This window comes from Pelobates fuscus, chromosome 2, assembly GCF_036172605.1.
Source record: "Pelobates fuscus isolate aPelFus1 chromosome 2, aPelFus1.pri, whole genome shotgun sequence".
Classification (NCBI taxonomy): Eukaryota; Metazoa; Chordata; class Amphibia; order Anura; family Pelobatidae; genus Pelobates; species Pelobates fuscus.
The window spans coordinates 221,497,896-221,569,984 of NC_086318.1; the positions used below are offsets into that span (position 1 = coordinate 221,497,896).

Below are 72,089 nucleotides of genomic sequence, written 5' to 3' on the forward strand. Positions count from 1 at the left end.
TCCCCCGGGGACAGAACGCAATCCGGCGGAACCCGGGGCCCACGATCCTGTTGATGGGATCAATGGCGCAAGGGCACGAGCGCCTGCGAAGGCCTCAGGCCGAAGGCTGGTGACCCATGGTGCTGGCACTGTCACAACGCCGGGAAATCCTACGACCAAGCAGCTGAGGCATCACGGCACACCCGGCGGGAGATATGAACGAGATGACCGGACACACCGACCATCATCAATGGACTCCCTAAAAGCTTACCCATGTCCTGGGCCACACAACCCTGATACCGCCTACAGGTACATGTCTGTGAGCTGCTTTGGACTGCCTGACAGCCTGACCACACTCGATCCATGGTTCAGCGGACAGAACCTGTATACCCCGGAGCACAGCAGGCATATTCCACTGGACAATATGTAGTAACAGACGGGACATTATTAATCCAGGCAGTTACCATGCACACTGTCCTATATTTCAGCGATTTAATACATGTCACCTCAATATGTCCAATGACTCATGAATACCCTTTAGCCAGTCCTGCCCAGCGATATTTTTTAGCTGCTTGCTGCTCTCACTAGTGCAACTATGCTTGTGTATTCTGTTAAGCTCATAGCCCACATGCATCCTAGTGCTAATTACCACCATGCGGTGCAATAACCATAGGCCACTCGAGCGGTACCCTTGCTGGCGAACCGGCTTGTAAATAGGCTGCTGGAACCTGTATAAGCCCTCAATCCCGGTCTGGCTGACATAGGCTGTTGTTAAATATCATATCAAGGCTTAGCTGCACGAGACACTAAGTTGCATATTGTACAATGTATTGACCTACCTGTCATTTGTTAGCATAACTAAACAATACAACTGTCTTAATACTGCTGTCTCAGTTTAACGTGTTGCTATCTTGGCCTCCACGGCTCAGTCTTAGCTTGAATCACCTACCTTAACGATGCTCCACATGATAATACTCTTTAATGTAAAGCTCTTATTCGCTGTATTGCATCTCTTTCTAGCATGCTTAAAATCGTCTCCACTGAACGACTCATAAAAAATAAAAACAAGGCATCACCTTTCTAGAAATGTAACTAACAATGTCTTAATGTAATCACGTTAAAGATATGTACTACATATGCATTTCCCTCTCCTTATCTTGTACCCCTCATAAATGTCTTAATAAAAGAAAGATTTACAAAGAGCCGCTTTACACCACACCTGAAAGACTACAAGAACATCGTGTTTTTTCTGGATATGGTCTGTAAGGAAATCGAAAAAGTAGAACCAGGGACTATAAACATAGTATCCAATGGTAATCTCACCAGAACAGAAAAATTAGCACTAGAAGAATTGAAAGCGAACGATCAATTCGTGATCAAACCTTCTGATAAAGGCGGCAATGTGGTCCTTATGGATCATCTTAACTACATACAGATGGTACAGAATTTACTAAGTGATAAAGAAACTTATTGAGCACTCAAACATGACCCTTCCATGCAATTCTTTACTGAAATAAAAGCTATGTTGAGTCAGGCTCTATCCGATAACCTGATCACTAAAAACGAATTTGATTTCATGCTGGTAAGACAGCCTATACTTTCCACCTTCTATAGCTTACCTAAAGTCCACAAGTCCCTTGACCAACCGTCAGGTAGACCAATTGTATCAGGATGTGGAAATCTGACTCAGAATTTGAGTATTTTTCTGGATAAGATTTTGTCACCTATCGTCTCTAAGCCACCATTGTACATAAGAGATACGAAGCAAATGCTCAACTTCCTGAAGGATATTCCCATACCAGATCAGGCATCATTGTGCAGTCTGGATGTGGAGTCCCTTTACAGCTCTATACCCCACACACAGGGAATTAACAACATCAAAACTATCCTTGAACAAGAATTACAATTCCCAGCTGCATACACTGAACTTGTTTCTAATATTCTCAGAACTGTCCTCACCAAAAACATCTTTCTCTTTAATGGTACTATCTACCAGCAAATCAGGGGGACTGCGATGGGGACATCGTGTGCCCCATCCTACGCAAACCTCTATCTGGGTACTTGGGAAAACTATATTAGATCAGCCCCCCACCTGAGCTACTATATGGGGATGATTTTTTGTTGGAAACGGTACATTGATGATGTACTGATCATCTGGACCGGCAATGAAAAAGACTTTGAATCTTTTGTAAACCTTCTCAACATAAATGATCTGAATCTAAGATTCACCAGCGAGATGGGTGGCAAACAATTCAACTTTTTGGACATAATAATAACCATCCAGCAGGGAGGAGGTGTCTCAACAACCCTCTTCAAGAAACAAACGGCTACGAATAGCCTTTTGAACTGGCAGAGTCACCACCCTCATCCTCTAAAAGCTGGTATACCAATAGGACAGTATTTAAGATTAAGACGCAACTGCTCTTCCCTAGATGACTTTAAAATGAAAGCATGGGAACTCAGACGCGCCTTTAAGGATAAGGGCTACCCCAATAGGGTCTTACGGAGAGCCTATACCAGAGCAATCAGTACCGAATGTGAAGGTCTCCTTACTGACGACATAACACAGAAACAAGACGAGAAATTAATTCGATGTATCGCCACATTTGATGCGGGTTGGGACTTCATGATGGGAACCCTAAAACGATACTGGCCAATCCTGACATCGGATCCAGATGTCAAACAAGTAGTCACCACATTCCCCTCCGTGACAGCACGGAGAGGAAAGAACCTACGGGACACTTTGGTACACAGCCATCTAGCCCCCTTAAAAAGAGGAGGCAAAGATTACTTACCAAAGGGAACATATAAGTGTGGACACTGTAGTGCATGCAAATTCATAGACCAAAAAACAAAGGAATTCACTGACAGTGAGAATAGGGAATCCTTCCCGATACGCTCCTTCTTTAATTGCAGGACAGAGGGCGTTATCTACCTACTCACCTGCTCATGTGGCGAAAAATATGTTGGCAAAACCTTCAGACCTTTTAACCCCTTAAGGACCAAACTTCTGGAATAAAAGGGAATCATGACATGTCACACACGTCATGTGTCCTTAAGGGGTTAAATTAAGGATAAGAGAACACGTCAACTCGGTCAGAAGACCTTTAGAGACTCCAATCTCACGCCATCTCAAAATTCACCATCAGAATTCCGCTGACAAACTGAAATTCATAGGGATAGAATATATCCCACAAACCGCACGGAGGGGAGATTGGGACAAGAAAATTGAGACAACGTGAATCATATTGGATTTACAAACTCAAAACCTTAGCTCCTGCAGGCCTAAATGAGGGCTTCTCCTTTTCAGCCTTTCTTTAAAAGTGCTTAATCTTTCTGCACTCTCATATTCAGGATGTTAATAAATTATAGGGACGTCCTCACTATTCCTATGATTTGAATACATTACACTGTAAATAAATACACTACTTTTTGCATTTATATTTATATGTACATATTTTCTTTGTTTTGTCATTCTCTTTCGCAAGTTTATACCTTTAAATTAGGTACCATGCGACTGACATGACACTATTTATAGTTCCAATTTATGGGCTGCATGATCTTGTATCCTTTAGATTAACTGTTACCATAAGTACACCTATTAATACTGATTACTATGTCCCCTAATGACACTGGGGCATTACACATTAATCATAGGTTTCTTTTTGCCATCACCATGGACAAAGTCCTTTTTTCGTTTCTGGGGGCGGATACTATTCTGCGACTGTGTGTGAACACGCCTCTCCGCCCACGTCAGTTACCGCTTATTATGACGCGGCTGACAAGGGGCGCGGCTAGAGACGCCCTACACACACACCCCCCACTCTTGGCATTACCTCCCGGTCCGCGTCATATGACGCGACCAGCGGGGAGGCGGAACCCAGTGAGTGACAGACGGACGTGAACGGCAACCCACGTGACCGCACACAGCCGGCAATAATTGTCATGATGTGTTAAGGTATTTAAACAGCTACAAGGACCACTACAAGTTCATTGATCCCGATGACGGCGTGCTGAAACGCCGAAACGCGCGTCGAACTAGCCTTTTATTTATTTTGCACTTTATTGGTAGCACTTATGAATTAATTTACATTTGATTTATTTAAGTTATTTAGACAGGCAGGGACTTGGACTTTAGTAGGCACTAGTGGATCATCCACTGTGCTGAGGTACTTAGGGACAGTTTACCCTCTACAGGGGCCTCTGTTTGGGCTTCATTAGGGTCTCTCTTTAGAGACTGCTTTTTTCTCAAGTCCTGCCCTATTAAGTTCTCTCAACTACTTTGAACCAATTACTGTGAGACTTTACATTTCTGGGGGGGATTACTTTCTACCTTTAAATTAGGACATTAATCAGCTTGCTTCATTTTTAGTGAGCAGCTGCTTTTGTATATATTCCCCTATGACTGGCCTATCACTACCTTCCTGTCTATTTTATTTACTTATGTTTTGCCTTAGGATTATTAAAAGGTAGGGACTCCCTTTACTAAATTACTCTCCACATGGGCTTCCTTTAGCCCTTTTTCTTTTTCTCTTACAAATATTTGAGGGTTATTCCCTATTCTGGGAGAGTAATCTTTAGGGCTTTTGGGACTTATTAATTGGCCACTTTTTCTGACCTCTGAATCAGAGCCATCACTATCTCAAAAGGGAACCATAATAAATGTAAGTTTGCAGCAGTATCTAGCTTAAAATCTTGTGCCATAAATTTAATTTGAGAGATTAGCGGAGGAGCTTCTCCAGCCTGCATCTTGTTTAGTCACTGGTCAAGCACCACACCCATTTTATTCTCTAACACTCTCCATTTAAAAGAAAATGAAATAGAAGCACCTAAAACTACCTCCGATTTTTTTTATTAATAATTAGAATTGGATACCCAATTATGGATTGCACGTAAGTTTAATAAAGATAACAAGTGGTTGAAACACTGCCAAGTCACTTGCAGTGACTATAATAAAGGAAAATTAAAAATTACCCAAAAGGCTGTGCTATATTATTTATACTTTGGGGAATCATATGTGCATTTATAGGACTCTGGGTAGGAGAGAACCTCAGGAAATAATGCCTAATCATGTCCAGTCACATTATCGCACCTCATAAATAGCGCTAACTTTTCAAGGAGAACCTTTAAAAGAGAAAAATGCTCCCTCATAGGTTGTTTTTTAAATTAATAAACCTATACGGCTATCCTTTATTAGTCTTATCGGAGTGTTCCTTCAGCCCAGTACAAGCCAGCCGCCCCCATCCTCAATGGAAGAAATAAAGGTTACTCAGCTTTTCCTGTCCACCATATGCACGTGATTGCGCCAATCAAATTGAGTAATTGGGGCAGGTTTATGTTGGAGAAAGACTTAAAATTATAAAATCTAGAACAATTTGAACATGGAGACAAATACAACAGACCATCAAGTAGTCAAATCACTTAAATAGCAATTAAGTTGTAGTGAATTCCCTTCACTACAAGAGTAAACAACAATATTATGGTTAAATAAGAGTAAACAAGCACTTTATTCTGCAGTTAGAACATAATATTTTATTAATGCAGTTATTTAGTCTATTTGTACTTAAAAAATTAACAATTGACTTTAAAGATCTCTTCCGTGAGCCATTAGTCCCCCATTCCTTGAAGCTAGCTATGAGTATCCATGCAGCGCATCAGCTTCACAGCATTCAGGCATCCAAAGTGCTGATTACTTTAAAGTGCAGGCCAGCTTTGTCAAGGCGTTCAATGAGCTTGGTCTTCGAGAATGCTGCTCCTGGTGTGAATACACCCCCCCTGCAAAAACAGAGCAGAATAAAATAACAAATACATATATATGTATACAAAAAATAATTAGGATATCAGGAATATAAACAATACATAATGGTGAAGTGTGTATTATGAGATACCGGAGGGGTTCTGGAGACAAACATTAAGACCAAAGGTTGAGTGGTTCGTGGATGCCTCTAGAACCCAGAGATATATATTTTTTTCTCCATAGTACATGCTTCAGCTTTATTTTTCTATTATATGGGGAGGGGGGGGGGACAAAGTGCAGGAATAATGGAAAACAGACTCCAGGATAGCAAATTCCATTAAAAGAACACAGTTTTTCAATTCGATTTCTTGAGGGAATGACCAATCAGGTGCTTTTCATTGAGGCAAGGGAGGGATATGAAAGTAATGCCAGGCTCAGATGTACTGTGAGCCATGAGGACGCGCACATGTGTTCACAGACTTACTTCTGTTAGCTCCCTCTTCTGAAACTCAAAGGACAGGACAGGGAATGTGGTTATTGAGACACACCGTCATCACCTATAGCTCCTCACCTGGTTAAAGACACTATAGTCACCTGAACAACTACAGCTTAATGTAGTTGTTCAGGTGAGATCTATAGCTCCCTGCAGGCAATCTAATGTAAACACTGTATTTTCAGAGAAAATACAGTGTTTACATTGATTAATAGGAATACTTCCAGTGGCCGTCAGTCAGACGGTCACCAGAGGGTCTTCCTATCATGTATGGCCCTAAAAAGGCCATGTACACGTCAGACGTATTAAAATACGTCTGACGTGTGCAGGAGAGAGAAGGCACTGTGTGCGCGCCTTCTCTCTCCTGCCTGTCAGCAGAGGAGAGGGGGCGGGCAAAGACAGCGAGCTGAGCTGTCAGTCAGCTCAGCTCGCGGCCGCACACACCGCGCGCATGCGCGGTAGTGCGCTCGAGACTTCACAGGGCGGCATGAATGTCGCCCTATGAAGTATGTGTGGCAAAGCCGCGTATACGCACAAGGGAGCAATGACGCTTCCTGTTCGCACCCGCCTATTTCGTCATTTTGACTAAATAGGGGGCGCGGCTTCACGAGGCTCCCGGCACTGGAACAAGGTGAGTAAAAAGGGATGCCTGGAGTGTCCCATTAAGTTAGCAGAAGAAGAGGAAATTGACGATTTTGGTATTTTATGGAGAGCACATAATACCCTCATTGCTTTTTACGCTCTATCAATGACAATTATGATACTGTGACTTAATATGGGAAAAGCAAAGAAAAAGAATTGAGTCTGCACTAGCGTACATCAATGTATTCTCATAATGTGCTATGCATTTTAAATGTACGGCGCACTATTTTTCACGCCAGGTGGGCAAATTTAGGCTTGTTATGTAGCAGGGAAGGAGAATTTGTGTTTTCCATGCAGATTTTATTAATACAACCATCATCTCTGTCTGGAGTCAAATAAAGTAGCAAAACATATAATGCACTTATTCATCTTGGAATGCACTTAACCACAAATTTACAGGGGGGGGGGGGTCACTTAGAAGGACAATATATAGAAACACCCCTTGATGGTGGTACATAATAAAATCAGAAAGGATATTCACACATGATACAATTAGAACACAAACAAAACACTGAAAAAGCTGAAGTAAAACTATATTTGTATTTATAATTAAATAACATGGAATTGTAAGTGGGGAATAGTCAAGCAAACATATTTAACTTATAAATGCTCTAAAAAAATGATGCTTATGAAAAAAAAAATTATAAAAAAAAAACCAAAAAAAAAAAACCCACAATGTAACCATTTAGTGGCACATTGTAAGTCAAAGAGGGCTGACTAGTATATGGTGGAAATACGTAAAAATGTTCAAATAAAATTCAAGTCAGGAACTCATTACCACAATCTGAAAACATATAGAACAACATAACCTACATCCAATTGCATATTTCATTTTTTTTCTTCCCTTCATAGGGTAGTCCGATATATCCAGTATATCTTTATTTCCCCCATGTGAAATATATGCAATGGTGTCACACAGAATGAAGAATGTCCATGATGCTATACCTACCCTTTTGGGAGGGAACCTGGTTCCTTTAAAATGGTCACTGCAGCCTGCACCATTGCAATGGGAGTACTCACATAGCCAGCCTCTGCAATTACAATGTAAATTAATACATTCATAAAAATAATATACAACAGTGTTTTGCTCTTTTACTTCAGTAAAAACATTGCATGCCAGAGAAGGGTATCCAACAACCAAAGTGACATGATGACTCAAAGCATCATTAGCTTAACTTTAATATCGGAGCTAGTGGGGCTTACTCAGGCCGGAGCCACAAGTGGCATCCTGAAATGGCACGGATTTAATTTTAGTACCCTTTCATCCTTCCTCGAAGGTCCCTGTAATTCTGAGAATTAAATGGCACATTCCAATTTTTAATTTGTGACACTGTCATTTTTCTATACTAAATTTGGATTTAATTACACAGCACAGTATGAGGGTATTGCTGTGGGAGCAGGGTTAAAACTGCGTGTTTGGGGTTAGTGCTGCAGGGTTAAAACAGCAAGTAGAGAAGTATATATATATATATATATATATATATATATATATATATATATATATATATAAAAATAAAACGCTCTAAATTAATACTAAGCTTTGTAATTTGATTCATAAGATGTATTCGGGTTTAGGGTTAGACAAGGTTGTAGTTGTCGTGTAACCGCAGGTGGTTCCCTTATTTACCACTATAATGTCTTAAAGCATAGAACTTAGTAGGGCTAACCATACAGATATCTTAGCCATAATTTTATATGGTTAGTAAGAAATCCTCTATTTAACATATATAAATAATTGAGAATACAATATAAAATAAGGATGGTCTTGGAAGCAATAGATTTTGTCTTTTAGATATTTATTATATAAAAATATAAATATAGACATATAAAATCCATTATAGCAGAGTTTATAAGATTAAATTAAATGCTTGCGAATATCATTAATAGGTTAATATACCCTTCTGAACATGTCATCATGTCAGCCTCTCTGTCATTTTAAGATGGAGCAGCGTCTGTCTCCAAGTCTCTCCTCTGTGTCTTAACATTTAAAAAGTACACCTATTTATACCTTAGGTTTCTCCATTTTAGGGTTACCGTAGTTCATATTTGAAAAAGTAACTTTTTAACTTTTTTCATTTTAGGACCTACCTTACCTTGGCAAAAATACAAGGCCATAACTAAAGGGTTTATACGTCATGGAAATGTTCCTGACTTAGTTCAAGATGGCATCTTAAAGTCTGGACATCCTTATCTACTTAAGGTTACCACAGTATATTGTGTACTGTCAGGGTATTTATATCGGCAGACATTTTGTGCTATGATAGAAATTAAAAGTGTATACTGCCTGAGTCACTCTGAACAGACCAGACTCCATTTTGTTATTTTCAAGCTAACAAAAGACACAATATTTCTATCCTTTTTGTAAAACTAACCACTTTGCCAGAGCTAAAGGAATGCTTAGTATATAACAAACCTGTTGATAAGAGATGAGAACGGGGGATGGACAGACTGTTGGCTAAATGCTAATGGAATATAATTAATTCTAAAACCCAGACATTTGTGACAGAGAAGATTAAATAATTTAATTCTTAAATAATTTAATAAGAGTTAACTCTTTCCTGGATAGGTATGTTTAGTGGGACGAGACTGCCCTCTATAGACCAAATACTAAAATTGCTATCTGGAAGGTAACCACACCCCCAGTGTTTCTATTGGTCTATCACCTAGTGAATTTTTCCTTTAAAAGTCAAGACAGCTGAGGAAGCAGAGAAAGCAAGAGAGTGAATAGTCGGAAGCAGGCTAAGAAAGAAGCAGGGTCAGAGCGAGAAATCCAAACAAGTTCCTGAGACTACCTACTCATCAAATGAGAATGTCTACTCAACTGGTAATTATACTGGTTTCATTTAATGAATCTAAATTAATTAAAATTTTCTAATAGCATGATATATGACTGGATAAAGCACAATCCGATTTCGATATTTAGAAATCTTAGTTAACTAAGAAGTATGTGATTAAACATTCTATTCTGCAGATAGAAAAGATTAATTATGTATTTAATGTGACATATCACATGTTAGCATATCGTGATATTTATCCAGGTGTATTGATTTGCTCTAAAATAAGATAAAATATCTGTTTAGGCAAGTTAAAATTCTGCTTATAGAACATGGTAGATTACTCTTATTGGATGGTTCCAGGAAATGACTAATGAGCTGGTTTAAATGTTATTTTATTTAAAATTACATGAGAATAGGTCTTAATTACTTAGGAGGTCTAGCCAGCATTGAAAGGGTTATTCTAACTGTCAGCTAAAGTTTTTATGGCTATTCGCTGGAAGCTTTCTCTGTGTGAAACTTTCACTTTCTTTCTGTGAACTACCGTCATAAATCTTCTTGACAATTGCTGTGTTAAGCTATCGGATTGTGTATTGGCATTAATTACATACTAATGTTATACTGAATATTCATTGATTATTGTCACGCATGTTACTTATTATTATTTAAATTGTCACAATAAATTGCATCTATTTTTATAACAAATTGTGATTTTATTTATATGGAATACATTTCACTTACACGATAACGATCTTTGGGATCTGAGAATTGAAATAGTGGGCAATTCTCAACTGTTTACTATTATTATCCCATAAATATCCCCACAGTACTGAAAGAGTCATAGCATAGCCTTGAAGCTTGTTTATGCATTATTGTTATTGTAATTCATCTGGGACAAAATGGCGTAAACATAATATGCACTCAGGTTATTGATTAAAGAAACCTCTATGTCCACATCTGGTGGTCTTGCCCAAACCTAAGTCAACTATGGAATAAAGTAGCAAAATTTTGTCAAGAGGTGATAAAAGTAGATCTTGACTTTACCTGTAGGTCCTTTGTACTACATCTAGGTTGGCCTAGATTTTCAAGAAGCAAAATAGATATAGTGATTCACATCTTAACGGAGACTAAAGCAACATCAGCGAGATACTGGAAATTATCTGATTCCCCCTCTTGGGATATGATAAAATATCAGGTCCTGAACCATTGCAAAATGGAGATTGGAATCCTGAGACAAGATAACTAAACTAATTCTAGAATAGAACAATGGGAGGAATGGGTAAAAAAAATTAAGCCCTACATAAGGAAAATAGTAACAGCTATTATTCGATTTTAGCACAGTATGTATATTGGACTTAACTGTTAAAAACAATGTAGTGAATAATAATAAAACATTTTTTTGAGAAGAATCAAAGATGATAAACTTAGTATGACAAATAACCTATAAATATAGGGACAGATTAGAAAAATGTCTTAATAATTTTTACATCTTAGAGGGCTAACACTGTTGATATGTTCATAAGGTTGTAATGTTTCTATATTTTGCATCTCTATATAAAGCCGTCTTTTGGCTATTTATAGCGTAAATTCTCTTTAAAAAAAAAAGGGAGAAGAAAAAAGAGAAAGTAGCAGAAAAGGGAAAAGTAAAGGGTAAATATCAAGCCCTATAGTAAGGCACTATCAGGATTTATAGATCTCGGCACAGTATGACTTTATGTTTGTTTGTTTTTATGTTTACATGGTTTGTCATAGACAGTGAATAGCTATTTAAGGTTCAAGTCGAAGTGAAGACACTAAATTTGTTTTGTCGTCTAATTTATAATTAAGGTGATAAGTAATAAATTCAAAATTTGGTATCTTAGAGTGCTAGAACTGTCAGAATGTATTTATTGTTCTATTGTATTTTGTTTATATTTTTAAATGTAAGTCTTTTATTGTCTAGTGTGATAAATTTTTGAAAAATAATAAATAATGAAATAAAAAAAGAAATTATTAAATGTAAAACTGAGAAAAAAAAAAAAGAAACATCTATGAAAAACAATATGTTCCATTTCTAACACCTTGTCAGTTTGCAATATCTCTTAAGACAAAGTACACAGTTAAAGAAATACAACATTTCATTCTAAAACTTTTAATATTTGCATTTGCCCATAACAGTAGGAGGAGCGAATATATGTAAAATATGCCATACAATTTGTCCTTTGGCTAAAGCCTAGGTCTTTAAATATATATGTATAAATTAAGGGTTTCCAGTAGAAAGCTCAGCTTACCTGGTCCTGAAACCTGAGTGCAGATTTTCAAATCTGGCTTCCCTTGCTGTGGATCTTTACCCTTACTATATCCCTCACCAAAGAATGTCATGTCAAAAGAAGATTCATCCATCTGTCAAATGAAGCAAAGTAATTTGGTCAATGAATATATAATGCTTATAAATTGCCATGTTAAGAAATATGCACACTTTATTTATATACAGGCAAATGATAGAATGAGTGCAACTGAAGCTTGTTTTATTATTTATCTTAAAGGGACACTATAGTCATCAAATCAACTTTCACTTAATGAAGCAGCTTGTATTTAAACATTAGATAACTCTTTACAGAAAGCATTTAAGAAGCCTGTGTAGGTCACAAGCAGGGAGTGTTGTGCTTAGGGCTGCACAAACTAAGTTGTTTAACTCCTAAATGGCAGAGAAGTGAACAGTTAGACTGCAGGGGCATGATCTATACACCAAAACTGCTTCATCAAGCCAACGTTTTGGTGACAACAGTGTACCTTTAAATTTTCCATAAAATGTAAAGTAGAACATACATTATGCAACACAAATGTGTTCTAAAAGAAAATACATAATGTACACAATACAGTAGTATCAAAGCATGATTGTAGTGTCATATGAATATCGTAACTAAACTAAACTAAAACACTGGGGAGAGAAACAGACAAGGGAGTATTCTCTCCAGAGGAAGAGAGCATATACTAAGCAGATAAAGGAATACTAAGCAGCAAAACCACAATATTTTAAAGTGGTTTTGGTTAACAGACCCCGTCAATTTTTTCCGACAATGTCCTAGCAGAGACTGATTAAAAATGCCTAAATCCCTTGCATCAGAATTACAGATTATGGCCCTCTCCTAGAGCCCTGGACACTCATGCAGACATTGCACTGACACATAGACAAACATTCACAGATACACTTACCTTCAAACATCTCAGACATACACTGCCACACATATATACACACTGCAATACATATGCACAGCACATACAAACAGACAGATATACACAGATACATACAGCCACACACACGGTCATGCATATAGAAGGAAAGTCGCTCACTCATTGAGCTCTGTTTTAGCTCCCCTCCTCTTTGCCAATTCTTTGTGCTGGAGGAGGTGACTTCTCTGTGGTCAAGTGGGGCAGACAGTGAGAGGCTGTGTACCAGGGCTGACATTTGCACATGGTTGCTTAGTCTCTTGTCTTTAATTATTCCCAAGCCATTTTTATGTATCCCCAGCTCAAGAACGTTTTTTACATAAGTTGTGTGTTCACAAAATGCATAACTTGCAGTTATGTACCTTGAATCTCATTTGCTACTTGTCTAACCAGCCTCCTACTTTATCCATATCCTTCTGAAGATAAGTTATATCCTGCTCGGGGTGAATAACTTTACCTACTTTTGGATCATCCACAAACATTGACATATGATTTACAATGCCCACTTCTGTATCATTATTAAAAAAAAAAAAAAAAAAAAAGATAAAAAGAGACGTACATCCATTTTCGGCTAATGTCCAACTTGAATATTTTCCATTAACAACTAAAACTTCTTCAATATCATCAATCACATCAGAAACATGGTGCCTGGGAATGGGTGCCAAGAGAACCCTGATCTTTGTCAAACCACTCCATAACGGTTTCACAAAATAGCGTAGAGTTATAGCATCCAAAAACTGCATTAAGCTAGAGTTTTTATGGTGCCTAGTGTGTTTCTTTAGAAGGCGCTTTACTAACTGTTCTAACCCTGTGTAGCAATCATGGAGTCATAATTACACAAAATACACATTTTATTTTAGAGCAAACAAGGTCAGGACACCCCTGAATAATCATCATATCAAATTTATCAATTATAAAAGCAGTATTTGAACTAATTATACTAATCTAACTAATTATACTTACCAAGCACAAATTGTTCATAGGTTTTGTACTCCATGTGCATTACACCCTGTTGCCCCCCTCCCATGCAACTCCCATCCAGCTATGGGATTGGAGTCAGCATGGTCTAGATAATATGGACACATTGGGAAGGTGGCTCTCTAGGCTACCAGCAATGAAATAGCTTCAAAACTACAGTAGAAACAAACTGAGTTGAGTACCAAACATAACATAAATAAAGCATTACCAAATAGTTTGAGAAAGTTTTTTTATTTTACTCACTTACGATGTTTCCTAAAAGTACCCTGGGATTATGTCTATTTACCGTAATTAAATTAGCATATGAACCAGTAACATCAGTACATCTTATCTCTACCAAAATATAGCACACGTCATCACAAAACTTTGAGGTTGCAACGTGCTGCTTGTTCACTTTTGGATCTTTGTGTCATACATGTATTTACTATTCGTTTGGTGCATTAAACTTTCTGCCAAGAGCACAGATTGAATCCTTCAATATTTCCAAAAATTACCTGCTGCTGTGTTGGTCCCTCTGATGAGAAATAGCCAAATGAAAAGAATTTGGGGTACTGTAGAAAGAGAAAAAAAATAGATATGAAACTTTACACAAAGTTTAAGGGTTTGTTTTGTTAAAATTGCTTTGCTACTGTGATTGAACAGCAAACTATACAAACACTTACTTTTATCATAAGCTTTCTTCCACAGCTAAATTTTGTGAGAAGTACAAAGAGTAATCCAGCAAAAATCAGTTTGATTGCTGATCCAACACCACCCACTGCAGTATAGGCAGAGTACTGCACCTAATGGAAACAAATCATATAATTGAGCGACAAATTAGAAAAATATATAAACACACACACACACACCTATAGCAAAAATGAATACGACTAATAAGCATTTCATCACAGAACACTGAAAGACCTGTCTGAAATAAACACTTTGGATTGGCTGTTGATAAATTAAAGCACTGAAGATTCATTGAATGGGGTGAGAATCCAATCTAGACACCAGTTTCTTGTCTGTCATGGATAGATGTCTAAGGAGCTCCATTCATGGATACAGAAGACCCCTTGAAGAACAGCCTCTGCCACCTCTCCTTCCTTGTCTCAGGATAGGCAGTTCCATCTATCTGTGCAATTAAATAGCTTATAATGTGGAACAAAGGTGCTTCTTTCCAGACTATAGCCAATATGAGACAAGAGGATATTCTCAGCCCTTGAAGACATATTAGCTTCAATTCTATTTGATATTTTCATCCAGTGATCTCCAACAGTCATTCCACATTAACTATTTCAAATTTTTTCCTCTCTCAATTCATGGAGATTGGCATTCTATTGTGTATCACTCACAAGTTAAAAATTAGGATCAAGATAGCATCACTAATATTTTTGGAAATTCGGTTTCCCTAGAACATTTCTGGGGTGACATCTTAAAGTTTCCGATACTTCGCCTTTGGGCTAAACATCAACCCCATTACTTTTTCCAAGATTCTGTGTCGCTAAAATTAGATTATTTGGAAATTAATCTTTCACTAAACTGGATATATCCACCAATTTGGCAGTCCTGCGCAGAGGATATGAAGAGAAGCCTATCATGACTTTAACCCCTTAAGGACACATGACATGATTCCCTTTTATTCCAGAAGTTTGGTCCTTAAGGGGTTAAAGGGATACTGTAGTGCCAGGAATACAAAACTGTATTTCTGGCACTATTGTTTCCATCTCCCTGGTAAATAAAGGGTTAAAGGAACACTATAAGGTCAGGACACAAACATGTATTTCGGACCCTAAAGTGTTAAACCCACCATTTAGGTGGCTTGCCATCCCTCAGCCCAGCGCAGCACGGGTCTATGCAGCTGCCTGCAGGGGGACTGCCTGAGCTTTCAGGCAGTCTCCCGGACTACTATAATGTAAAAAAATAAAAATAAATCAAACATGTTAAGTAAATAGATTATACATAGATTATATATGTATAATATATTATAAAATAATTAAAGCATTTTACAATATATTATACATATATCATTTCATTAGAAGTGTACTTTGTGATATATATATCACAAAGTATACTTATAATGCTATTGTAACGAACCGTTTCACTTACAAGAGGATAAAACCCAGTTTAGGCGATATCCCCCTTTCCAGATGCACAGGCAGCTACTGCAAGCACCAATCTCCCGACTGGAAACACACGAACACTGGAATCAGCCGAACAGGAAAAGCATACAATCCGCTTACACTCCTGGCAGTCAGCATACAATCCAATTCCCCCAAAAACGAGACGACACATGGGTTTGAGGGTCAAGCAGAATCTCTGGTCTGGCACACCCAGCCTAGTTTTTATTACAAGTGTACACATACAGGCCACACCCAGGGGGAGGCATAAAATAACCAATAGTATCATAGGTGCAACCCACACATCCCCCTCCCCTTAGTGATGTAGAATTATTAAAAACCTGTATTAAACCTGTGTTGAATTTTTGCACTAACTCCATTTTAACCCCATTACCTGACAGATCCTCCATTTTAACTACATTACATGACAGAATTTCCTAACAGCATTTAGTATAATGAATAGAGACTGTATTTTCTAGAAAGACATGACTAACACCGGAATTATTGAGCTCCTGTAACATGCAACAAAGTATAACCAAGGCCATGAGAAAGCTGCACTAATGAAATGTTCTATTCATAAAAAGGACCCTGAATCTGACCACGAGTCTGACATCACTAACTACCCAAAATGACACCCAAGCCCCCCCTTCCCACCGAGTAAGCCTCGTGCTGGGTAAGATGGCACATGAGCCATCTGTCCACACCCGTGTCCAGAATAACGCCACCTCCCGGTGGGAGGGCACCTAGCTAACCACTTAGTTCTTGAGCCAATTAATAATATTGATGGGTGGACATTGACATAACCACTTAACACTTAATCCAATTAATGATGTTTATTTACTGCTATCTTGATATGCAATGATGATGTAATTTTGCTCTTATAAGGGTCTGCGAGCCCGCTTTTAATCAGATGCCATTAAATTTTCTCGAAGTGCTTTTAACCTGAACTCTGTGTGTCAGTGTGAACTTACTTCTGCGTATACGCAATTTAATCATCTCAGATTTGGACAGGAACAGATAGACATTTAACCCCTTAAGGACCAAACTTCTGGAATAAAAGGGAATCATGACGTGTCACACACGTCATGTGTCCTTAAGGGGTTAAACATATTTGTTTATTTCTAAATTAATCTACATCATTAGTGTGACACATAATCCCATTATACATACAGTTAAAATATACTTTTTACACAACTTTCATAACTCTAAAACCATACAGCACATTCACATAAAAATACATATCCACAATCAATCCATTCAGGGGAACAACATATTAAAAAAATGGCATGAATCCGACCAGGGGTTCAAAAGTTAGTAAAAGTATATTTTGTTCCCCCTGGCTGGCAGTATTTTAATCTGCTCAAACAGGAAAAGTAAAACATCCCCACAATGCATCTGGCTTCCTCCCTTCTGCCCTGGAGATAATTGGAGAAGTAATCCAATTATCTCCCAGGTCAAAGACAAAACTCCATTACACATGTGGGGACCTAAATACAGGATATGTTTTAAAATATATAAAGTCACTTTTTATACATTAAACCCAGACATGTAACATATCCCCAGATAGCTCAGGTCTGCGTGCACATTATTAGGTGAATGGCACGCAGACCACACAAATACAGTTTAATTGTCATGGAGCCCAAGTCTTTCCCATAGTCTTTAATTATATGAATAGGCTCCATGGCATAGCTATCTGGGGGTATCACTGCTCACACAGGGCAAGTACCGAATGGCCCCACTGTGTTTAAAGGGCCAGAATGAGTGACATGCACTCTGTTAGGGACGAATATGTTTTGTAAAAGGGCCCAATCTCCCAGGGCCATAGTCCAAAGGCAAGAGGCGGGCAAGCAGCCCCCTCCAAGGACACGTGGCGAGGTCGGTTTCGCCACAGATATCATATACATACATTATATATCTTGACACCTGATGGAGCTGTAATTAGTATGCCAATGATGCTTCTGGGCCCTTTTGTGCAAATTGTGTCTGAAATTGCATGATCTGCTACAGCAGAGCTGTTTTCCATGTACTATTATCAAGGTAGGACGTAAAGTAGCCAAATGAAAAGAAAATAATTTAGGGATGATGTTCATTCTCCTTCATTTGATGAAGTGGAACCATTTTTGCCCCATGGCTCACTCATCTGGTGGCTTTAAAATTCAGGTGCAAATACGGATTTTTCAAAAGGTTTTTTTCTTTCTTGGTTATCAATATCCTTCTGCATTCTAGGTACCTAAAGAATTTAGGACATAATCTATAAAAGGAATCCTTCATAATATTTTGACTTACTCCCCTACTCAAAACACTTTCTGGAGTGGACCTCAAAAGTGGATGATCAGAAGAAGAGAGAGAGAGAGAGAGAGAGACACCAAGGTATTTATCATCATTTTCTTTTCTGGTACAACCTTTTAAAGAATGTCCTGGTATAACATCTAACTCTCAATTAGTTTCTTCTAGTGGACATGAGGACAGAGTTTTGGAACATTCCACAGCCATGATCGAATTATATCCCCCCGCCCCCCCCCCCCCCCACTTAGACCTCCAAATATTCCCCAACTTGATGTCAGGGCTGCCTACATTTTACAATGATTCCTTTTGAGCAGCCATTTGTCTTTTTTTCTTTATAAAGCTTAAATAAAAATATAATTTCAGCACTGGAATAGGTTTACGAAAGTAAATAATGTATTCCTACTTCAAATTTCTTTTTCTGGCCATTTGCCATTTCTCCACCATTTGTGAGTGTTTGAAAGTGGTATTCGGGGTGTGGACTGGAGAATGAATAATCTGTTTAACATTCAACAGTATTATCTCGCCACTCCCTAAAATGGAAGCTAAAAGGATTGTTCTTGAAGAATCAAACCCTTTGCAATGCAGCACTATGACTATACAGAGTTGAACTTTATAAAGAACCATTGTTTCTTAAACATTCAAACTTACAGGGGTCTCCTCATGGTGTTCGTGCAGGAATCGTTGGGTTCTTCTAACTACAGAAGCATCTGCTCCAAGGAATGGAATGGCATACTGTCCTACTTCATTGGCGTAAAACAATGCACCCCTGCAAAATAAGTAAAACATACAATAATAACTCAAAATGTGTAAAAATGATGTAATTAAAAAAATTATTCCTTAGAACTGCGCAAAGGATTTCACAATTCAGTAATTCAATGCAAGGTACTGCTATTTTAATTTGTTGGGAGTATTATTTACATTTTCAATTTAAGACTTTAGTTTAAAAAGAAAAAATAATAATCGGACTGACCTTTTTTTTAATTTTTTACCAACGACTGGAAGTGGCTTACATGCCAGTTGCTTCCTGAGTTTCTTAAGATTACCCTGGTCTGCTATTCCATGAATAGCAGATTGCCATGTTCCATCATGAATGCAGGTACCCTGGTAATGAGAAAATACTAATTAAAATCAAGAGAGGGTGGGATAATGTAACCAGCATGTGATACAACTTTGTATGGAGACTGGAAGCATAGTCTGCACAACTGCCAATGTGCTCCTTAATTATTTGTGACTTAAAAGAAGTAGATTTAGTAGCATTGATGTGCAGTAACAAGTACTTGTTGGAGGGTGTTTGCATTTTACTTGACCATCCTGAATGCCTAAGTACATTTTCTGAGACTATATTCCAAAATACCAGTGTACCATTTAATTTAACCTAGGGAGACTGTGTGGAACACATTTTTTTTAGAGAGAGATTACTTAGCATTACAGACTGAGACGAATTAACCATAACTATGCATATGCAGCCACCTAGGGCCCAGGTTAAGACAGGGGCCGGTGGGGCCCTGTAGCTCTGGCTAAAGCTATAGATGTAAGGGGGCCTCCTTGAGCCAGAAGAGAGATCAAAAGAGCTCCCTGCTAGGCACTATGCCTATAGGAGGGAGTGATGTGGTCTGCACCTCTATCGGGTGCAGATCACTTTAATCTGGATCGGATTACTGAGTGAAGAAGCAGTGTGCAAGTACTTGGAATATTGTGGGATTTTGTGACACTAGTCAGGCTGGAGTGCTATGGAGAATGAATGCAACACTGTAGGTAAGTGCCAAAACGGGGGGTGGTATCAATTGATATTTAGGACATACTTTGAAAGACTGCAAGCAGTTAAGTATTTTCAAATTATGTTTAAACAGATTAGAATATAATAAATAAAATACTTAAACTAACCGATGGTCCAGTTTTGAAAGTTAAGATGCTTTCCACTGCGGTCAAAGTACCTAGCAAAGACAAATATTGCAAAAATAAAAAAGGGAAAAAAAATTAATCATTAGTCATTAGTAACAATGGCAACCAATTAGAGTGTTTGAAGTAAATGTCTGGCATGTATGATACCCTGACATAAATGGAGCGTATATAGCTACAGAACTTATCTGAAAATTAACTTCCCAAAAGATCTCCCTTCTGTAAAGGAGGATGGTCCTAGGTAAAATTAGGCCTGGGGAGGGAAAAGTTGAGGTCAGCCAGAAAGGGACTGTCCACATAGATGGAATTGCATTCTTTAAGCAAGGCACATCATTCATCATTCTTGAAATGGCGGAGTCCATGCGGCCCACTAGCAAGCACGAGACTCCACATCCAGTGTCCAACTTGGACCGCATTTTCGCCGAGTTCTGGCTTAAGCTCGAGCACCGGCTCCAACAACAGGCCCCACGACCACCCGGCCCAAGCCGCCCTCCTGGACAGCTGCCGACCGACCCACAGCAACGGTACGCAACACCGGTGGGTCCAAGGCCCAGAAAATGGCGGCAGAGAGGAGAACGCACACATCACACATACGGGGTGAGGAAACGAAAAACACAGCGGAAGCCAGGTACAAGCCCGTTCCACACGCTAACCACCTCAGGGGAGACCCTACACCGGCGGCGAAGTACAGCCAAACAACCTCACCGACTCCTACCAAGGTACCTCTGGAGACACAGGGCTGGGACCGATCAACGGCCTCACAACACCGGCCACCTCCCCACCTACGCATGCAGCATCTCGCAACATCCCAGGACCTACCTGGACAACTCGACCCAAATAGCGACATGGCGCTGGGGAGAGCTGGCAGACCAACAGGACTGGAGACCGGTGGCATATGGCTCTCAGGCGGACGTGCGAGACTACGCATTCCCCATGCAAGGGGTAGGGTGACTGTACAGTGTGAACACTCGGCTAAGCACCAGTCTCTAATGCCGGCCCCACTCACCCACAGGAGACTTATGGCAGAACTTTGTTTTCCCTTTTTCTTCAAACTGCCCTAAAGCTGTCCACCTCCTCTGGTTTCTGTTATTACCTTACGTTATATTATGATTTGTTATCTCCTGCATCAAAGGTAATGTGTGAGTAGAAGGGATGCAGATACAGGGAGCTAGTCTTGTTTATTTGGAAACTGTATTCTTGCCTAAATATACATACCGGTTTCAATTTATATGTATTGCTGGTATATGGCCGCCAGACAGGCACCCTACTCAGCGTAAATCACAACATGTATAAAGCTAGTATAATGCTAGCCGCCTAGTACATTAATATTGTTCCCCGCATTGAGGCCTCTCAACGTATAACTAATCATACTGTTATCTACTGTTATCTTCTGTTGAAATCTCTGCTACGATCTCACAACTTAAATACTTAAAGCATGTATAATCTACTGTATACAGCGTGTTTACAGCATAACACTTAAAAAAAAAAAAAAGTGCCGATACTCTCACGCCGCAATTGTACAACTACTATGTTTATATCGTTTGCATATGCTGTTGTGGCATTGACAACCTTTTTGTTACTCCCTGCACACAGAAAATAAAGATTTAAAAAAAAAACAAAAAAAAAAAACCATCTCCTTATACTGTGGATCCCAAAGAAGGCATTGCCCTCTGCTACCTGCATCCACACACTGCCCCTCTTCAGCTGCACTGATAAACTACACTTCAATCCACAGTGCCTAGAGAGATATCAGCTACGCCTCACTGATGATGCCTAACAAGGCTGAAACGATCGTCTGGGGTTGCTGTGTCTCTCGTGCAGATGGAACTTGCTGGCATTTCGGTGCTGGACTGCCCATATGGGTGGGACCAGTCTGATATGTTTTAGAGATGTTCTCTCTGTAATGGCACAATATGGGCTAAAACCAGCTTAGCGGAGACCCACAGAAGGGCAGGCTATTCAGCTGCTGCCCGGTCTCAGTATTCTATTGTGCCCTGTTTTTTGCTCTACACTTCAATCCAATAAATTGTGTTTTCTGTGGCAGATCATTGTAAATATGATCTGACACAGAACCAGTTAATCACATATGTATGGCACTTTTCTATAAAAGAATAAAACACAAACTAGACAACATGATCATCCTAATTTGATGTATAATTCCACGTCATGGATAAATTCCTTTATCCCTGATGAAGCAACATTGTTTGAAAAACTTCTTGGGTAGAGCTGAACATTGAACAGCATTACAACATAAAACCACCACCTCTCTGAACTGTGTACTGCTTAAAGGAATGCTGAAAACCCCATAATCAGTACAGTCCAATGTATGGGGTTATGGTGCCAGGAATGCCTTGATGCCCTCCAATAGTAAGTAATGGTTTGACAACTTACCTGGATTCCTTGACCACTTACTCCAGTAGTGTGCCAGGTCACTCATGGCCCCATAATACAGACTGTACTGGTAATGGGGCTTTAAAATGAGACGGACTCTTCTTTGCAATATTTTCAGCTTATCCATCATTCACACAAACATTGATTTTCAAGGCTTCTTGTTATGGATATCTAATACAGTATCATGTACATTCATGAACTACCACAAAATGTTTATACATAAATAAACGAGAGCAAAAAAAAAAAAAAGTCATTAACATGAGCTATAGCTTCCTGTGTATATATTTAACATAGAAACATAGAATGTAACGGCAGATATCAACCATTCGGCCTATCTTGTCTGCCCAATTTTCTAAAAACTTCCATTAGTCCCTGGCCTTATCTTATAGATAGGATAGCCTTATGCCTATCCCTTGCATGCTTAAACTCCTACCGCTTCAGCTGGAAGGCTATTCCATGCATCCACTATCCTCTCAGTAAAGTTGAACTGTTGAACTCGGAGGTAGGTTTGTATCCCAGTCTTCTATATCTAGTTAGGATCTCCTAAAATTTGGAGGACTTCCTCCCAATAATATATACGAGACTTGACCACAACTCAAATCATCTTTGTCTGCTTACTTAGTTAAATTATATTTCGTTTTATCAGTCAGATCTCTGAATTGTTGATCAACCATTTTATTGAATACCTCTAAATGGCCTCCTTCCCTCTGCACTAGATAAAACCAGGATTGGTTTTCTTTAGAGGTCATGTCTAATTCCTGTATTGCAATTTTATTTTTGTACTGGAATTTTTTCTTCTTCTTCTTGTTTCGGTATTGGAAATCACAAAAAAGGATCAAGTTTGTGTACACTCAGTATACTCTGTGAGGTATGTTTGAAAGATATGTGAAAATAAAGTGAATTGGGTAAAAATTGGTAAAGGTTAACCAAGATATGTTTAAATTAGTGAAAAGCCACATAAAATAGTCCCAGTGCACACCTTGTAAGCGGTTTCGTGTGAATAACACTCCCATGTCTGCTGGAATAGAGTCAAATCCGGTGCTTCCAACAATATATACTCCATTTTCAGCAGCTTGGCTGTTATATTTCGCATACATTCCTTCTAAGAACTAAGGCAAAACAGTGTTAGGGGATAACGTACATCACATGCTAAACAGACGTTAATGCTTTAATGCGGGATTTATCCAATAAAAAAATTGTAGTCACTAAAAACCAATTTGCAAAATCTAGATGAAAATAGCCAAGCTGGAAAAATAGCTAAAATAAGACTATTTACCCAAACTCTTTTTTTAGCATACATATTGGAATTTGGTTCTCTCTTTAGTGAAAAACTGCAGCTGACTAAAAAAAAAAACGCAAAAATAAAATGAAATGAAAGAGGTCTGTAAAATATATATTTAATATATCTGCTTTTATCCCTATTCATAGCTTGGTCACTGGTCTAAGAATGCAGTAGCGAATAGATAGAATAAATAATATATATATATATATTCAGATCCCATGATAAATCTTGTGGCATCTATTCTAGATTTACATTACTTGAAAAAAAATATACTAATCTGAAACCTTACCTGGGGCTCTCCACTGATATCAACACAGTGTGCTCCATTCTCCACACAGGACTTTATTACAGGCTCACCGAAAAACCTGTACTGTAAACGAAAAGGCAAATTACATTAAGAAGCTAGTAAAAATTTTTTTAACAAAATCTAAATCTAATAAACCAATATTTAGTTAGATTATCTTTATTGTTAAAACTTCGATACAAAACAGATTACATTTCAAGAACCAAGAAATACAAAAATACAGACACCTCGATAGGTTCAAACAATTTCTGTCACAACCAGTTATTTATCAATTGAGAATGTCATAATGATAGAACTTTGCACTGTATGTAAACTTGCACCATCCAACCCCAGCTGGATAGAAATGAATGGCATCTCAACAGTTATCATTACACAACTGGGTTAAAGGGTGAAGTCTGCATGCACACACCATGCAGTAACCCAGTCACACTATATTCAGGAGTGCCCTGGCGCCCCACATTGTAACTAGTAAAAGCACCCTTCAACAGTTTCACTCCTTACCTGGGGTCCATTGGGTGCTGCTCCCTGCCTCCACTACAATCTCCGGAGACACGGAATCTTCTAAGCAAGAACTTCTATTAACTCTCCTGAGCTAAGCCTTGCAGCGGACACTCTCAGGCAATGAGCAAGCCCTGTTCATAGTGTTTAGCTCAGAGGAGCCAATGGAAGTTTCTAGCAGGAGCAACCGGGTCCAGAAGAGGCTGTGACCAGTAGCTGGCAGACCACAAGTGAGTTGTCAAACTTTTTGCAAAGTGGGCTGTAGTGGTAATGATGCTTAGTGTGTTGCTTTAACATTTGGGAAAAGCCAGAAAACTCACTCACTGTAGTATGCAAGTGAGCTCACAATGTTTAAATGTACAAACTTAGAAATATGCAAAGAATAATACTGTAAGGAAACCAAAATTAAGAAAACTCTTCAGTGTGAGCCACATTTAATAACAAAAGAATGGTAATTGTAGTCTTGTTATTTGGCTAAAATTTTCTATGAAATAAAGTCAGAAAAACAAAAACAAAAAAAAAAGGTAAATAACTAAGCACCACAAACATATACAAATTGCACAGTTTGTGGTGCAAGGGTGTCCCTTCTCCCAGTCTCTTTGAAAACAGTTGATTTTAACTGAGGCAATTAGCAAAACTGTGCAGTTAGAAACCAGCTCTATTTCTCACACTTAACACTTAACATAGAAGGAAACTATATGTTATAATAGTCTAGTCTAACAAACTCTGAGAATGAGACAGGTCTCGGGTAAATACAGGTGATACTCGAAAAATTAGAATATCGTGCAAAAGTTCATTTATTTCAGTAATGCAACGTAAAAGGGGAAACGAATATATGAGATAAACGCATTACATGCAAAGCAAGATAGTTCAAGTGCGATGATTATGGCTTACAGCTCATGAAAACCCCAAATCCACTCTCTCAGTAAATTAGGATATTACATGCAATCAATAACACAAGGAGTGTACATAGAACAATATCGGATCTCAGAAAAGTATAGGCATGCATATGGACTCAGTACTTTGTTTGGGCCCCATTTTGCAGCAATTACTGCCTCAATGCGGTGTTGCATAGAAGCCATCAGCCTGTGGCACTGCTGAGGTGTTATGGAAGACCAGGATGCTTCAATAGCGGCCTTCAGCTCTTCTGCATTGTTCGGTCTCATGTCTCAACTTTCTCTTGACAATGGTCAGGCGAGGTTGCTGGCTAATCAAGCACAGTAAACCCACGGTCATTGAACCAGGCTTTGGTGCTTTTGGCAGTGTGGGCAGGTGCCAAGTCCTGCTGGAAAATGAAGTCACCATCCCCATAAAGCTCGTCTGCGGAGGGAAGCATGAAGTGCTCCAAAATCTCCTGGTAGATGGCTGCATTGAGCCTGGACTTAATGAAGCACAGTGGACAAACACCGGCAGATGGCTCCCAAATCAACACAGACTGAGGAAACTTCAAGCATCTTGCAGTGTGTGCCTCTCCATTCTTCCTCCAGAATCTGGGTTCTTGGTTTCCAAATGAGATGCAAAAGTTGCTCTCATCAGAAAAGAGGACTTTGGACCACTGAGCAACAGACCAGGTCTGTTTTTCTTTAGCCCAGGTAAGAGGCTTCTGACGTTGTTTGTTGTTCAGGAGCAGCTTGACAAGAGGAATAATACATCTGAGTATTACCTTTTTTCCCAATAGCAGAACAACAACAATAATCCACAGGGTAAAATAATGCTGGTATCGCTAAATAATCCACACATGAGCCAAAGCTTAATGCTGGAAAAAGACTGATTTACTGGAAGCAACAGGCATTCAATTTATACAGCAACAGACTCCTCCTCTGGGCCAAGCTAGATAATTGAGTTTCAGCAACATACTAAACTCAATTATCTGCTGGCCAGAAACATTAACAATTTTCAACATTTTTGGAAATATACTTTCTACATGACATAAGAATATAAAACCCACATCCCTGGGTAGCGGAGGATACTGGGAGTAACATATCCAAATTGCACGAAAATCCGTTCTGTAGTTTCCGTGTTGCATCGTGTGGAAGTTTGACCGGCTCGACATGTGGTTGTATCCGAGTTAGAGTTCCATGAAATTGGTAGCAAGAGCCGGTCTCTGTTCGTGCAGAATTACACAAAAACCACCACAGTTATACAGTATCTGGTTACATGTGAATGCTCCACTCATTCGGTTGATTGAAACTCCCGAACGCCAGTCTGATACTGTGAGTGGAAATAGGTCAGACGGGACTTCCATGGAGACCGGGTGTTTGTGTGATTGCCATGCCGAAAATGGTTCCAAGCAATCCACGAGTAGGTCCCGCTGGCCGCGTTTGGGAGATTTAAGATGGCCGCCATCCTTTGTTCTCGCCACATGCTCGTATTCTGAATGGCGGCCACCTAGGAGCACTCAATTACTTTGCGGTTTTCGTGGTTACTTGGTGTTCTAAGTTCTGATTGCTACCCAGAGTGGTCTCCATTCGGTAGAACGAATAAATGTCCCGAACACAGAAATAAAACTAATACTTCAAAGTCACTTAACTAGCAGGGAGAGGAAATAACGGAATGGATACATCCTTTACACCGTCTGTGTGTGGTGGCTCTTGATGCACTGACTCCAGCCTCAGACCACTCCTTATAAAAGTCTCCAACACTTTTGAAAGGCCCTTTCCTGACAATCCTCTCCAGGCTGTGGTCATCCCTGCTGCTGGTGCACCTGTTTCTTCCACACTTTTCCCTTCCACATAACTTTCTATTAATGTGCTTTGATACAGCACTTTGGGAACATCCAACTTCCTTCGCAATTACCTTTTGAGGCTTTCCCTCCTTATGGATGGTGTCAATGATGTAAGGTCAGCAGTCTTCCCCATGATTGTGATTCCTACTGAACCAGACAGAGACCATTTAAAGTCTCAGAAATCCTTTGCAGGTGTTATGGCTTACTTAGCTGATTGGAGTGGGACACTAAGCCTAGAATATTGCACCATTTCACAATATTCTAATTTACAGAGATTGTGGATTTGGGGTTTTCATGAGCTGTAAGCCATAATCATCGCACTTATGACAAATCACGGCTTGAACTATCTTGCTTTGCGTGTAATGCGTCTATATCATATATTAGTTTCCCCCTTTTATGTTGCCTTACTGAAATAAATTAACTTTTACACAATATTCTAATTTTTCGAGTATCACCTGTATATGCACAATCAGGGCTCTGGCAAACTCAGTCCTATCTCCAAACTAGGAAGCGTATTTCATTAAATTCCTACTAGATAGCAGTTTATGGGATAAGTTCAGACCATATGGAGCAGAATGACAGACTCCTGATTGCTCTGGTCAGACTCCTGATTGCTTCTTTTCTGTTGATTTGTGAGTCTCTTTCACATTAATTTTTTTTTTCCATATTTCCAAGCATTCACTATATAAGATTTAAATCTATATACACTGCTCAAAAAAATTAAAGGGAACACTTATAAAGTAAAGGGAACAACACAATGTAACTCCAAGTCAATCACACTTTTGTGAAATCAAACTGTCCACTTAGGAAGTAATGGTGTGGGGTGGCATTTCTTTAGGGGGCCGCACAGCCCTCCATGTGCTCGCCAGAGGTAGCCTGACTGCCATTAGGTACCGAGATGAAATCCTCAGACCCCTTGTGAGACCATATGCTGGTGCTGTTGGCCCTGGGTTCCTCCTAATGCAAGACAATGGTAGACCTCATGTGGCTGAAGTGTGCCAGCAGTTCCTGCAAGACGAAGGCATTGATGCTATGGATTGGCCCGTCCGTTCCCCAGACCTGAATCTAATTGAGCACATCATGTCTCGCTCCATTCACCAACCATAGACCATAGACTGTCCAGGAGTTGGCAGATGCTTTAGTCCAGGTCTGGGAGGAGATCCCTCAGGAGACCATCCGCCATATCAGGAGCATGCACAGGCGTTGTAGGGAGGTCATACAGGCACGTGAAGGCCACACACACGACTGAGCCTCATTTTGACTTGTTTTAAGGACATTACATTAAAGTTGGATCAGCCTGTAGTGTGTTTTCCACTTTAATTTTGAGTGGGACTCCAAATCCAGACCTCCATTGGTTGAAATATTTTTTTTTTTTTTAATTCTTTTTTTTTTTGTTGTGCAAGGTATTACAACAGGCTTACTTAGCCACGATAGCATTCGTAAGCGGCAGCATACAATGATCTAAACATGGCATAGGAATGTACGGCACAAATTTTAAGTTTTGTTAAGATAAAACGTGGACAGTAGATTGACATACCGGTTAACTTATGGGTTTTTCTGTCTGACATGCACTCTTTTTAAAAAGGGTAATACGTCAAGAGTTGTCCGTTGCTAGAGTTAAGGTAGGTAAGTACTAGCTAGGGAGGCTATACACATTAAGCTTCGATATAGTAGTACGGTTTGCGAACGTGAACATGCAAGGGTTAAATGATAAAAATGAATCGAGACAATATGGCATAAACTTAGCAGGCGTGTACAAGCTAATGCCCGAGTACCCCCTGTCGTTTAGTATAGCGATAAGATAGCTTGGTAACGTTATTATAGGGATACAACTGCTAGTAAAAATTATTCCGTTATTCACGATTCACAAAAGCCTACTCAGTTGAAGCTATCTGCACATGCATAGGCAATTATAGGCAAGAATGAAAATAAAAATAAATCAAGTAGAACTATATACAAAATCAAAAGCTGAACAAGTGCTATAGACCTGTGTGAAGGAAAAGCAATGAAGTGTCATTAGTGGCCAGTAAGGCCTAGCAGTCCCTTGGGAGCTCTCAGGTGGTGGCTACATTCTGTGCAGCGCGGATGGTTCCGCCCGGGACGAAGGGCTTGGAGGTAGCCGGGTTCCACCTGTGTGGCTTGTTGGTTGTGTGGTGTCGCTGCATGGCATCCGCCGGTAAGCCCAAGGCAGGGAGGTGGTTTTCCGCCTCCTGTAGGTCCGCTATGAGGTATGTGGCGTCTCCGTGGCACACTTGCAGTTTGTGCGGTGAGCGCCATCTATATTTGATATCCCGTTCGCGGAGCAAGGCAGTAAAAGGCTTCAAAGTAGAGCGCCAGGCCATAGTCCCCTTAGAGAAGTCTGAGTAAAATGTTAATGACATGTCCTCGAAGCTAAGCGGTGCGGTACCCCTGCTTGCAGCCATTACTGTTTCTTTGTCTTGTCGCTTCTGGAATCTCATTATCAGATCCCTGGTTGCTGCTGGTGGGGCAGTTGGTGGTTTAGGGAGCCTAAACACGCCGTCAAGGCCTATTCCTTTGGCCTGTTTTGGCGGCAGAATCGTATTTAATAGGCGCCGCACAAGGTGAGGAAGCTCAGAGTCCGGGACTGAGTCGACTATGCCCCTAACCTTAAGATTCTGGGCGCGTCGTGAGTCCTCCATAGTAGCCATGGCTTGCTGCATTTTCACGTGTTTCTGTTGGAGTAGGTTCACCTCCTGTCGGAGTGCGGCCACTTGCCCAGTGTGCGTGTTGGCGGTTTGCTCCGCGGTTTCCATGCGGTCCGTGAGGCCTTTTATGTCCCTCCTCATGCCTGCCACGTCCTCCTGGATATTCTGGCGAAGTTCTGCCAGCAGCTCCCTCATTTCGGCTTTTGTGACCGGGGCCGAGTCAAGCGGCGTGGCAGGCTTCGGATCGGGCTTCTCCGATGCTCGTGTCAAGGGCTGATATAGCTCCTCCGGCTCAGAGAGTAATTCGTCTGAGTCCTCGATGCCCTCCATGTAGGCGGCCATGTCAGGTTCGTGTGCGCCATGCGCTCGCCGCCACAGGTCTCCTATGCTGGTGCCCGGTCTGGGTAGGTCGGGCTTGGGCTTCTTACTTTTCCTGCCCATGTCTGCTTCTTACGTGGGTAGTTAGCGTGGCTTTTTGGGGGTGATTTGTTCAATATTTCGGGCCTTTAAAGTTGATTTCTCCAGGAGCTCTCTGAGGATGCGACCTGTCGGTTCAGTAGCTGGCTCCGCCCCCGGGTTGAAAAATTTGATTTCCATTTTTTCATTTTTGTGTGATTTTGTTGTCAGCACATTCAACTATGTAAAGAACAAAGTATTTCAGAAGAATATTTAGTTCATTCAGATCTAGGATGTGTTATTTTTGTGTTCCCTTTATTTTTTTGAGCAGTGTAATTTGTAACAAAATAGGGCTCAATTGCAGCCTGGAGTGCCACTACAATGTTTCCTCATTTTCTCAAAGCAGAACCATAGAACATATAGTTTGTTTTTAATTAAAATTATATAACACATGTATGTAAATGTACTGGCCTACACAGATGTGGCTTGTGTCTCAATCAGGGACAATAAGTTTAGAACAATTTCTTGTACTTTATTTTCCACTTTTAAAGCGGCTCTAGTCAGTTTACAAGTTTTGTTTGTAAATTATTATTTTTTGTTCCTCTATTTCTCTTTGTATCTTAAATTCACCATAGAAACATAGAACGTGACGGCAGATAAGAACCATTCGGCCCATCTAGTCTGCCCAAACACTAGTTATAAAGACACCAGTTTTTAGTTATACATAAGAAAACATAGGGAGTACATTGTCTCATGGGGAGCTTGATCTTTGTCAAATTTTGCCTGTGGTTAGATATTAAACGAAGTTCCATTTCGGTTTCTAACAGTATAATCAGTAAGGTACAAGGGTCATAAGGAAAGGGGAAGTAGCAACTGGGCAAAGTAATTTTGCAATGTAAATTTTTTTTTTTTTTTTGCTTCTATTAAGTTTGGCAGCTGCATCATACTTACTGGTCCCACGCAATCAAGAACAACAGAGGCCTTCTTACACATTTCATCAAGGGAGGGGGGATCACTAACATCGCAGATTATAATGCCAACCTCCGACTTCAGCTGCGGTTTAGCTAAGAACGGCAAAATAATAGAATGAGAAGTGCCTGGCACAGAATTACAAAGACATTCTGGGTACTCTACTGAGAGAGAAAAAAGAAAACATCAAAAGACAAATACGGCACAAATATACTGCATAGTGTACGTACATACAGATCTACACATAACATTTACATGGAATGCTTTCTAAAATGTGCTCTCATTTGAGGCAGTTAACAAATGTGTACATATGGTAAGCAAAGCCTACAATCAGAAAGTGACCACTCCTGCCTATTGGACCGGTCTGGGTACCAACTCCCATCACCCTGAACCCTGCAAGCGTACACCCTGTTCCAAATTACAATGCAAATTCTATTTAAGTGTCACAAAGATTAAATATTTTGTTTTTCAGTTTAACTCATGGATGGCATTGTGTCTCAGGGCTCTTTTGATCACTGAAAACAATCTCGGACACCTGTGATAATTAGATTGCCAGGTGAGCCCAGTTTAAGGAAAAACTACTAAAGGAGGGTGTTCCACATTATTAAGCAGAGCACCATTTTCATGCAATATGGGGAAGAAAAAGGATCTCTCTGCTGCCGAAAAGAGTGAAATAGTTCAATGCCTTGGACGAGGTATGAAAACATTAGATTTTTCACAAAAACTTAAGCGTGATCATCGCACTATTAAGAGATTTGTGGCCGATTCAGAGCACAGACGGGTTTGTGCAGATAAAGGCACATTGAGGAAGATTTCTGCCAGATCCATGCATCGGATCAAGAGAGCAGCTGCTAAAATACCATTACATAGCAGCAAACAGTTATTTGAAGCTGCTGGTGCCTCTGGAGTCCCACGGACATCAAGGTGTAGAGTCCTCCAGAGTCTTGCAACTGTGCATAAACCTTCTATTGGGCCACCACTAACCAAAGCTCACAATCAGAAACTGCTGCATTGGGCAGAAAAATACATGAAGACTGATGAGTGCCGTGCAACCCTGGATGGTCCAGATGGATGGAATAGTGGATGGTTGGTAGACAGCCACCCTGTTCCAACAAGGCCGCAACGTCAGCAAGGCGGTGGTGGAGTCATGATTTGAGCCGGAATCATGGGAAGAGAGCTGGTCGGCCCCTTTAGTGTCCCCAAAGGTGTAAAGATGACCTCTGCAAAGTATGTGGAGTCTCTGACTGACCACTTTCTTCCCTGGTACAGAAGGAAGAACTATGCTTTTCGTAATAAAATCATCTTCATGCATGACAATGGATCATCTCATGCTGCAAAGAATACCTCTGCATCAATGGCTGCTATGGGGATAAAAAGGAGAGAAAATCATGGTGTGGCCCCCGTCCTCCCCTGACCTCAATCCTATTGAGAACCTTTGGAGCATCCTTAAGCAAAAAGATCTATGAGGGTGGGAAGCAGTTTACATCCAAACAGCAGCTCTGGGAGGCTATTCTGACATCTTGCAAACAAATTCAAGCAGAAACTGTCCAAAAACTCACAAGTTCAATGGATGCAAGACTTGTGAAGCTTCTATCAAATAAGGGGTCCTATGTTAAAATGTAATGTGACCTGTTAAAATGTTGTAGCTTTGGATTTCAGTAAATATGCTGCAAACACAACAAATGACAATTTTAAGTCTTTTAACCTATAAAGTGTTTTGAAAACTTACTGTGCGTAATAATTTGGAACAGTGCATTGTAAGTTTATGTTTAAAAAATATACGGTTATCATTAGGAGGTTTGTTCAATAAAATTTGAATTGTACTCTTAATAGTTGATAACATGAGAATTATGCTGGCTGTTATTTACATCAATTATTTAGGTAAATGAGAAAAATATAATTTGCATAATAATTTGGAACAGGGTGTAATTATTGCAGTTTGTATAAACTGCAATAATTACCTTGCAGGGTTAAAGGGACACTATAGTCACCCAGACCACTTCAGCTCAATGAAGTGGTCTGGGTGCCAGGTCCCCCAGGTTTTAACCCTTCAGATGTAAACCTAGCAGTTTCAGAGAAACTGCTAGGTTTACATTGCAGGGTTAATCCAGCCTCTAGTGGCTGTCTTACTGACAGCCGCTAGAGGCGTTTCTGCGACGCTGGATGCTAAAAATCGCATTCAGCGTGCAGAACGTCCATAGGAAAATATTGAGAAATGCTTTCCTATGAACTGTGCATTCCGCTCCACTCGGGAGCTGACGTCGGCTTGGGAGGAGAGGTCACTAGCGCCGAGGGAGCCCGACGCTGGATTAAGGTAAGTAGCTGAAGAGATTTTAACCCCTTCAGCGCTAAGGGAGGGGGGCCCTGAGGGTGGGGGGGCCTAAGGGTTATATAGTGCCAGGAAAACAAGTTTGTTTTCCTGACACTATAGTGATTCTTAAGTCCTCATCTAGTGTCTGTCTACTAGAGAGCCACTAGAGGGACTTCGGACTTCTTAAAACACAAAGTGTTTTAAACGTTAAAACGGGTTTTCCTGGCACTGGAGAGTACCTTTAAGTCACTTCTTACATGAAAACATTTGATGACTAAAGGGCAAGACAGGTGAAGCTTCGTGAGGAATGAAATAGATGGTAAAATAAGGGAACAAAAATGGCAATGATTGATGAAAAGGCAGGGCAAGTTAAATGGAAAGGTTACTTTGCATCCTTTAATGCTCTGCATACAATTCCACTGGATCTTCTTAAAACTTTTGATACACAGGTAGTAAATACTCTGGTAGTTAAAAAGAGTTTTTTGGGGGCGGAGCCAAGCGCTCAAACGAAATGGCCGCAACTACCTAGAGCTCCGACAAAGGAGAACAAAAGACGGGGAAAACCACCGCGCCCGACACACCACGGAAAGTGGACACCCCCCACCTCGACACACCCGGTCGGGAGCTACAACTCGATGCCTTTCCTGTTCCCGCAACCCAGCAGGAAGACACGCCGGAGGCCTGGGCCTACTCCGGGCCGCGCAACGCTCGGGTCTCGTGGGAAATACCGGAGTGGCCGGAGACCTACTTATACTCCCCTCCATACCAGACCCAGCACGCCCCAAAGCCTACCGAAATCATGGGCAAAAAATCCCACAAAGCCCCCCTGACAACAACCAGAGACACTCAGGACATAGGCGAAATGTTACAGCGCCCAGCTACCGCGACGGCGGCTCAGGGACAATCAGAGGGCCCGAAAGCACAAGAGGGTCCTGCAGAAAGGCCCACTCACACCACACAGCCTGAACTGAACATAGTGGAGCAGACATTGGTACCCAACCAAACTCCGGCCACGAAACAAGATATTGCGGATTTACTACACGAAATGCGGCAGTTACATGCTGCTGATCTGGACTTACTCAAGAAGGAAATCACAGCGGTTATAGTCCGTACTCAGGCCTCCGAGGATGGCATCCTGGAGCTCAGACAGGAGGTACAGGACATAAAGGAAACCCTGAATCAACTGCAAGCATCCCAAACCGCGCTCCTAACTAGAGCAGACCAAGCCGAGGACCGCCACAGGCGCCTTAATGTTAAGATAAGGGGCATCCCTGACTCTGTTAACCTAACGGAATTGCCCCACTACATCAGGAGGCTCACCACCTCGATAATGCCACACACGCAGGCAAAGAAACTTACCTTCGAGAGCCTCTTCCGAATCCCGACGCCACGGCAAGCACCAGATGGAGCACCACAGGACGTGATAGTCCGGTGCCACTCGACCACCGATAAAATCCAAATGATGACAGCAATTCGGGGCAAAACGCCGCTTAATTTTGAGAACGCGCAGCTAACGTTCTACCAAGACATCACCCGCTCCACGATGCTATGGCGTAGATCGATGGGCCCAGCAACCAGCCAACTCCGCACCGCTGGTGTGGAGTACCGGTGGGCCCTACCACGTACCCTCCTAGTCACCAAAGACGGAAACACGAAGAGACTGTCCAACCTACAAGAAGCAACCACGTACCTGCAAGCTATGGGTCTCCCTGCACCAGCTGAGGAAAGAGCGACTACCTCGGGCTCACACGCCTGGGACCCGGAGAGGTCGGTACCCTTCACCCCGAGAGACAACGAACGCCCAGCAGCCCCAACATGAAAGAACTGTGCTCACTAAGAGGGAACAGTAATACCCGGCAAAGTTTGGACTCTGACTAAAAACACACCGCTCACAAGTTATCAGTTAACGTTAAGTTTATTTAACTTTGTTTGCTTCCACTATGTCCCACCTGTAAATTGATGTGGCGTAATGCACACCTACAACGATTACGGTGACATAGGTCACTCACTGCACACAGGTTAGACACACACTTACACACTCATGCACTCCACTACACGGGAGGCTGTAACAACTCCGAGATGGCCTCATACCAACTCCCACGGAACCCCGGCAAGAGACGGGATCACTATAGCGACACCCCCCCCCACACACACAAGTTTCTGCCAACAGAAGACAACCAATACCGAGCACCACAGACAAACGCTAGGAACAACAGTCACGCGACCAGACACACGACAGACGTAAAAAAAAAAAAAAAACATCCGAGAACTTCACAGAATCACATAATATACACGCAAATATCAAATGACTTTAATACTAACTTTGTATATGAACGCTATATCACTTGCCAAAATAGCACATGGGAAGGAACAAAAAACAAAAGCAGAATTTACGAAGAATGTAGAGGGTACCCGGGGATGTTCACTACCTGACTAGCTAAGCTTCCCAATGACTACTACCAACGAATAACACTAGATAGCATTAATACACATGAAAAGGTACCACAGGCTGCACTAAACATATTCTTGACGAACGCAGCGATAGCTTTACTGTACTATTATGACTATACGGCTCAACAGTAAGGCGAAGGCAAATGAACCACACTCCCTACTATTACCTACATAGCCAATTACTAAGATCGAATGACACTCTGCACCGCCTCTATATAGATATTTTCAACTTGACACCACAAAGCCGTTTATAAAATATAAAATGAAGCGGAAACTCATGTAAGAATGTATCAATGTTATTGAACACTGTCTATATGTGCATTTACCGTGATATATTTTTCTTTACTCTTCCTTTCTGTAACGTATCCATAACGCTTCAATAAAATAAAGATTGACAAAAAAAAAAGTTTTTTGTGTTTGTTATTTTTTTTTTTTTTTAAATTCACCTGACCAGTGAATTTCAAGAATGCCAAAACAAGAGTCTGAGATCACACAGTGGCAAATCAAGGGGTAAGTACCAGCTCTGAGCTGGCAATTGGACAGTGGACAGTGAAAACCCCAGGGACGTCAGGAGGTGGTGCAGTAGTTGGCACAGTGACCTTCATTCGCACTGGATACCAAGTGAATAGAAATCTTCATTTTGCAGGTTTTAGAGAAATCCGAGCAGGGGGTCTCCTCCACAATGCCCAATAGGGCATTTTACACAGAAATGTGTGTCCCCTTCGCAACTAGTGTCGAGATGATGGACGATATTGGTTTCTTGCCCACGATGAGGCGCCACATAGCCTAACATCACCTCACACTCCCCCGTGACAACACAGATACACACACCACAGTTTCAACATAATCACTCATACCAGTCATCTAACCTACCAATGACAATTGCAAGTGACTTGCATTTGGGACACCCGCGAACCACAGGCTCTGCCGAGAGGGACGACGACACAGGCCATAACCACTTACGTTACCGAAAATGAGGGAAGGGCCCCTGGGAACACACGGCCACAGAAGGGGCAACACTTCCAACTATTATGACTCAGAGGGTGGTTAGGCCCCAACCCACATACTAAAGTGAACAGGTGACTTCCTGAGGACCCTATAGCCAACTGTGAAAGACACCCATAGTAACCCCAACATCCATGGGTCCTAGTGATTGCCTGACGACACAGTTACGGATTTGTGCGCCTGAACCCGATAGAGGCCTATGAGCCACCTTTCTTGCTGCTGCTCTGGCATCCTGCCCAAACACTCTGGTGTTGCATCATTACGCATCTTTCCCGTGCCCCACAACTCGTTGAGAACGGCACCCTCTGACACCAGCTATACCTGTCCTTAGCATATAGCTATGTCTTGGGAAACCTTTTAGTTACCTTTTACTTATTGTTCCGTGTGATTTCACCACTACACCTATTTAAGTGCCTACTGTACCTATAAAGCACGAACGTTATGTTTACCTGCTAAGAGACCTGCGAGTCTCCTTATTGATGATCCCGCAGAGATGTGCATATCTCACGTTATGACATGTTACGTCAAATATCAGAAACCTGCGTGTTTCACACTGCTTACTAACTACGTATTCTTTATACCATGATAATACTTCAATAAAAAGATTTACAAAAAAAAAAAATGGTTAAATTAATCCTTCAACTATCACTTTTCAGAATATTTTGATAAATATCACTATATATATATATATATATATATATATATATATATATATATATATATATATATATATATAAATAAATAAATATCACTATAGATAACTGCATCCCATGCAGACCAAATGCTCTTTGGGATCTTGGATAATTTCCAAGTTTGTCAAACTAGTTGAAAACAGTTTGACAAAACCAGAATGAACTGCCCCCATAGACTATGTTCACCATAACCACTACAAAAGTTGTGGTTATTATGTTTGGCAAGTGGCTTTGCCAGGGTAATAATCTGCCCCAAGTGATTCTCTATGGAGTGTCAGTTTTGTGAATTAAAATAAAAATATAGGAAATTATGCACCAAGTTAAAGATCCGGAGGGTAGATATGTTATGGTTTATCAGCATATAGGGTATCTCCCTAATGACTTTCCAGTTCAAACCCTAAAAAAAAAATAAAAAAATCTTAGACTTAGTTAAATCCAATAAAAAAGGTATATGTTTAATAGCTGGAGATTTTAACATTGTGATGGACCCGAAACTAGATAAAAAGTTTACCTCAACACTATCACATCACAAAAGAACAGACAAATTCGCGAAATCTATTAAGAGAAATATGATGAATGTATATACTCGAGTATAAGTCGACCCGAATATAAGTCGAGACCCCTAATTTCACCCCAAAAACTGTGAAAACTTATTGACTCGAGTATAAGACTAGGGCGGGAAATGCAGCAGCTACTGGTAAATTTCTAAATAAAATTATATCCCCCAAAAATTATATTAATTGAATATTTATTTACAGTGTGTGTATATAATGAATGCAGTGTGTGTGTGTGTGTGTGTGTGTGTGTGTATATATATATATATGTGCAGTGTGTATGAGTGCAGAGTGTGCGTGGGATGCAGAGTGTGCGTGGGATATTTTTTTAATTATTATAATATTACATTTTTTGTGGTTATATTATTAATATGTATTTATTTTAATATTATTTTATTTTATTATTTAAATGTTTTGTCCGTCCCCCCTCCCTGCTTGTTAGCTGGCCAGGGAGGGGGGCTCTCACTCCCTGGTGGTCCAGTGGATGGGCTGTGCAGGAGGGGGCTGGCAGGAAGCTGTAACTTACCTTTCCTGCAGCTCCTGTCAGCTCCCTTCTCTCACCTCCGGTCCGTGCAGCTCCCTTCTCCTCCACTGTAAATCCTGCGAGAGCCGCGGGGTCAGAGCGTTGCCACGGGTTACCGTGGCAACGCTCCGCGCGGCCGCGAGACTTGCAATGGAGGAGAAGGGAGCTGCGGCGGTCCTGGTCTGTATTATGGCAATGTAAGTTGCCATAATACAGACACTCACTCGAGTATAAGTCGAGTTGGGGTTTTTTTAGCACAAAAAATATACTCGAGTATATACGGTATTTTGATCTATGGAGAACGTTTAACCCTGATTCACTGGAGTATACGTTCTTCTCGCGAGTGCATTTTTCTTACTCTCGAATCAACATGGTTTGGGGAAATGCAATAGCCCTAACAAATATTAATTACATTAAGATCCTTGATAATACCTGGTCAGATCATAGCATCAATATATGGGAGATGAAAAACCAATGGGCAAGGACTAATCGCGAAACTTGGCGTATTGACGATAATCTTTTAAAGTATAAAACCAATTTAGAATTATTTGATAAACAAATCAGTGATATTTTTTTTTTCAACGACCTGAAGGATACCTCATACATAAATAATTGGTGTGCCTTCAAATCCACCATGAGAGGCAATATAATTAGTATACAAGCAAGATCCAAAGCAGAAAATAACAGCCTTCCTGGCGTTGCAAGCAGAATTAAATAAAGCCTCAATTAAGAACAAGCAGTCCCCCTTTCTAGGGAACATGCAGACGCCCTGAAAATTGCTCAAAATAAAATGTATAATTTTCGGCATTCGGCAGATAACTCCAGAAGGCTGTTAGATTTAATAGATGCTGCTCGAAAAAGTAAAAAGGCCTTATTTCTATTGGCAGTTGATGCTGAGAAGGCTTTTGACAGGGTCGGTTGGGGTTTTCTAAGGAAAACCTTGGAAAAATTTGGTATACGGGGATGGATGCTTAATGCAATTCTCGCGTTATATGCGGGTCCAACGGCAAGAACAGTGGTTCCGAACATGTGTGCAGAATGGTTCACATTAAATAACGGAACGCGGCAAGGCTGTTCTCCGTCGCCTCTTCTGTACATTATGACAATGGAGATCCGTGCTATTAATATTAGAAATAATTCCTGAATAAAAAAGGTTTTAGGTATAAGGAAAAAGAATTTAAACTTAACTTATATGCTGATTATTTAATTATGACCCTAACCAACCCTGTCGAATCTTTGGTTGCCCTAACGGAAGAAATGAACAAATACAGTTCAATGTCACATTATATAATCAATCTAACTAAATCAACCTTCTTAGCTATCAACATCTCAAGGGCTTGTAGACTCCATACAAAGGAACGTTATAACTTTAATTGGGATAAAAATCAATTGTCATACCTGGGAATAATACTTACTGATGATTTAACGGATACGATGCAAATGAACTTTCTAAATACATTTAGATTAACCCACAAGTCTTTAAAAAAAAAAAAAAAAAAAAAAATTATGGAGACAGGTTGAATTATCTTGATGGGGAAGAATTAAACTTGATCAATTCATATTTACTCCCCAAATGGTCCTACCTCTTTCGCATGATCCCCTTAAGAATGCCCCAACCATGGTTAGCTATGATACAACGAGATATAAATAATTTAATTTGGAAAGGAAAAAGGCCAAGAATGAATAAAAAACTTCTGATGCAGAAGAGTAGGAATGGAGGTATTAATTTTCCAAATATGAACCTTACCTATTTAGCTAATATGATGTTCCATATCTATAAGACGCAACTCCCAAGTTCTGAGGAAGAGGGTTGGCATCAATTAGAAATGGAGATGTCCAAAACGGACAAATTGCATCAACTGATATTGAGGACTAATCGAGACGAGAGAATTAAGAAAGTCTGTTCTTTAAATAATTGTTTGAAATCAATCTTGTTGGAATGGGAAAGGTTGAGGATTAGCAGCGGAATAGGCAATAAAATACTGGGAAACTTTAATTTTAGTGTTATACAGGTACGGATAAAGGATATAAATATGAATAAGTGGACAAGGAAAGGTATAAATCATATTAACCAAATAATACTAGGAGATAAGATCAAGTCGTTTCAGAGGCTGATACAAGAATTCTCGCTACCTAGGAAGGAGTGGTATAGTTACCTAAGGATCAGAAGTTTCATCAAACAATTGTTGTTAGTTCGACCTATAACGGGTTTAGAAAAATTGACTGTTCTATTAAACAATGAGAAAATCATCAAAAGCAAGAAGTGCTCTTCTTCAGATTGAAGCACCAATTACGAATGTAAATATGCAGAAGTGGGGAAAAGAGCTAAATATACAGATTTTTGAGACAGAATGGGATCAAGTGTTAACACAAACTAGCAAAGCTATCCACTGTCTGAGTATTCTGGAGGTACTATTTAAATTGATGAATCGCTGGTCCCCACCAGATTGACTAAAAATGTATACCTACAATTCTCCAACGTGCTGGAGATGTAGTGAGACGGAAGGGACTTTTGGCCATATCTGGTGGGAATGTGGTAAGGTGAAAAGGTTGTGGTACATGGCCTTTGAGGCACTGGAATACATAACAGAGAGAAGTGTTCCTAGAGGTCCTCATAATGGCCTTCTAAATCTACAATCACTTCATTTTAAAGATAGATTCATATATGTCCACTTTGTGGCAGCAGTAAAAATAATAATAGCTAGGAGTTGGAAGAGTAGTGAGAATTATGCAACGCAATGTGAGTTATGTCTTGTGTAGTAGTAATGGTATATGATGCCAAGTTAGTCAATATTGAAATGTTTCAGGTGTAAGTAAGATACAAGGTTGTCTACACAGAATTTTGCATATTGCACCTGGATATAAGAGGGTGGTGATCTGTTAAGTAAAGTTTCAGCTCGCTTGGCAGTTGATGTTATTACGTTACATATGTTAACTCTTTGTGATAACATTTCTGTTTAAAAGTGAAAGGAGTTGGAATATTTATTATTGAGAATTCTGTAATACAATATTTATATACAATATGTATTATGAAGAAAATGGTGACTTTCACTGTAGACGGAAATTATTTTTTTATATGTGTCGAATTAAAATAAAATTATAAAAAATAAATAAAAATATAGCTCTGCATTCACAGTGGATATTCGCCAATATATAATGTACCCATTACCAATGAACATTGCAAAAAAACAGTGACATGCATTGCTGAAGTTTTTTTTTTGTTTTTTGTTTTTTTTAAATGTGCCTCGCTGAGACTACATGATCTCACGATTCCCTAAGTTTTCACCATTAAAGGATTATGTCCCTGGGTATACCGATGCAGAATTGTATGCAATTAATACAGAAGTGGGCAAAAACAGAAACATATCAAAAAGAAGAGGAGTTAAAAAATAAATGGAGTAAATGTAGAAGAGAGCATTGTATTTGATGAATTTATTTGGAAGGACGACAGTAAACTGAAAGGCACAAAAAGATTTGACTTGAGTGAGACATCGGTACTAAATCTTATATTTATATTGGTTTTCACATTCTCCTTCAACATTCCTTTTTGTTTGACGCAGCTATAGGCTAGACTTGCCAAATCAAATTCCTTTTAATTTACACCCAGACAAACTGATCATTCAGATTTACCTGTGGAGTCTTTTTCAATGATTAAAGGAAAAGTATAGTGTCAGGAATACAAACATGTACTCCTGACACTATAGATTTAAATGTGCTGTTTAGGTTTCTTGTCCCCACTGTTAAAAATTTGATTTTATTCTTCCAGAGCTGTACGGGTCTTATCGTGGTTGGCCCCGACCTGCTCCTCCTTCTTCAGAGAAACGGCAGTTGTTTACATTAAAAAGCCTGCAGGGTCAGGCTGTAGACACCAGAACAACTATATTAAGCTGTATTTGTTCTGATGACTATAGTGTCCCTTTAAGACTCACAAGTAAATCCCTGACTCAATTGAATCGATTGAACCAGTTGTGGATTAAAGTAATTTAAATTGGGGGGCGGGGCCAGACCGCCATGCTGACCAGTCGCATGCAGGAGAGGCTCCGGAGAAATCTGGCCTCTTAGGCTATTCCTGCAGCTCTGACACCCGCAAGGAGCCCAAGAAACTTGCTTGCGGCGGTGGACTGGGTGGCAGACCCCGAGATCGGGAGCTTTGGGACGCTGAAGGGCTGAATAAAGCTTTGGGGACTGCGGCCTACTCGAGTTGGGAGCGGGGTGGACGGCCGCTGCCCTGTCTCCCTACTTGGCTGCCGAACGCCAAGCCTCTGAGACGCCTGCCGGATCCGTCCCCCCCCCCGTGGACCGGGGGGGTTATCCCGGTCCCCACTGCGGAGAGCTTGGGAGAGGTGGAGAATGAGAGGCACGGCACTCCAAAGACCTACCTCCCAAGATGGCGGCAGCGTGGATGCCTCATGAAGCCCTAGAGGAGAGGAGCCGTACAGCACACTAACCAGCACAATCATAAAGCAAGCCCAGCGATGCTGGCTTAAACTAAGAGAGCGTCAAAGAGCATCGGTGTTTAAGCTACAGGCAGAATGACACAGTAGAACCGTGATGGAGAGGAGAAAATCCCCTCAGGGCAAATATCGCCCGCAAAGGCCTACCTATCCTGTAACCCGTCCTCCTGGGAAGAGCCTCACGGGCCTTAGCCTTAAAGCACCGACGACACAGGCCGAAGAAAAACCGCCGACAGGGAAATTCACCATCTGGAAACCCCAGACCAGAGTGTCTCCAAGCATGTGGACCAAGGATGATTCAGGCTGGAGGGGAACAGTACTCTGGCACTGCACTATGGACACTAACAGGAACTCAAAAATGTTCCCCATCCTTGTCACTTACGGGGATATGCTGAAGCAGAGACCAGATCCATCGTATGAGCAATGTCACATATCATTTGTTCTGAAATATTAGCAATATGGCTGTTTTTTTGTTTCTTCTTGCTCTCTTCTGGTTCAATCTTCTTTATCATTTTCATTACTTCCTTTACTTTGATCTTGGAATGTGCAGTAATCTACTCATGTAAATCAACTCAGAAACCATATAGGCTAGTTAAGCTTATGTAATTCTTTGTACATGTTTTCTCAATGCCTTCTCTTACTCCACATGCTCCATGTCTGCAGAGGCTCTTTTATTCGTATCTTACATGTTTCCTTTGTTTAGATCACCTCAAATCTATAACCATCAGTAGTATTTTCACACATGCTTGTTATATGCTTCCTGTAGGCTTATTTCTGGTTTAAGTCTAGCACAATATGCAACCACTTATTCCCAGCCTAGCCAGACAAGAGATAGGATAGAATTAACCGAACGTATACTACATTGTAAAGCCGTGTTCATTCAATGATTGCACATGTCATACTTTGTATCTATGTCACTCCTCTGTTTACCCTTTCCTGACATGTGCACCTCGCTAACCCACTTAAACGAGAACCTAAACTATTGAAATACTAATCTCTCTAACATAAAAATGTGCCTGTTTAGCGAATGTTCACCAATTCACCCTGATGTCGCTGTTGTGGCGCACCAAGGTTATTCGTTAATATTGTGCCCAACAAAAATAAAGAATTTAAAATAAAAATAAAAATAAAAAAAAAGTAATTTAAATCAGACAAACCATCTGAAACAACATTTGCACAAGTCTAGTAACTGCCATGCACATATTTTCTTATTTGTGTAACCATGCAAAGTCTATTTATACATATCAGAGACACAAAGTTAGATTACAAAGAGCAGACTAATGATAATGGCAATGGAATGCAATTTGGGCCAAAGGTTGAACATACAGAGGAGTGCCAAAGGAAGATTATGCAATTAGAGAAGATAATATTTGAACCCCGTTATGTTATGAGCCAAGTCTAGATGGTGAGCAGATTTATACAGGTACCACACAAGTACATGGCACATAAGAAAATGACATTTTCTAACCAAGTAGATTTAGAATGAAAGCTGAAAGGTATACTACAAGTGCCAGGAATACAAAGTTGTATTCCTGTCACTATAGCTCCCAGTGCCTCCCACCTCCCTCGTGTCCCCCCTGTCCCCTCCCCATCAGTGAATAAAGGGTTAAACCCCGTTATTTACTTACCTTACCCTCTTTTATTTACTTACCTCTGCCTCCTGAGTCCTGTGACTTGCAGATGTTAATGCGCACGCACGGAAAATGCTGCATGCATTTGATTCCCCCTAGGAAAGCATTGAGTCAATGCTTTCCTACAGGGAAAAAAAATCTGATGCTTGACATCTATCATCAGTTACCGGACCAAGGGTCCATTTAGATCCAGGAAGCGCCTCTAGTGGCTGTTTGGTAGACAGCCACTGGAGGCAGATTTAGTGCTGCAATATAAACATTGCAGTTTGCAGCCAGACCACTTCAATCAGCTGAAGTGGTCTTGGTGCCTGTAGTGTCCTTTTAAATAAATCTGCCTGGCTACAGAGCATGCACTCTAACACTACCTGGCTCACTAATAAAAGGCATCACCGCTCTCTACTCTATCTGCCTCATGTTACCAGTCCTCAGGGAACACCAACAGGTTCAGTGCTATTGTGTGTGTGTGCCCTGAGTGCTGGTCTGAAAACCGACAAATTACTTTTTGTTGCTCATTCCCTGTTGCTGGATTTTGTTATTATTTTGAATAATTTCTCCCTGTTGATCAGCAGCAGATTATAAAATGATGACTGGCCCATTTCAAACCCCATCCTGCAAGCTGTACTGTGGATTCATGTGTTGCGTTTCCATCCTGCAGCATATTAATGCTACATACTGCCCTCCATTACAGTCAGTGCCGATACATGGAGCCGAGTTAGATGGCATTGCCGGGAGCTCCATGCGGGTTAACCCATCACTACTCACACAGCCGCTCGGCAGCCCAGGACAGGACATCCTCCAGCCGCTTCTGGTTTCTCCCCGCAACCGCCCAGCGGAGCCTGGAGTCTCTGAATTCCGCCCCGTCCAGCACCCGAGCCAGCTCCTCTACCACGAACTGTCCGGTGAAGCCCGAGGCCCCGAACACCACAAACTGGTACTGGCGAGCGGTTTCCATGGTTACAGCGTACAGAGAGCGCGCAGGTACCAGCAGCACGCGGACAGCAATCACACTGCGCAACAGACCGAGGCAGCCCCGAGATCACCTGACTGAGGGGGCGTGTCCTAGTGGGCAAGAGAGAGAGCGGAGGTCACAGCTTGTCAGAGCGATTCCCCCTCCCAAATAATCTTTATTGAAAAGTAGCAATCACAGCCAGACAGGACACCGGGAGGCGCACACAGTGCTATACACAGCCAGATAGTGAGATCATAACGAGCAGCACCGGGCCGGGTAACGTTACAGAACTATTGGGCTGGCCTGTGTTAAAGGGACACTCGCCACGTCTGCCCATTGGATTAGGACCCCGGGGGCCATGTGATCGCTCAACAGAGCGGTCACATGGTCACAATAGGTGTCCTGGTGTCTGCCTGCAGGGGGACTGCCTGTGCTGACAGGCAGTCTCCCTGCTAGTGTAAAATCATAAAAAAACAAACAAAAGTTAATGTTAATCAAATAATATAGTTATATGTGTATATAGACATGATATATAGGCATATATATCTATATAATATGTCTATATATCATATATATATATATATATATATATATATGTCATACTAAGTGTATTTTTATCGTAATATGTACATATATTAATATAAAAATACACTTATAATTAAATTACAAACATGTATATATATATATATAGAATATATATATAATAACTATATATATTTTATATATATTATAAAATACAAATAATTAAATTAAAAAATGTAAAAATAATAATTTAAAAAAAATTATATATCTAGATAACATTTTATTCCAACTGTATTTTGATATTAATATATATATATTTATATCAAAATACACTTAGAATGAAATTGTATATATATCTATGTATATATAAATAAATAAAAATAATACGAAATATACATATGTCCATACACAAAATTACATAAATATATAAATATACACGTAGACTTCAAAAATATAAGTATGCATATATATATATTTAAATTCTACGTGCGTATTTATGTAATATTTATACATAATTAAGTAATTTTATTGATTGCAATTTGAGGGACCTGCCTGACAACCCAGGCCGAAAGTCCAGAGAATTTAATTTGCTACCACTGTATTTAACCCTGTAACTTTCTATGACACCCTAAAACCTGTACACAGAGCTGCGGGGGCGGGGCTTATCGTGAGGCAGAGGCGGGGCTAATACCTCCCGAAGCCCCTGCTGCACAGGAAGAGGGAAGGAGTCCCTGCTTCCCCATCAGCCAGCTGCATCCACTGGATAGAGGTAAGTGTGACTGTTTGCCTGTTAGCCCTCTTTTCCAGCCCTCTATGTGTCCCACTATTCCCCCCTCCCAGCCCTTCATATGCTCCTATACCCCCCTCCAGCCCTTCATGTGTCCCTATAGCCCCCCCCCCCAGCCCTCCATGTGTCCCTGTACCCCCTCCCAGCCCTTCATATGTCCTTATAGCCCCATGTGTAGCCCCCTCCCCAGCCCCATGTGTCTCATTATAGCCCCCATGTGTCCCTATAGCCCCCCCACATGTCCCATGTGGCTGTGTGACTGTGTGTGTGTGTGTGTGTGTGTGACTGCCTGTCTGTGTGTGTGTTACTGCCTGTCTGTGTGTGTGACTGCCTGTGTGTGTGTGTGTGTGACTGTCTGTCTGTGTGACTGCCTGTGTGTGACTGTCTGTCTGTGTGTGACTACCTGTCTGTGTGTGTGTGTGTGTGTGTGACTGCCTGTCTGTGTGTGACTACCTGTCTGTGTGTGTGTGTGTGTGTGTGTGACTGCCTGTCTGTGTGTGTGACTGCCTGTGTGTGTGTGTGTGTGTGTGTGACTGTCTGTCTGTGTGACTGCCTGTGTGTGTGACTGCCTGTGTGTGTGTGACTGCCTGTCTGTGTGTGTGACTGCCTGTGTGTGTGTGTGACTGTCTGTCTGTGTGACTGCCTGTGTGTGTGACTGCCGGTGTGTGTGTGACTGCCTGTGTGTGACTGCCTGCCTGTGTGTGTCTGTCTATTTGTAACTGTCTGTCTGTCTGTAACTGTCTGTGTGTGATTGCCTGCCTGTGTGTGTGTGACTGCCTGTGTGTGTGTATAACTGTCTGTCTGTGTGTGTGACTGTCTGTGTGTGTGTGTGACTGTCTGTGTGTGACTCTAATTGTGTGTGTCGCTGTAGCTGTGCCATTGTGTGTGCCTGTGCCTGTATGTGTGACTGCCTTTAACTGAGTGTGTGTGTGTGTACATGCCTGTAACCAAGTTTAAATTTCCCCCACCCCTTCCTGTCAAGGCCGCACTTTGACTGACAGACGCTCACTCACTGACAGACGCACACTCACTGACAGACACACACTCTCATATACACTGACAAACAATGACATACACACACACACACACTATTACTTGGACACACACTGACAGATGCACACTCTCACTGACAGACGCATGCACTCACTGAAAGACGCACGCCCCCACTGACCGACACATACACACTCACTCACTGACACATACACACTCACTGACTGACACACACATTCACTCACAGACACACACACACACACACACTTACAGACACCTACAGACACACACACACACATTCACTTAGACATACACACTCACAGACACACACACACACAGACATTTCCACTAACACTCACAAACTAATATTTTTTTAATTTTATTTTAAATCCACCCAGCCTCCATGGGAGAGCTGGAGTGGATTTCTTGCCTGCAGTCCAGTGTGGCTGCTGGGCGGGCAGGCAGGGGGCGCACAGACTGAGTAGGCGGCTCTTAGTGATGCCAGGAGCCGGACTGACATCATATTCCGGGTCCCGGCTTCATTAAGCGGCGCAGAGGGAGCTGAGCAGGAAGAGCTCAGGTGAGTATGCTCCTTCGCTGCCCGCTGCCAGCCTCGGGGGGGGGGGGGGCTCAAACATGGCCAGCCGGCCAGCTCTTGAGCCCCCCAGGACGTGAGGCAAGCAAGGGATCTGCCTGGGGGTTTGGGGGCGGCTTTTTTTGCCACCCCTGCAAAGTGCCACCTAAGGCAGATGCCTTGTTTGCCTCACGATATACACGTCCCTGGTGCCTGTGTGTGTTACTGTATTCAGGCAACTTGGTGGGTGGTGGGGGGGCGCCATGAAGACTTTCCGCACAGGGCGCCTATTTGCCTAAGGCCGGCCCTGCCTGTACATGGGGGGTACTGTTTTACTCGGGAACCTTCGCTGAACACAGAAATTAGTGATTCAAAATAGTAAAACATTACAGCGATGATATTGTCAGTGAAAGTGACTTTTTTTTGCATTTTTTTCACACACAAACAGCACTTTTACTGATGATATAATTGTTGTGATAAGTTTTCCTGTTTTGAAACACTAATATTTGTGTTCAGCAAAGTCTTCTGAGTATAACAGTAACCCCCATGTACAGGTTTTATAGCATTTTTGAAAGTTACAGGGTCAAATATATGGGTCAAATATTTTTACATTGAAAATTGCCAGGTTGGTTACATTGCCTTTGAAAGCGTATGGTAGCCAAGGAATGAGAATTACCCCATTGATGGCATACCATTTGCAAAAGAAGACAACCCAAGGTATTGCAAATGGGGTATGTCCAGTCATTTTTAGTAGCCACTTAGTCACAAACACTGGCCAACATTAGCGTTCAATTTAGTTTTTTACTTTTTTCACACACAGACAAATATGAACGCTAACTTTGGCCAGTGTTTATATCCTACTTGTACTTATAGCCCTATAACTTGCAAAAAAGCATGTAAACCCTGCGTATTTTTAAACTCAGGACAAAATTTGGAATCTATTTAGCAGTTATTTTCATTAGCTTTTGTAGATGAGTAAAAGATTTTTCAAGTAAAAGTAAAAAAAAAAACATGTATTTTTTAAATTTTTTTATCATATTTTTAATTTTATTTTTAATTAAATTATATGAGATTATATAAATAATGGTATGTAAAAAAAGCCCTTTTTGTCCTGAAAAAAACCCAATATATAATTTGTATGGGAACAGTAAATGAGAGAGAGGAAAATTACAGCTAAACACAAACACCACAAAAGTGTAAAAAGAGGCCTGGTCGCAAATGTACAACATCGCAAAAACAGTCCGGTCCTTAAGGGGTTAAGCAATGGGCTTCCTGGGCTTCTGTCTGGCCCACAGGAGTATAGGCGCCCCATAGGCTTGCCAACTTTTCAGTATATTATTGCAGAATATATATTCAGAAACATCACACCCTCTTTATTAAAATGTTTAGGTGAACTAATCACCTCAGTTATCTGTACCTGCGATCTTGCTGTGGTGAAAACACACTGTACATTGTGCAGCGCTACAGAATTTGCTGGCGCTATATAAATAATAAAATAATTAAAATATACACATACTAATTGTACATAAGCAAGACACAATCAATACACATCACTTTTTTTAAGCCATAAAGATATGTGTTGAACATTTACTTAATAATACATAATTCATAATTATTTCATGCTGAGTCATCTCTGTCTGTGTGACTTAACCAACTGAGTACAATTTTTTGTTTGTTTGAATCTTTTTATTAATTTTTTATAAATAACATAAAAAGTACATTACAACACCGTGGGAGGTAGTACAGAAAAAAAAAACCCACCTCCCTCGGAAGACAATACAGGGCAAAGGGAATATCCAATGACATCAAATTGTATCTCGAATATAGCTCTAAGAATATGTACAGAATTTTAGATATACTAATGACATAACATATATTTTCAAGTTTAAGGGTCCCAAAACCCATATATACAACAAACATACAAACAATTTTATAGCTGGTCAGAAATACAACATTAAGTTATCATGATCAAATTCCCATTTCAAGTATAAATGACTAATTAGCCAACATTACCGTTGGCCGTGTATGATCGGAACCTGATCAGATTGTGGCCAGATATCCCAAGAAGGACTATTCCTAAATCAATTTTACTTCGAGACTATGGGTTTTCCCAAATAATTATTATAATATCATAACAGCCCTTTATTCCTGTCAGTAGGCTAAAAGTAGAACGACAGAATACCAGCATTTATTCATAAGAAACAGGCCTTTTTAGCATCTCCAATTGGAGTCTTGAATGGGCTTTAATTATACTATTGACATATCAGGTCTTCTCTATTATAGGAAACCCATACCTAGATATATAGCTAATGTGGAAACATATATAGCTAATCAAAAACGCAACATTAAATAATCCTGTCTATATTTCCATATCAGTACTGAGTACAATTTTTATGATGAATTTCTTGTTTTTCAACTTCAAGGCTCATGTTACATTGTCTAAACATTTTGTGTGTATTAATTTCTGCTGTACAGAATGGGTTTTTAATGCTTAAACATTATTTTTGTTGGAGGTACCAATAAATATACTCTTAATTGTATTGTTAAGTTACATTTCTATTCCTGTGAGTGGTTGTATAGGTAGGTTCCCAGTGGACTGCTTTGCCAGGGGCCTATAAGGGGCCCTGCTTTTGGGGTCTCTTATAGCCCTACAGGCCCCACCCTCCTAGAACACCTTGCTCACACACGCATTTATAGATACACATGCTGATACTGATAGAAACTGCCAGGCACAGATACTGATAGAAAATGTCAGGCACACACATACAGATTCTGCTAGATACACTCAGATACTGATAGACACTGCCAGACACACACAGATACTGATAGCCACTGCCAGACACACATAGATTCTGATTGATACTGACACACACAGATACTGATCGACAGTGTCAGACACACACTGATACTGATAGCCACTGCCAGACACACACAGACAGGGCTGGATTAACATAGGGGGTGATGGAACTGCAGCTCCAGGCCAATGCCTATGGAATCGGCCCATTAATATTTACTATACACATACTCTTCACATGCTTTTTCTTAAGTATGGAAACTTAAGATGAATGTAGGGGAACAATTAGTTTGGACTGGCTGACAATGAAATTAGTTAAGGTAAAGCTGACTTTGCACACTTTGTGAATTGTCTTGGTGCTACAATCTCTCTAACACTGTGGCATGTTCCCTTTCTTCTGCATTCACTACATACACTTTTTTTCTGTACCAGGCTGTATAACAGGAGCTTCTGCCTGTAAGTATGAAGGTTAGGAGAGGAGTGGACCAGTAAGTGCTAGTGTGGTGGATTCTCGGTAAAAATAAATTGAGTAGGCCGAGATTACCACGTGGCATGTGTACGCGCATATGCTGACGTATCGATCAGTTGGTTGCACGTGGCAAGATACGATCAGTAGTGTACGGAGCATGTGCGAGAATACAGGATGTAGTATTCCCCTCCTCCATTGTGCTGGACAGGCCATGCGGTCAAGCAGGAAGTTAATTCTTATTTGTATTGATTGGTTAAGAGAATGTGCGGGTGGAGCTTAATATGGGAGGAGTTATATGCCTATATAAGGAGCCTGCACTATTGTCCGGGGCTCAGAACTTGCTGTATTTTGGTGACATTAGTCCCGATCGGTGAACCGAATAAAGAATCTCTTCCTTCCTGAAGAAACCTGTGTCCATCTCTCTGTGCTTGGCTTCCGTCAGTTTCTCCGGTATCACTAGTGGACAGTCCTTAGAAAGCATAGAGCGAGCGCATCATTAGATGCATTTATGCCAAGCTCAGGGGGCTGTCTGCACTGTATGCCCTTGGTTGGTCATCCTGCATGATTGGCAGGCAGCCTGACATGCATTCACGCCAGGCTGACCATCTAATTCTTTGTGCAGACACTCCCCCTTTTTGGGCATGTTTGTCCCTCTGGGCGATTCTGGTTACGTTCATGGGCGTAGGAACCGGGGGGATGGGGGGGACGCATCCCCCTCAGCAAATCATGCGGGGGGGACAGGTAATGGGGAAATCCCCCCCAGCTGCAGCTCTGCCCGGGCTGGTGCATCCATGAGGGCGCACCGCCCGGGCGCAGCCAGAGGACAGGGGCTGACAGGAGGGAAGCGCTCAGCGCTCCCTCCTGTCACTCCCTCAATGTAGCGTGGCCGAGCCCTGTATAGTCCGCCGGTACAGGGAGCATCTGTCTCCTGTACCCGGCCGGACTAAAAGGAAGTGAACACTGAGTGTGCACTTCCTGTTAGTCCGCCGGGTACAGGAAACAAAAGCTCCCTGTACCCGCGGACAGTACAGAGCTCGGCCACGCTACAACACAGGTAGGGGAGGGGGAAGAAAGAAACAGGGAGGGAGGGGGGGATAAAGAAACAGGGAGGGGGGGACAAAGAAACAAGGAGGGGGGATAAAGAAACAGGGAGGGGGATAAAGAAACAGGGGGGGATAAAGAAACAGGGAGGGAGGGGGGATAAAGAAACAGGGAGGGGGGATAAAGAATCAGGGAGGGGGGATAAAGAAACAGGGAGGGGGGGATAAAGAAACAGGGAGGGGGGATAAAGAAACAGGGAGGGAGGGGAGGATAAAGAAACAGGGAGGGAGGGAGGAGAAAGAAACAGGGAGGGGGGGGAGAAAGAAACAGGGAGGGGGGAAAGAAAGAGGGAGGGGGGAAAGAAACGGGGGAAGAAAGTGAGTGACAAGGGGGGGACGGAGGGGGAGAAAGAGTGACAAGGGAGGGGGAGAAAGAGTGACAAGGGAGGGGGAGAGAGAGTGACAAGGGAGGGGGAGAGAGAGTGACAAGGGAGGGGGAGAGAGAGAGTGACAAGGGAGGGAGGGAGGGAGGGAGGGGGAGAAAGAGAGTGACGAGGGAGAGAGATTGACATCCATCACACACACACACAATCACACAATCATGCCACCCTTACACACACAGAAACACACAATTCATCCTTACACACACTCAATGCACCCCGTGCACACACACACAATCATGCAATCCTTACACACACAGAAACACACAATACATTCCTTACACACACTCAATGCACCCCGTACACACACTCAATGCACCCCTTACAGACGCACACACTGCATCCCGTACATACACAGAATCACACCTTGCAGCCCTTACACATACAAACACAGATTCACACAATGCATTCCTTACACACATATCAGGACACCCCAACACACTCCACCCCCTGTGAACAAACTTATTGGTGGAACATGAAGGTGGACCCTGGGACCCAGACCTTGAGCTGTGTAAAGGGCCCCCAAAAAATGGAGCTGCTTCCCGTTCTCACAGAACATTGATTTTTGGGACCACAGTTACAAACAGCCTCCAGAGAGCCTGTTCTACACCAGACCAGTGGAGCCAGACTGCAGCTAGAGCCCATCATCATCCTCATCTGGTTGTAAGTAGGCAATCTAGCATATTATTCGTGGCACTAATCTCTAATTTACCTCACATTAAAGAAACACTATAGTCCCCAGAAGCACTGCAGCTTAATGTAGGGGTTCTGGTGTCTATAGCCTGTCCCTGCAGGCCTTTTAATGTAAACACGGCGGCACTCCAGCACTGGCGTTAGTTAACATGGCAGAAAAATGGGGGGCGTGGCCAGCGGCTGAACTGAGCGGACGTCTCTCCACGGAGCTCCGCTCACCACAAGAGACACTAAGCCATAAACATCGGGAAAAATTAGAAAATCCACCCGAGACAAATAAAACCCCCAAGCAGAGACTATGGGGAAGAAAAACCGGAAGAATCTGAGCTCGGCATCGGTCCGGCAGCCCGACATCAGACTCTCCTTTGACCCTCCACGAAGGCCCAAGATGGCGCCTGAGGCATGTTACTCACCGGAAGCCTCGGTAGAAGAAATAGACTCCCTGCCCTCGTCCCGTTCAGAGACCAGAGACAGCTCGCCGGAGCATGAGGCAGACGAATCCCCTGCCACAAAAGGGGATATCAAAAGGCTCCTGCTCGACCTAAGGCAGATCTGGAAAAAAGACCTCCAGAAGGTCCAGACGGAAGTAGAGGACGTCAGCCGCAAGGTCCAAGACCTGGAGACAAGGGAGGTAACCAGAGACAACAAAATCTCTGCCACCGAGCACAACCTACAGGAGCTCAACCTACAGGTACGAGACCTGAGACGCTCAATGACAACTATGGAGGCAAGGCACAGACGGAAAAACCTGCGCCTTAGAGGAGTCCCAGAGCGCATAGAAGACGCTCAGCTCCTGCCCTATATACATGACATCATGATAGCCATGAACATTAAAGTTCCCACGGATAAGACACAAATCACTTCAGCTTTCAGAGTGCGGAAATCCGCAGCAGCTCCCGCAGAAGCGCCCAGAGACATCATCATGGTCACAAGGGACATCTCCATACGGGCCGCAATCATGACCCGATCAAGGGAACTAGGCACAGTGACCCACGAAGGCCATAAAGTAGCAGTATACCCTGATACGCCGTTTTCAGCGCTCACGGAAAAGAGGAAACTGGCACCTGTGGCTAAAAAACTGAGAGACGCTAACCTGAGGTACCGCTGGGGCATGGATGGCTCCCTCATCACCGACGTCGCAGGTGACAGCCATACACTCACCTCAGCAGATGACATAGACAGCTTCCTCAAACACACAGGACTGACCCCAAGGCAACGGCAAGAGACCCCCTTGACAGAAGCCACAGCAGCAAAGCAGGAACAACACCTCCACCATGAGCGCGAGCAACACCGAGCACCGAGCACCGTGGCAATAAAGAGGCTGACACCTGCAGGCATGAGAGAACCAGATCGCAGATTTGCTAAGTGACTCACAAACAGTACCGGGAATAGGTCTATTACCCAGGACTGATGCTGCATAACGAGAGATCAACCCCCTACCTAAAACACCTATACAATATGTATATGTACACTAAGAGATCTACGTTACTATGATAAGCATACATACTAACTATACGCATAATTGATGTTTTTTTTTTTTTTTTTTTCTATTACTTGTCCCATATGAAACCTTGTAACACAAAAGAAAGATTACGATGTTTAAATATACATAACTTCAATAAAAAATATAAATTGAAAAAAAAAAACATGGCAGAAAAATAATTGGAAAGGGTTAGGGGGGCTACTAATAAGGATAGGGGGAGAGGGGTAGGTAGAAAAATAATTGGAAGGGTTTAGGGGGGCTACTAATATGGATGGGAGGAGGGGGGAGGTAGAAAAATTATTGGAAGGGGTTAGGGAAGTACTAATATGAATGGAAGAGGTAGGGTGGGTTCTAATATGCATGGAAGGAGTTAGGGGGTACTAATATGCATGGAAGTGGTTAGGGGGGTACTAATATGCATGAAAGGGGTAGGGGGTTAATATGCGTGGAAGGGGTTAATATGCGTTCTTTTGTGCATGGAAGGGGTAGGGGTGGTTCTAATATTCATGGGAAGGGTAGGGGTGGTTCTAATCAGGAGGATCCTGGCGCTGTATCCGGGTAAGTAAAACCCCTTCCTTGTAGTGACCCTTTAATGTTATTATTTAATCATTTATATAGCGACTGCAAATTCCGTAGCGCTGTACAATGGGATAAACAACTCCTAGTTTACGGAATAAGAATATACCCGGCGAGTAAAAATGCTATCCCCCCAGAATTTTTGGGGTTCCTACGCCCATGGTTACGTTACGTTAAATGTGTATTAAAAGCATAAACCTTGTATATCATGAAAATGAGTAGTAATGCATAAACCTTGTATATCATGCCAGTGAGCAATAATGTCACATCCTGCTCTGTTCTGTGGAGATGCCTGGCCTTGGATTCTGGTATCCAGTAATCTTGTTACAATTCTTGTTTAGTTTTTCTTGTTTTTTTGGTTTTCTATTCTATGTCTGGTTTTCTTTATGCTGGGATTTCTGGGTTCATTCCTTTAGTCCGTCCCTGGATTTCCCAGTCTCTTGGATTCATTTAAATGTTTGTTTTATTTGCCACACCAGTTTGTTTTCCATAATTCCCTTTGTTTCAGAGTTCCTGCAGGCAGCTCCTCAAGGCTTCTGCCCTTTCTTGTAGGTAAGTGCTATTTATGTCTTCTTTGGTTGTTTTAGCATACATTAGGCAGTGTAGGACCTGCCAGATATGGGGTTCATTGGCGTTGTTGGCAGGCTTATGCAATGTATGATCATATAGTGTGTCTAAATCCCCATGATTTCTATATATAGTGCTTAGTTATTTCTTCTCTTGTTTTGCCTATGTTATCTTGTCTTGTTTTAGTTTGTATACCCAGTCCATGTACAGTCCTGTCCAGTCATGCCCATGTTATGTTCATGTTTTCCTCATGTCTTGTGTATATTGCCAGGGTATTTATATCGGCAGACATTTTGTGCTATGATATCAATTAAAATGTATATTGTCAGAGTCACTCTGAACAGAGCAGACTCCATTTTGTTATTCTCAAGCTAACAAAAGATTTCTATCCCTTCTGTAAAACTAACCACTTTGCCAGAGCTTAGAAATGTTTGTATATACAAATCAAGTGAAAAGAAAGGAGAAAGGAGAACGGGGATGGACAGACTGTCTAAATGCTAATGGAATAGAATTAATTCTAAACCCAGACATTTGTGACAGAGAAGATTAAATAATTTACTTTCGATATTGTACAAAATCCCATTGTAATTTAGAGGTCATATTTAGTTATAACTGTTATATTGGAAATTATAGCAGAATTTGCCAGACACATAGTCTGAAGAAAGCCCAAAGAAACTCTTTGAACTGACAGAAAACTTAAATTATAAATAACCATGAAGATAAGCTAAATGACATCAAAATAGCCACCAGGAAAAGTTAACTCTTTCCTGGATAGGAATGTTTAGTGGGACGAGACTGCCCTCTATAGACCAAATACTAAAATTGCTATCTGGAAGGTAACCACACCTCCAGTTTTCTATTGGTCTATCACCTAGTGACGAACAGAGAATTTTTCCCTTTAAAAAAAAAGTTAAGACAAAGGGAAGAGAGAGAAGCAAGGGGGAGCAAAGGAGTGAGCAGTCAGAGGGAAAAGTCAAAGAGTCGGAAGCAGGCTAAGAAAGAAAAGCAGAGCCAGAGCGAGAAAGAAACATTCCTTGACACTTTGCTACCTGAGAACATCTGATGAGAACATCTATTCAACTGGTAATTATACTGGTTTCATTTAATTAATCTAAATTAATTAAAACCATTTCTAATAGCATGATATGTGACTGGATATATCACGATCAGATTTCGATATTTAGAAATCTTAGTTAACTAAGAAGTATATAGTTATAACCATTCCATTCTGTAGATGGAATTAGAATAATTATGTATTTATGTGATTTATCACATGTTAGCATATCGTGATATTTATCCAGGTGTATTGATTTGCTCTAAAATAAGATAAAATATCTGTTTAGGCAAGTTAAAATTCTGCTTATAGAACATGGTAGATTACTCGTATTGGATGGTTCCAGGAAATGACTAATGAGCTGGTTTAGATGTTATTTTATTTAAAATTACATGAGAATAGGTCTTAATTACCCAGAAAGATCTAACCAGCATTGAAAGGGTTATTCTAACTGTTAGCTAAGTTTTATGGCCTTACGCTGCAAGCTCTATGAAACACCGTCATAAATCTTGTCTTGACAATTGAAGCTGTGTTAACCATTGGAATGTGTATTGCCATTGTATTGCTACTATGTTATACTAAATATTAATTGATTATTATCACGCATGTTACATATTATTATTTAAATTGTCACAATAAATTGTATCTAGGGGGGCGTGGTTTCGGCTCTGAACGGGATGGCCGCCTAAGGAGTGAGCTCCGCTCCACTGAACCCCGCAAAGCGCCATAAGTTCAGCGTACAGTACCTCATGGGGCGCACTAAACGCCCGGAGCAGCCCCAGACCCCGAGGCACCCCTCACAGGGCCCGCTGGACGGGTTTCTCCACCCGCAGTCCGGAGCGAGCAGAGGCTCTGAGAGTCCCAAAATGGCGGCGCCATCTACCTCGGAACAGGAGAGGCCGGCACTGGACCGGATTGAAGGTACCCTGAGGGACCTGGCTGCAGCCATGGTGACAAAGTCCGACCTCCAGGCTAACACAACAGCCATCCAGGATACCCTGCGGACGGAAATCGCTGGGATCCACACGGAGCTCACAGCGCAAGCAGGCCGCATTACTCTGATGGAGGAGGCGAACGCGGCTCTCACGACCCGCATGGCAGCTACTGACACGGCTGTGGCACGACAAGGGGAGATGCTGCTCTCCATGCGTCGACATCTCAAAGATGTAGACAATAGAGGCAGGAGATGCAATATACGGGTACGTGGGGTACCGGAGGCTGAGGGGACGGAGAACGCTATGGAAATCCTCACGGAACTCTTCCACTCCCTATTGTTTCCAACTCCGCCACCTGAGATAGAATTTGAGCGGGCGCACCGGGCCTTGCGGCCTCGCAATATGGAGGACGGGCCGCGAGACCTCATATGCTGCCTACACTCCTTCCCGGTGAAAAACACCATTATGGCTAAGGCACGGGAACGGCAAACCTGGCCCTTTAGAGGAGTTCAAGTTTCCCTCTATAAGGATCTGTCTCCCATAACACTGGAGGCCAGGCGGGCCCTCCACCCAGTTACTGCTGCACTGAGAGACCGTAATATTCCATACAAATGGGGCTTCCCCTTTGCCTTGATGGCTAGGCACCAGAATAGATGGCTCACTTTGAGATGGCTAGAGGAGGTCCCGCGGTTCATGGGAGAAATGGGCCTCCCCTCACCGTCGGTCCCCAACTGGATACTGGGTCCGCTGGGCCCACAGCCGAGACCACAGAGAGAGCCGAGACAACGAGACGTGAGAGCTCCTCCTGCTCAACACCTTGGGAGACGCGGAGACCCGACGTCCCCTGAAGAATAAATGCACCCGACTACCCACGTTCACGACGGCCGCACATCTCCCTTTGGCACTACGTCCGTACCGATGCCTGTTGTCTCCCACAGATGAGTCGACCATGGCGTTATTTACCACTGCGACTTGATGCCTGAGATCCGCTCCTTCCTACCGGTGCCCATGATGAGCAGTTTTGGTATACGGTGCACCGTCAGGTACAATGGGTTGTTGTCTTGGGGCTTGGGGTGGGGGGTCGGGGGCTTCTGGGCACACACAATGGGCTTGTGCACATTTGGGACTGGCATGCGAGATGTATACCGGCTTCTTCAGTCACTCCCTCACTCTGTCTCATGAGTGATCCCGGCAGGGAGCAAACGGATATTGCTTTGGGGTGGGGGGTCTTGAGGGGAAGCGGGCAGTGCACAACGAGCATCCCTAAAGGTTTGCATAATTTATCTTGGAACACTGACCAGAGCTATCGCTTGGGGACACTGCTTCATGGAGGGGGTCAAGTGGTTGGACAGTATGCGCTTGGGAACATTGACTGCGATCTGTGGGGGTGGGGTCAGAGGGGGTGGTGAAGCAGGATTGAGTGTTAATGCTATATATATTGTTCTCTTTTGCTGACTGACCCGCGGCCCCCACTACGTCCACCCCCTCCCACCACTTGGGATGCTTTCGGTGGCAGTACGTTGATTGCATCCTAACTGGGCCCCGCTGGTCTCACGTCTCTTATTACTTAGAATGACTGGTCGGGCTAATACGGTCCTACCCGACGCACGCTGGACCTTCCCACCACCATCCACGTATGCAAGCAGCCGACTCATGGTCTAGGCCCACACGTGCCACGACTACCTCCTGACATCACCTTATCTACCTAGAACACGCATGCCCGTAGCCGACTAGAGCCTCACTTATATACGAACCCCCTCCGTCTTCCCCCCCATTTGTAAACGACGGACGCAAAACGGGATGTGACATGCACATGATGTATACTATTTACTTAGTCATTGGTTGCGGGATTCAGGGCTGACCGTAGGACAGTTTAAGGTTCCCCAACATAGGACATCTTCCCGCTTTTGGTTGTAGGGGAGCTAACACTCAGCGACACTCTGGGAAAGGGTTGCACTAAATCGGCCAGAACGGGTGGACGTTGGGTGGGCATTTGCTTTCAGATTAGGGGAAGTCCCTGGGGGATGAAGGGTTACATTGATTTATATTGATTTGTATTGTTTATAAATAACTGCCTTATGTGCCATGGATGTTGTAATATTGTTTGTTGTTAATACCTGTGTGCCTTGATTATCACTATACTATGTCTGCAGGTTATTGCTGTCCATTCGAACTTGTTTATGGGGGATACGGTGGAGTGGAGTACCACCTGTATATTCCTTGCTACCTTACCTGGGCAGTGCTCGAGCCGCGTTCTCCAACACATACACTCGTGCTAAGAGGTTTGTGACCAGACGGCGGGGATCCTCGACTCCTGGGCTGGTTCCCGGAGCGAGCCCCCGTTGGCACTGGTTGCTGCGCGAGTTTTCCCCCCCCTTGCAGGAGGGGATCTAGAACTAGATCCGGGATTCTCCCGGAATTTGGAGGGTGACCGCTTAGAGGGGGCACATCTCTTCTTACATTTTGCGCGACGCAGTCGGCCCCGGATATCGGACCCCAGAGTCGCCACTCGTGCCACCCTCTATAACCCAACTCTAACCCCTCCCCCCCCCGCTTACACCCCCTCCCACCTCCCCCTTTGCCCCTCCCGTGTTTGGGCCTGCCTGTGCTCCGGTTACGAGATCTCCCCTGAGGTAGCGGTCTACCTGCGAAACCCACAGACCCAGCGTAGGATCGGAACCGTACCCGACCCATACGGTAAAAATGGCCTATCGTAACGCTCCTTTGAAGGTTCTCACACAGAACTGCAGGGGACTCAATATCCCTGAAAGGAGGACACACCTGTTGCGGGAATTGAAGAAAAAACGTGTGACTATAGCTATGCTCCAAGAGACGCACTTCAAGGAAGGTTCGGCTCCTAGACTATGGAATAGGCATTACCCTGCTAACTACTTTTGTAACCACCCAACGGCCCATAAATCCGGGGTAGCTATCTTATTAGCGGCAGAATTGGAATTTAAAGAATTGGAACGCATACAAGACTCGCAGGGACGATATCTCTTTCTTAAGGGCATTATAGCGGATAAAATATATACCATTGCGACCATCTATGTGCCCAATCGGAGGCAGGCTCCATTCATACGAAACGCTATGCATCAATTGGAGGACTTCACCGATGGGATACTATTAGTAGGTGGCGACTTCAACGCCCAGTTGGACCCAACGCTGGATTCCTCCACGGGCCATAGCTGCCTTCCACAAAATAGCATTAGATCCATTCGACAATCAATGGAAGCCTTGCGATTGGTGGACTGTTGGAGGACGCTTCACCCCACGGTGAAAGATTTTACCTACTACTCCGCCCTCCATAATCGTTACTCTCGCATAGATTATATCCTTATTGCGCAGGAGGGTCTCACCCACCTACGCGGGGCGGAGATTGAAACGGCCACCTGGTCAGACCATGGATCGGTCGAGATTGAGCTGGAATCGCCCCTCTACAGACCTAAGACGTGGACGTGGAGACTTAACGAGGCCCTCCTACTTGACCCGGGCACCAAGGAACAGGTTCAACAAGCGTTGGAATAATATTTCGGAGAAAATGATACCCCAGGGACCTCTCCAATATCCATTTGGGAAGCACATAAAAGTGTGATCCGTGGCGTACTCATAAGGATTGCCTCCCAGAAGCGGAAGGCGGCTTTGCTGGAAATGGTTGATTTATATCAATCTATAGCGACCCTGGAACGCCAACACAAACGCTCCCAATTAAACGCGGTTTACGGCGAATTGATGGAACACAGGAGACGACTTAAGGATCTCATTCTGAAAAGACATCTCCGGTCTGTCCAACGCTTGAAAGGCTTTTACTATGTGCACGCCAACAAAGGGGGTAAATACCTGCGAGATTATTGAAAGGCCCCTTACCCCATAGGCAGATACGTAAGATCCGCCTGACGTCGGGGGAGGTTTCCCCATTCCCACAGAAAATTGCAGAAGAGTTCAGGTCTTTCTTTTTTTTTTTTTTTTATTCTTTTTTTTTCTTGTGCAAATGATGACAACAAGCAAGTAGAGCCACAACAGCATCCACAAGCATAGTCAAAGCATTTTACACTGTGGCAGTTTATTTTAACACCATTCACTACCGAACACTTTTGATTGAAAGAGTATTAACATAACGTATTTAAATCAAGAAATGCATAGCTAGCTTATAAACATATAATGACAGAATTGAACGTTTGCATGGCATTTAGGGAAGAAGCTCAATTTTATGAATAGTGTAATGCAAGCTGAATAAAGGCTAAGTACGATTAATGTTGAGGGTCACGTTGAGGTCAGCGAGTAAAACATAATGCATATATTGGTTCTTAAAGGACCACTCTAGTGCCAGGAAAGCATACTCGTTTTCCTGGCACTAGAGTGCCCTGAGGGTGCCCCCACCCTCAGGGACCCCCTCCCGCCCGGCTCTGGAAAGGGGAAAGGGGTAAAAACTTACCTTTTTCCAGCGCTGGGCGGGGAGCTCTCCTCCTCCTCTCCGCCTCCGTTCCGCCCCGTCGGCTGAATGCGCACGCGCGGCAAGAGCTGCGCGCGCATTCAGCCAGTCACATAGGAAAGCATTCATAATGCTTTCCTATGGACGCTTGCGTGCTCTCACTGTGATTTTCACAGTGAGAATCACGCAAGCGCCTCTAGCGGCTGTCAGTGAGACAGCCACTAGAGGAAATAGGGGAAGGCTTAACTAATTGATAAACATAGCAGTTTCTCTGAAACTGCTATGTTTATAAAAAAATTAGTTAACCCTAGAAGGACCTGGCACCCAGACCACTTCATTAAGCTGAAGTGGTCTGGGTGCCTAGAGTCGTCCTTTAAGTATGAGAAAGTTCGCTTAGCTATGCAGGAATAAACTCTGTGATCACACTGAACAGGGGCTTAGTGTGGGTATGCAGTCTAGTTAAGTTATACAGTGGGCTCAGGTAAATGGACATGTCACAGTTTATGTTAGTTGTGCACTACGTGCTACTGCTGGCTTGTAGAAGCTCAACAGGGTGAGGCTATCAGTAAATCGTTGTGTGCCTAGAGTGGGTTGCATGTGTGTCCAGCAGGGAAAGACATCAGATTCAAGATCTACACGTCATGCCCGATCAGGTAGGGCAAGCGGGAAGCTATTAAAGGTGACGTGTTGACTGCATGTGGATTTAAAGGCACAGGCTTATTTAGGGCATTATTTGTCGCATGTGGGTTAATAACAAAAGCAACGGTTAAGTCAAAGGGCAAAACAAATATTAAACAATTTAGATGAACTGGGCAAATAGAGTGAAAAGGTTCGATTGTTACATCCAAGTCCCGTACTGTAAGTAGGCTGGTAGCTGGATCAAGGGCTGCTGCAATCTGTCAGCCAATGCCTTTGGTGTGCTTTAGTAAATGATCCGTTGTGGAGTTCGACCCGGCATCTCCGCCTGTCCTCCGTCAGCTCCAAATGATGACCCTCCATCTGGATTCCCCAACTTGATTCATGTGTGCGTTTTTGCGGTGGGCGAGTAGATGTTGCATTTTTCTGATGGCGTCGGCTTGGTCTCAGTCGTGTGTTGTCAGTCACCTCAGGGCTTTGGGTCTGGTGCTTGACTCGTCTACTCTCGCTCGTGTATGCAGGTAAGTGGGGTGTTGTATGTCTCGTATTGCGTAGTCGCCTTATGTGGGTGCGGGTTCTCCGCCGACGATGATTTTTTTTCTTCCTGTTCCGAGTGGGACACCGCCTTGTCGGGTTAAAGATGGTGCTTGTAATGACTTGTGGAGTCGGTTTGCCCTGAGGAGGTTTAGGCCTTTTGCTGGTCGCGGCCTTGCGTGCCTTCTCCTGAGATTGGGCCTGTTGCGCCGCCATCCACGCCTCTAGTCGTCGCCAGAGTTGTTGGAACGCTTTGGCTATGCGTCGTTGCGTGTGGTCTGGTGGGCCTAGTTGGACCGGTTCCGGCCTGCTCAGCCCTGGCCTCCACGAGGAGAACTCGTCCGCCATCTTAGGCCTTACCGGTCGGGTTGATGTGATGATTGCTTGGTCGCTTAGTGAGTCCATGGGGCTAGCCCAGGGGGACCGGGATAACCCCCACCGGTCCAAAGGGGGGGGTTGCAGGGCTGCAGACTTGCTTGCGGTCGCTGCCGGTTCTGTCCTGGGGGATCGGCCGACTCCCCCAGGTATCTGGCCGCCATTCCCGCTAGGCCGCATGTTCGGACAGCGTGTTTGCAAGGTGCTTAGGCAGAAATAGGGGCACCCTCAGGTGCACAAGTTTTGCGGTAGCAATATACTGTCTGCTCCTCTCTGTTTTATAATCGATTCAAGTCGAGTTCAGGTCTTTCTATGAACACTTATATAATTTGAACACGGGTTCGCCGAAGCTGCAGGAGAACGTGCTGAGATACAGGACTTTCTGGCTACCACAATCACGAACACGATTGCTCGGGATTCGGCGGCGCTCCTGGACAATCCGATCACTGTGGAAGAATTAGCCGCAGCCCTTAAGACGTCCAAATCTGGCAAGGCCCCTGGCCCAGATGGCTATTCTACGGGATATTATAAAAGCTTCTCGGGAATGCTACTTCCTTGGTTCGCTAAAGCACTTCACGCGGTAGGCGAGGGTGGGGCCCTGGGAAGGGAGTCTCTGGCGGCCACCATCACAGTCATACTTAAACCGGGGAAGGACCCGTTGCAATGCAGCAGCTATCGTCCGATTTCGTTGTTGAACGTTGACGCTAAACTGTTCACGAAGGTCCTGGCAACCAGGCTTAAACATCTACTTCCCGACTTAATACACGCGGACCAAACGGGATTCATCCCGGGTCGGGAGGCTCGGGACAGTACTCTCAGGCTTTTCTCTATCCAACATCACGCAAGGAAGACAGGGGCCCGGCTACTTTTGCTATCAACGGATGCGGAAAAAGCATTTGACCAGGTCAACTGGATATACATGCTGGAGACCCTGAGACGGCAGGGATGCGGTCAGAGACTCCTCACGTGGATCTCTGCTATATATAGCAGTCCGCGTGCATCTGTGAGGGTTAATGGAGCCACGACAGCGGACTTCGCGATCAGCAACGGAACCCGGCAGGGCTGCCCACTCTCGCCACTGTTGTTCGCGCTGACCCTGGAACCCCTGCTTCAGGCAATCCGCCAAAACCCGGACATACAGGGGTATGACTGGAAGGGTGTCCAACACAACGCTGCTAGACCTCCTTTTCTTTGTTCGCAACCCCAGGATCACCCTACCGTGTCTCCTTTCGGAGTTTGACAGATTCGGACAGATATCCGGTTTCAAACTTAACATCTCGAAGTGCGAGGTCCTGAATTTGACACTCCCTACAGGGGAATTCCGGTCTCTGGAACCAGAATTTGCGTTCCACTGGTGCCACGACAAGATGAAATACCTGGGCGTCTGGGTTACGGTGGCCCCGGGAGATATCTATCAGCATAACTTTACACCCTTACTAAAGAATATACTCGTAGACCTGGCCAGGTGGTCATACCCACATGTTACTTGGCACGGGAGAGTTGCGGTGATAAAAATGAATATTCTCCCGAGGGTTCTGTATCTCATGCAGACTATACCTCTTGCACTCCCATCGGCCTTCTTCTCCACCCTGAAGTCGGCGGTGATTAAATTTGTATGGCGGGGAGGACGGTCTAGGATCCGTAATGACATCATCTGCCGACCAAGAACTTTCGGAGGACTAGCGCTGCCAGTCTTTAAGAAGTATCACCAGGCAGCGATCTTGCAACGTATCTTGGACTGGCACTCATCGCAGACACCTAAACAGTGGGTGGAACTTGATAGGGGTCTTGTCGGCCCGACGCTGGAGACGAAGATCTGGGGAAGCCCTGGAGGACTGCTAACTAATTCTGCTGACGAGGGACTGATCCTACAGACCCTACAAGGTTGGAGGAATTTGAGAACACAAGATCACGTATCCCCTATCCCCAGCCCGATGCTACCGATCACCCACAACACGGCCGTGGGGGGGGTCTCCCTCCCGGAGCCCTACCCATCCAGGGTATTGGATCATACGTCCCCATACATAAGGCCCTCGCAGCCGGGGGTCTGCGGGATCTCCCATCGATGTTGGGTGATAGACCACTGACCCCTCTCCTTCAGTTTCGGTATCTCCAACTGAAACATTTCTATGAATCGCTACCACACAAGACTCACCTGCATAGGGACCTAACGTGGTTCGAAGACCTCTGCGACCGAGGCACCACGATCGAACATGCTCTCTCTGCACTGTACCTACATCTACTAACCAGGGGCAAGTCGGTGGCCACGACGTTCAAGCGACAATGGGAAAACCAACTGGGGAAAGCACTCACAACGCTGCAATGGGATACAGCGCTGCTTTGGCAGCATAAGAGCTCTATGAGTTCTTTCTACCAGGAAATGAACTATAAATTGCTCTCTCTCTGGTATAGGACACCCACTTTACTGCACCGGATATTCCCCTCGATTCCCCCAATGTGCTGGAGATGCCAGGAAACACGCGGCACGGTGCTCCATATCTGGTGGGAGTGCAGAGCTATAGCTCCATATTGGGCGATGATAAGGGAAACAGTTGAACTCATTTTGGGAGTACAGACGGAATGGTCCGCAGAATTGGCATTATTACATATCTCAACTCAATCTATATCGTCATATAAGAGATCGATACTTCGACACCTGCTTAATGCCGCTAAGGTTAACATTCCAGCTCTCTGGAAACAGAGCGCTACCCCGACCAAAATAGAATGGATCCGCAGGGTTGAGGAAATTCAAGGAGCTGAAAAAGCACATGCTACTTTGACGGGTCGGGAAACCAGGAACGCCGAGATGTGGACGCCATGGTACTTATACATTTCCCGTTACCGTGGAGGTGGAAGCGTTTCGGGACCTTCGGCTGGGGCACAGGACAGTGCGGACCATGGAGGGGGGGACAACTCCCCTTGTACCTTGACTATCCTCTATCCACCTTTTCTAACCCCCTCTTTTCCCATCTGCCTAAACACCGGGATCTGGGGTCTCGGGTCTGGGGCCGAGTGAGTTGACTGTAGATAAGCAGAAACCGCAATGACACTAATGAGTGATAGGGGCGAACAAAATGTACATTCACGTAAGTTCTTGGATAAAACACGATGACCTCTAACCCGAGCCGCGGAACTTCGAGACCCCTCGTGGCCTGACTGCCCGACGCTTAGACGGGTATTTCTTAATTATGACGGACTTTTGATAACCCGATTGACATACTTGTCATCCCCCCCTGCATGCGAGTGCAACACCCATACTACACGGAACCTCGACGCTTCCCACACGTTAGCTGGTGACAGGGACTTGGGCACCACGACTGGGATATAGGGATGTCTGAACAACGCGCAAGCTCTGCCATAGGTAATGGTCATGGGACAATCCTAGACCCCGAGTATCTCACTTAAGCTATATGTCGATACAAGCTCCCAATAGGGTTTGGTTCTCGGAGTCTCACTGGGATGATACCCCATTATCTCCCATACTGTAACGAAGTGAACACATGTGCTCCCAATAGGGGGAAGGAGCTCCATGAACCCCCATCCCGAAATGATGCAGTGGACCCTTGTCCACACCGGTCCCGCAGGCACACTGGCCACTGGGCCTATAAGCTATGTGTGTGTTTTTTCTTGGGTTCCCCGAGTTTTTCCTTACTTACGTCTTACAAGTGTTCCCTGCCTGCTCTGACATGCGGGCCATTAAGTATCATCTTCGGTGCCGTTCCGAACATGTTCCTTATCAAACTGTTCCAAGTCATGTTCGGATGGGCAGGCTGCTACTTGCCCCATATATTACTGGTAACGACACATTACCCAATAATCCCCACCTTATATATTTGTTCGGGTTCGCATGGCACTCCCACTGGAGACCTGCGAACCCGAATTTCATTCGGGCCCACGAGCCACTTTACTGGAAATCGTTCGGTTACCCCATCAGTTCACACACTTGGCTTACTGCTGTTCTGATTATGCACTGTAACTGTGGAGACCTGCGAGTCTCGATGTTATAATCTTACAATCTCCACACCCAACGACATATACTTCTGGATAGAGATCACAGGTTAAGCTAGGTTAAGGTAGGTAGGGAAGGTAGGGAAAGAAATTATATACAATTTTTTTTTTAGATGCCTGGAATGACATTTGAAGGTAATGGTTGTTGGTTATATTACTGTTGTTTTATTGTAACTTGATGATATATTGTGGTATTGCATTCTTAAACACCTGTCAATAAAGATATTTACGAAAAAATAAATTGTATCTATTTTCATAACAAATTGTGATTTTATTTATATGGAATACATTTCACTTACACGATAACGATCTTTTTTTTTTTGTCAATCTCTTTTTTATTGAGGCATAAAATTATATGGGATACAGAATGAAAGAAGGGAGACGATAAAGTTTCATACATAACGGGTATAGTACAATGCAGTTTATATAATCTCTGAGTAACTTTTAGCCTCATTTTATATTAAGAAGAGTAGTTCTGGTAAGTTTAGCGTAGTAGTAAAGAAAGTGGTTAGACTTAAGTGATAAATCAAGCAGCGTTATAACTTCAGTAACACTAAACAGGCTAATAAGGTAGGTATATGTTAAGCATCGTTATCACATAAAGTGGTTACATGCACTCTCGAGCGTGACGGCCTCTTTTTTATGAAAGTTTGAACTGTGGTATCATACAGGTTATATATTTAGTGGATTATCATTTAATTGTCAAGCTGGGACAACAATTTTACTATCATATTATCAAAATTAGGTAGTCGCTTTTAACATGCTGAGGTGTTAGATCATCCGAACAAACTAGGGAATTGCCTGGAGTCTGATGCTGGGTGTGTAGGCAATATTATTATGTGAAAAACAGATATGTAGTCAGACATTTATCAGGTTTTGAGTCCCGCTGTGAAAATAGAGGAAGGGAACATGCTATTACGGTGGGGTAAACTTAGGTTCATCTGGGCGCAAGGTGTGGGCACCGAGGGTGCACTGCTGGGGTACCGTGGTACCTGTACTCAGTCCTGGGATCATCCGATGCCGTGCTGGGGTACTCTGCATCCCTGCCCCGAGATTCCCGCTATTGAGCCCTGGTGCCTTCCTGTGTAGGGGCCCGCATACATGTGTAAGTTGTGAGGCAGGTTTCCAGGGGTGGTCCGGTCGGGTTGTGGCAGGTTAGTCGTTGCGGTTACCGCCGTTTTCAAGCTGGGATGCTTGGTTATGTTTCGATGAGCAGCGTAGGGGCGTCGTGAGCGGGGTCGTGTGGTCTGCCATTTTCGGGCCCTCTTCACCTTGGGTAGCTTGGGTCTGCCAGTGGGTCGCGGAGGTGCTTTGTAAGGTGAGTGTTCATTCTTATCTTTTGTGTAGATCAGCGTTGCTTTGCACGGCTGCAAGGTTTGAGCCGCCTTTTTGGCTGTGAGCGGGAGATGGGAGCAGATCTCCCCTTTGCCGTCTGTACACATGGCGTCCACCATTTTAGGTGTGGCGGGCGGACTCCCTTGCCTCAGTTGCCGAGTCGCGGTCAGTGCCACAGGGTGAGGACCGGGATAACCCCCCCGGTCCAGAGGGGGGGAAACGGAGCCGGATCCGCGCCGATCTGCACTCGTGGCTGGGTTCCGTGGTGCAGGATAGTAGGGCAGCGGCCGTCTGCCCCACTCACCGCAGGAGAAGGCCCTGGTTGGGGCAACATGTTGTTTTTCTCCCCCCGGGGGACTGAAGCACGGTGGGCCAGCCTCTCCCCGGGTCCAGCAGTCTCTCAGCTCCGGGTATCTGCTCTGGCGGTCTGATTTTAGGCGGTGAGACATGGTTTTAGAGGGTAAATTTCAGTAACTTGCAGGAGCTGCTCAGGCTTGCGACCGTCCAGCTCGGCGGTCCGGCCCCGCCCCCCCACGATAACGATCTTTGGGATCTGAGAATTGAAATAGTGGGCAATTCTCAACTGTTTATTATTATCATCCCATAAATATCCCCACAATATGTTCTGGGTTTAGCTTACTATCCTTCTCTGGTTCTGGGATCTATTAGTTTTGTCTTGTTTTCATGTTTGTGTCAGGGTACCTGTAGTCTCTACCCCTGAGACGGGTAGAGACTTAGAAGTTTTTCCATCCAGACGGCATGATTCTCCCGTTCCTCGCGGTCCCCTCGCGCATGTAAACGCCGGCCGCGAGAGAACTATGCCTTTTTGTAACGTGACGCTCAATAGTCGACGTCATGACGCTATTCTAGCCCGACCTGTCAGTCAAATCCCGGACACGAATCAGGTCTCGGCGGAGGCGTGATTAGTCTCTAGAACCAGGGTATTTAAGGGAGCTCTCAGCATTTGCTCATTGCCCTGTCGTGGTTCTAGCCAGCCTAGTCACACAGTGCTCTTGTATTCTCCTGTCTTTTGGTTCTGACCCGGCTTTGTTATTACTTACCTGTCTTCTCTGTTATCCTTGACCCGGCTTGTCTCTCGCTTACCTGTCTTCTCGTTCCCTCGACCTCAGCTTGTCCCTGACCATTCTATACATAGTATTACGTTAAGTCCGGCCATTCTAAGGTCCGGTATACGTATCTGCTACTCTTTGTACTCTGCGTGTTGGATCCCTGTCCCGATCCTGACATTACGACAGGGCCAATGGATCCTGCAGGTACAAACTGTCAGCTTGGTTCTCCTGATCCTAGGTTTGACGCCATGGATCATAGAATGGATCAGATGGCACTAGCCCTACAGGCGTTACTATCACGTCCTAATAATTCACCTGAGGAGATGCGTAACACTTCTATTCCTCCTGTGAGTCCAGGGCTAGAGGTAGCCACTGTAGGTGCTTCTTCCCGAGTTACCCCACCTGTACGTTATGCTGGTTCTCCTGAAAGGTGTCGTGGCTTTTTGAACCAGATCAGTATCCATTTCGAGCTACAACCCCGTTCCTACCCTACTGATAGGGCAAAGGTGGGATTTATTATCACCTTACTCATTGAGAAGGTTCTGAGATGGGCTAATCCGTTATGGGAGAATGATAATCCGTTAGTCTATAACTATAATGCCTTTGTAGCTGCTTTTAGAAGAACTTTTGACCCCCCTGGCAGAAAGGTCAATGCAGCTAGATTACTGTTGCGCCTTAGACAAGAGAACTCAACACTTGTGGATTACGCACTAGAGTTCAGGTCTTTGGCGGCAGAGGTTAAGTGGAATGAACAGGCTTATATAGACGTATTTTTAAACGGATTATCCGATGTAATACTTGACGAGGTAGTGACGAGAGAGCTTCCCGAGAATTTGGAGGACTTAATTTCCTTTATCTCTCGCATTGACGAACGTCTAAG

The 72,089-nt window shown here is 43.0% G+C and overlaps 1 protein-coding gene across 1 annotated transcript; it reads right to left on the reverse strand.

The window, feature by feature from the left end:
• Positions 1-5,456: 5,456 nt before the first annotated feature.
• Positions 5,457-45,956, reverse strand: SCCPDH (saccharopine dehydrogenase (putative)). Its single transcript, XM_063443200.1, has 12 exons — positions 45,709-45,956; positions 31,308-31,420; positions 24,057-24,137; positions 23,465-23,594; positions 20,080-20,129; positions 19,166-19,296; positions 18,844-18,961; positions 14,476-14,595; positions 14,308-14,364; positions 11,896-12,007; positions 7,801-7,882; positions 5,457-5,754 (listed from the first exon to the last, which is right to left on the reverse strand). Exons 1-12 carry the CDS (start codon positions 45,896-45,898, stop codon positions 5,649-5,651), a joined length of 1,290 nt encoding a protein of 429 aa, XP_063299270.1. The 5' UTR covers positions 45,899-45,956; the 3' UTR covers positions 5,457-5,648.
• Positions 45,957-72,089: the final 26,133 nt, after the last annotated feature.

Coding starts and splice junctions, on each gene's coding strand:
- SCCPDH (XM_063443200.1), bottom strand. CDS start 45,898: ATGGAAACCGCTCGCCAGTACCAGTTTGTGGTGTTCGGGGCCTCGGGC. Junction 18,962..19,165: donor GGTAAAAAATTAAAAAAAAG/GTCAGTCCGATT, acceptor CTTATTTTGCAG/GGGTGCATTGTTTTACGCCA. Junction 5,755..7,800: donor CCAGGTTCCCTCCCAAAAGG/GTAGGTATAGCA, acceptor CTGTTTTTGCAG/GGGGGGTGTATTCACACCAG.